The sequence below is a fragment of the Puccinia triticina genome, chromosome 16A (assembly GCF_026914185.1).
Source record: "Puccinia triticina chromosome 16A, complete sequence".
Lineage (NCBI taxonomy): Eukaryota > Fungi > Basidiomycota > Pucciniomycetes > Pucciniales > Pucciniaceae > Puccinia > Puccinia triticina.
In genome coordinates this window covers 1,928,966-1,997,543 of record NC_070573.1, presented here as the reverse complement: position 1 = coordinate 1,997,543, position 68,578 = coordinate 1,928,966, and the positions used below count along the sequence as shown (strand labels likewise).

Below are 68,578 nucleotides of genomic sequence, written 5' to 3'. Positions count from 1 at the left end.
AAACTCACACTGGCCGGAAATTAAAATCAGTTGTCTCCGACAACGGTGGTGAATTTTGCAACCACCAATTCAAAGCCCTGTTCGAAGCCCGAGGTATCCAACATCTCACTTCCGCTCCCTACACTCCTCAACAAAATCCTTTGGCGGAGCGGGGAAATCGAACGACCATTGAAAAATCTCGGACTCTTCTCATGACCTGTGGTCTTCCTTTGGAATGGTGGGGCGAGGCGGTGCAACTGTCAGTATTCCTTGAAAACCGCTCCCCAGACAGTTCCATCAGTTTTGCGTCCCCTTACGAGAAATGGCACGGACACAAACCGGATCTAACTCGTCTCGCTCCCTTTGGTTGCAGAGCCGTTCTCTTTGAGGAACGCAAGTGGCGAGACTCCAAGTTCTCACCCTCTGGTGCGGAGGCAATTCTCATTGGCTTCAACGAACATCATCATTCTTTCCGGGTCTGGGTGCCGTCGAACAACAAAATCGTGGTCTCTCATCATGTTCGCCTGTTTCCTCAAACATTCCCAATGCTCAAATCCGACGACAAGTCGCTCGAACTTCCAATCCTCTATGACTTCGACGAAGTCGTGGACGCCATTCCCAACCCTAATCGTTTGACGGGAGCCACGAGACTGGACGTCGAAGGAGAGCCCCCGCAAGCCAGTTTCCCCGACGTTCCTCCTCCAGTCAATCCTGGGGAGGATGCTCCACGTCCCCCTCTGGCCCCAGAAGATCCGGCACCGGAATCACCGGCTCCGTCCACCGGCCTACCCCCCAAGAAGGGATACGCATACGTCCCCCATTTTGATGAGGCTCCCAAGAACATCTCATCCGACATCAACCAGAGCAACATCATCTCTGGATCCCGCCGTCACCGGGCCCTGGTCCTCGTCGGGGAGCCCCAATCACAACATGATCCGAAGACGTATGGTGAGATCCTAGGTCGCATCGATGAAAACGAATGGCTCATGGCTGTTGAGGTCGAACTCAACAACATGAAGAGGCATGAGGTGTGGGTGGTTTCGCCTAAAACACCGGGGTGTCGCGAGCTGGACACTACTTGGGTCTTCAAGCGGAAGTTCAACGCCGATGGTGAACTGCTCAAGTACAAAGCCAGGTTATGTGTTCGCGGCTTCCGACAAATCGAGGGCTGTGACTACAATCGCACTTTCGCCCCCACAGGTCGGCAAGCAACTCTCCGGTTGGTCCTGGGCATCTCAGCCAATCTTGACTTCGACATCCAACAAATGGACGTCCGGTGCGCGTTCCTAAATGGCGTCCCAGAAGAGGACATCTTCATCAAGGTACCCGATGGTCTGGGCATCGAGCTTCCTCCAGGCCATGGTCTAAAGCTCCAGAAGTCTCTCTATGGCCTCAAACAAAGCCCGCGATGTTGGTACAAAGCCCTCAAGGATTTCTTTGAGTCAATCAATTTCGTCGCAACATCAGTTGATCCGTGTCTTTTCGTTCATCAAGATCCGGCGCGGCCCTGTTTTGTCTTTGTACACGTCGATGACCTCGTCATCATGGGCCCCGATGTTTCCTTCTTCAAGACCGCCATCAAGGAACGCTTTGAGATGGAAGACCTTGGCGAATGTCGCTACGTGCTAGGCATGCGGGTGACCAGAGACAGAAACAGGCGCACGATCACTCTCTCTCAAGACCGATACTGCAGAGAAATACTCGAGGAATTCCAGATGGTAAATTGTAAGCCAGCCTCGACTCCTCTGCCTCTCAACACACACAAAATTCCAGTTAAAGACGAGCCAGTGGACCCGAAGTTCAACTACCGACGAGGCGTGGGCCTCATCCAGTACCTCGTACAGTGCACGCGACCTGACCTAGCATTCGCCGTCAGCTACCTCTCCCAATTTCTCAACAACCCAAAGAAGAGCCATCAAGAACAACTAAAAATCACGTTGCGATACATTCAACATTCAAAGGATTTCGGTCTCACACTTGGCAACGTCGGCGGCCCTCACAATCAGCTAGTAGCCTACGCCGACGCCAGTTTCGCAACCGGAACGCAGGCGGCTTCTTTCTCCGGTAGCATCCTCCTCCACAACGGGGTTTTCAGCTGGCGTTGTCAAAAGCAGGATGACGATGGTCCTGCTCTGTCGACAACTGAATCAGAATATCGCTCCTGCTCGGAGGCCGGACAAGATCTCCGCTGGACCGGCCAACTCCTTGACCAACTATATCCACTTCTCAACACCCAACGATCCAGTGTCAAACTTCTCTGCGACAACCAAGGGGCATTAGCCCTCCTCAAGGACTCAGTCTACCAGCATCGGACACGTCACATCAACACACGACACCATTGGCTTCGATATCACATTGCAGCCAACAACTTTGAGGTTCTGTATGTGCCTACCGAGATCAACTTCGCCGACTTCCTCACCAAGCCGCTCAATCCGAAGAGAACCCGAGGAGCCATTGCTCAAGTGTCCCTGGGGAACATGAAAATCAACAGCAGCTTCACTGCCTGATGAGCAGGGGGGGCTGTGGCGTTCAAGACCAGAAAGGGGTTAGTGGGGTGCTGCGGCAAGACTCGCTCGGAGGACAGAACCGGTACAACTTTGTAGATTAGGTTTAGGTTTCAGCTCCGCTTGTATCTAGTCTAGCTTTGCTGTGTTGTACCGCCTTTTCCTTTTCCTCACTCATCTTGTCGATCACCTCCCTCGCACCTCAATAGGTGCTTAGTCGTTTCCTCTCCTTCTTCCCTCGTGTCTCGTCGGCCTCCCATTAAGGCCTCCTTAGCTCACAGCTGTCATCTGGTGTTTCTCAGGTTTGGTTTCCATTTCCCTTTCTTTTCTCTTCACTTTTGTTTGCTCATCATGCAATGAACTCACTCATCTTGTCGATCACCTCCCTCGCACCTCAATAGGTGCTTAGTCGTTTCCTCTCCTTCTTCCCTCGTGTCTCGTCGGCCTCCCATTAAGGCCTCCTTAGCTCACAGCTGTCATCTGGTGTTTCTCAGGTGCTTAGTCGTTTCCTCTCCTTCTTCCCTCGTGTCTCGTCGGCCTCCCATTAAGGCCTCCTTAGCTCACAGCTGTCATCTGGTGTTTCTCATATCTGAACATCCTTCTAGTTTGCATGTCCTGGTTGTAAGATTCACACTCAGATAAAGTGTGTCTCTCTTTACATTAGTAACATTCTAATGGTGCAAACCGGGGCCTTGTGTCTGAAAAATCTTGTCTTGATTCTGAATATCCGCATGATGAGGGCAACACTGGGGAATTATGTTACCCTACGTTATCTACGTTATTTCCGTAACGTAGCGGTATGAGTGCCCCCCCCCAGCTATGTTACTGCTACTAGTAATTTTTGATTTCTTGGCGCAGCCGTAACGTAATTGTAGGAATACACGCCCAGACCCGCAGCAACCAGCCAGGAAGCTAGCGCGGTTAGAAACCAAAACAGACCCAGCCGGAGATAAGGGTAAGCCCCTTTTTCCCAAGCCCAGACCCGCAGCCCTAACAGGCCAGTCAGAAAGCTTATGCGTATCGCCACGTCGAATGCAAACAGCCCCAGCCGAAGCAACAAACGCAACGGCCAAGAACAAGCGAAACGCCCAAACAAACCCCAGAACCTTGTACGTTCCCGAGGTCAGAGACAGACAGATTCAAGCAGCATACTGACTAAATCTTGTCCTTTCTCAGAACTCTTGCGGAACGACTCGGCACACAGACCAGGCACGAGCTGCTCAACAGAATTACGGAAGACATAGACCACCGTAAGTACTGGAGCAGCTCCCTAGACCGTAAAGATGCAGAAGCCGAGCTGACCGAGAACGGCGCTCGCGCAAACAGACAGAACCGCAGCGGAACCATTCCGTCAGGACAAAGAACGTTTATTCCAATAAACCGTTGTCACCAGCGTAAGCAACAGCAACCAGAAAGAGAACGCTAGATGAGCTCCAGGGACTGACTGAGACATGAGCTCTGCCCGTCGTGTAGATCAACCATATAGCTAGCGATAAGCAGCGCAGACGCAGTGCTCCTCACCCATCCAACTCATCCCACTCATCTCCATAGCCATCAGGCCACTCTCGACCTGCCTTTAGGTACATAGAGAAAAATGCTACTTATTAATGATCCTGTAGTTACAAACGTAGTTGCAAGAGTCTAATGAGAAATGAACTTTAGTTTCTCCAAAATTTTCAGATTTACAGTCTCGACCCGCTCGATACGACTACCTCAACAAGAAGCTAAAGGCAGGCCGACATGGCAAACACTCGAACGCAAAGCTCCAGCGGTACGGAAAAGTCCGTGCAACCGGCTGCAAGGAGCGACGCTTACAGTCCGGACAAGGACCATGTAAACGTACCAAAGTTTGACGGTTCGAATTTCCCTCTGTGGGAGAGAAAGATCAAGATGCATCTCAGACCGCGCCACCTTGAGGAATATCTCGATGAGCCTATGTCGAAAGAACCTGATGAAGACGAGCTCCAAGGCGCGCTGAGGACCTGTAGTATCTTGAGTGAAGCTATATCAAACGCCATCTTCACGAGCGTTATAAACGATGACAATGAGCAAGATCCACACGCTATCTGGACGGACATCAAAACCATTTACGCTTCCGACTCCTTACTCTCCGTGTTCCAGGTGTGGAACAAATGGTTGGACATTCAGTACAACCGCGACATGAACTCCTATATCACCGAAATGGAGGAAAGCTTAGCCGAATTCAGCTCCCTCGGATTGAAAGTACCGGATGTCCTAGTCGGCTGCGGAATCGTTGGTAAAATAACCAAACGGCGACCTATGCTAATGCAAGCTTTGTTTGCTGACCTTAAAGCGCTGGCAAAACCGAAAGAAATCATAGCCAAACTAAGGGACATCGGCCGACATGAAACCGCTACAAAACGCAAGTTTGTCGACGACCCTGACACCACGACTACCGCCCTAGCCACTGGAACCAACCGGGGACAGAGCCATAGAACAAAAAGAGGCGGAGGACGCGGCGGAGGTAGCGTTATCAGGTGCAGTGGCGGCAAACACAACCCAAAAGCCACCACTCACACCGAAGAAACTTGTTGGACTATTCATCCATCAACCAGACCCCCTGATCGGCCGCTACAGGACCAATCTCAAGGACGACCCGACGAGAAACAACGCACCTCCTACAACACCACCATTGAGGACGAGGAGGAGGAAGCTTATCACACCGGCATAATCAAACCGTCATTCACATACAATATGACGACACCGGAAGCTCCTCTCTCGACAATTCTCGACTCCGGAGCTAGTAATCATATGTTGAATTCTCTGAGCTACTTCCTCGACTCCACCCCAGTCCACATCAGTATAGTGACTGGAAGCGGCAAGTCGGAACTAGCCGCGGTCGCAAGAGGAACGGCGCAATTGCACCTCCCAACTGGACAGATAATAGATCTTCCAGACGCACTATATGTCCCGCGCCTAACGCGCAACCTGGTCTCATTGGTTCAACTCATGAACAAACGAGCCTCGATCAAGGATTGGGCTGGTATTTCCGAAGTATCAATAGACGAGGGCCCACCGTTTAAAGTTAACCTAGTAAATGACTTGCTTGAGATTGTCGGCGTCACTCCGGTACCTACCAACGCCATAAACTTAAACACCATGACCTTGCAGCCGCTCTCAGACTATCAGAAGTGGCACAATCGCCTTGGTCATGCCAGTTCTGGTAGGATTGCTCAAGCAGTATCAGGCAAACTCGATCTGACCAAGACTCGATCTTGCGCAGCTTGCATGCAAGGAAAGTTGACCAGAATACCTTGCAATGGAGCATTCAAGCCGGTCGACGCCCCTCTCGCGGTGGTTCACGCTGACATAGTCGGTCCGATCACGCCAACTACCAACGGAGGCGCACGTTACTTTCTCACGATTGTAGATCAGTACACGGGCCACATCCACACTGTCATCCTTAAAGAGAAAAGTCAAGCAACGCAAGCCATCCTCAATTACAAAGTCTTTTTTGAGAAGCAGACCGGCAACACTTTGAAGAAGCTAATTTCGGACGGTGGCGGCGAATTTGTTAACGGCACGCTAAGCGAGTACCTCAAAGCCGAGGGTATCCAACACAACGTGGCACCCCCATACACTCCTCAAAACAACGGATTGGCAGAAAGGGCAAACCGTACGATTATCGACATGACAAGGTGCCTCTTAATGCAGGCCAACATGGCCCCGGAATGGTGGGCAGAGGCTGTGCAGGCTGCCACCGCAACCACTAACTGCCTACCATCACTTTCTAAAGGAAAGACCTCTCCCCTCGAACAATTATTCAAGATGAAGCCAAACATCAATTTCTTTCGACCGTTCGGCTGCAGGGTGTGGGTGTTCAAGCCGAAACCAAAGAGGGAGACCAAGTTCTCTTCTATTTCTTGGGAAGGAATCCTCCTCGGCTACGAGAACGACTACTCCTCCTACAAAATCTACCGAACTCAGGATAAATCTATCATAACAGCGAAACATGTGCACTTCGACGAGCTTACGTTCCCTGAATGCCCGGCTCTAAACAAAAGCCACAGTCCGCATGGGCCGAATAAACTCCCAAGCTTCAAATCAGATGATCCTCTGCCGTTTAGCGAAGAGGAAGCGGTGACTGACGAGCCGAAAACAGCACCTGAAGATGAGGAACTCGAGGAGGAGGAGCGTCACATCTCAACTATCCTGGAGGATCTTCAATCAAACGAGCGCTGTAGCCCCACTGCTGATGAAGAACGCCAGCCGCAAGATTTGAGCCCTCCAAGAGGGCGAAGATTTGCATGGACAACAGATCCGCCGCCAAAGGAAATCACCAGCGGAATCAGCCCTAGAAATATTGTCACCGGTAAGCGGATTAGGCAGGCCTTTCTGATTGAAATCGAAATCGACCCCAAGAATCACAATCAGGCCATGGCTAGCAAGGACCGCGTCAATTGGACCGAAGCAGAAAAGAAAGAGATAGCCAATATGATCAAACATCACGTCTGGACTGTCCGCCGCCGGCAACCAACTGACGAGCCAATCCCATCAACATGGGCTTATCGGAGGAAGTTGGGACCAATGAACGAAGTCATTGAATTTAAAGCGCGCGTCTGTGCCCAAGGATTCCGGCAGATATACGGGCGCCATTTTAACATTATCTACGCCCCTACGGGTAAAGCCGCCTCCTTGCGCCTCCTCATTTCATTTGCAGTCAATCATAGATTGAAAATCCATCAGCTGGACGTGAGGAGTGCGTTCCTCACTTGCCCGCTTGAAGAAACGGTCACCTTACTCCCTCCCCAAGGCTACGACTGCCCCCCAAACTCGGTACTCCACTTGAACAGGGCAATCTACGGCCTGCGACAAGCACCGCTTGTCTGGTACAAGCGCCTCACGGCGTACCTCAAGACTCTCGAGTTTAACATCGCCGTGTCGGATCCGTGTGTTTTCTGGCGACCAGAAGCAAAGGGACGGCCTGCTACGTGGCTGTTTGCTCACGTGGATGACATTGTCATTATAAGCAGCGCGCCGGAGGTATTCAAAGCAGAGATGGAGCGGGAGTTCGAGATCAAATACCCGGGTGAAGCTGAATTCCTCCTGGGAATGAACATCGAAAGGTTTGAAGATGGGCTTCAGATTAACCAGACTCAATACGTGGAACGAAAATTAGTCGAATTCGCCTTAGACAAAGAACACCCAGCAACATGACCCTTGAACCCGAGGGAGCGCTTGACCAAGGCGACGGCTCACGACATTGCCACTTTCAATAAGCTAAATGTAAACTACCGGGCGCTAGTGGGATCGCTAAACTACTTAAGTATTCTCACAAGGCCGGACATTTCATTTGCGGTCAGCCAGCTCTCTCAGCATCTAGAGAATCCCGGAATTAAACATTATCAAGCAGCTGTACAAGTCTTTTGATACCTCTCGGGGACAAGGCACGTGGGGCTGACGTTTAAGCGATTGGAATCATCAAACCTCAAAGCTTTCTCAGATGCCGACTGGGGAAATTGCCCAGATACCCGACGCTCGACTACCGGGTTTGTAGTTACGGTTGGTAACCATCTGATCAACTGGAAATCCAGCAAGCAACCGACCGTATCACTTTCGACTGCCGAAGCAGAGTACAAAGCTCTATCGGATCTAGGCAGAGACCTCGCGTGGTTTGCGAGTCTCATCAAGGAAATTCAACTTCAAGAAGTCGTTGAGGACATCGAAGTTTTGGTGGACAACAAAGGGGCGATCGATCTCGCCAACAGCGAAACATCCCAAAACAGCTTTCGCACAAAACATATGGACATCCGACTGCACTTCGTGCGTGAATTGATCCGGTTCCACCTCATCAAGCTGCGATACGTCAAAACACATGTCAATGCGGCCGATTTTCTCACCAAAGCGCTTGGGCGCTCGGTAATCCGTCGATCTCTCGCCCAAATCGGGGTCATCCAAATCTACAACATTACTTCTAATCTTGCAACTAGAAGCACCCAAGGCTGTAGGAATACACGCCCAGACCCGCAGCAACCAGCCAGGAAGCTAGCGCGGTTAGAAACCAAAACAGACCCAGCCGGAGATAAGGGTAAGCCCCTTTTTCCCAAGCCCAGACCCGCAGCCCTAACAGGCCAGTCAGAAAGCTTATGCGTATCGCCACGTCGAATGCAAACAGCCCCATCCGAAGCAACAAACGCAACGGCCAAGAACAAGCGAAACGCCCAAACAAACCCCAGAACCTTGTACGTTCCCGAGGTCAGAGACAGACAGATTCAAGCAGCATACTGACTAAATCTTGTCCTTTCTCAGAACTCTTGCGGAACGACTCGGCACACAGACCAGGCACGAGCTGCTCAACAGAATTACGGAAGACATAGACCACCGTAAGTACTGGAGCAGCTCCCTAGACCGTAAAGATGCAGAAGCCGAGCTGACCGAGAACGGCGCTCGCGCAAACAGACAGAACCGCAGCGGAACCATTCCGTCAGGACAAAGAACGTTTATTCCAATAAACCGTTGTCACCAGCGTAAGCAACAGCAACCAGAAAGAGAACGCTAGATGAGCTCCAGGGACTGACTGAGACATGAGCTCTGCCCGTCGTGTAGATCAACCATATAGCTAGCGATAAGCAGCGCAGACGCAGTGCTCCTCACCCATCCAACTCATCCCACTCATCTCCATAGCCATCAGGCCACTCTCGACCTGCCTTTAGGTACATAGAGAAAAATGCTACTTATTAATGATCCTGTAGTTACAAACGTAGTTGCAAGAGTCTAATGAGAAATGAACTTTAGTTTCTCCAAAATTTTCAGTAATTGTGCCTTTTTTTTTCCTCCTGAAACAGATAACGTATTGATAATATTTGAGGATAGTGCGTTATCAGAGTGAAGCAGATGCTGTACATTGCTCCACCCCTCGATAATGTGCTATTGCAATGAAACACATGCTCTACAGTGCCCCACCCCTGGATATTTTGCTATTGCATTATCCAGGGGTCAAACAGACCCAACCCAATGATAACTTTTCAAAAATCTAGCCCCAAAGTAATCATATACCTTCAGGTAGAACTTGTTGCATTATTTCCTGGCCACATCCTTAATTGAACCCGTACCACAGACCAGTCACTCATACTCACAGTCAATTTCAAATCAAATCATGGCCCTCGAACCCCACGGAGCGGAGAACTTGACCAAGTCTGCAAATGATGGACATGGAACTGATACATCCACGACTCAACTGCGCCGATCAAGGCGTTCTTCTTCTGTAGTAGTTGCACCAAACATGGTCACCCCATCCTCTGATTCTCGGGTAAAAATAACTCGTCCAGCGACTCGGAAACGACCAGCAGAAAGGTCATCCAATGTAGATTCCGTGCAATCAAAAACCAAAGGCAAAAGGACAAGCAAGCCGGTTAAGAAGAGGCAATGCGCAGAGAATTCTTCGAAACGCGCTTTGACAAGTAATACAATTGCCATGCCAGCTGGCAAGCCAAAGAGGGTTAAAGGAGCGGTTTCTCGCGCAGAGGTGTGTATATTCTAATAAATGTCATTCCATCCGGGCTTCTACTGGATTTTGATTGATAATGATTTGATATTTCTCACCTTTATTTCCAGTTCAATTCTAATGGTGACGCCTACAATTTTGATCAGGATTCTACCGACGCCAACGGGCCAAATAACAACAAAAAGAAGAACAAGTACGCAAATGTACTTGATTATTTTGAGGATCCTGTGCGGAGGGAAGGTGATCCACCTGGTCTTGCCTTGATGTACAAGTGCAAGTGGTGCCCGAACACCTACCGAGCACAAAAATCATCTCAAGCAAATCTAAAAACTCATTGGGATGGGTCAACCCAGGCGGACAAAAACCAGAAAGGCTGCCCCGGTTGGGAGAAAGCCAAGCAAGCGGGCATCAAGTTACCGCCAACTGTTGCCAAAAAAATTGCTACTCCAAACAAACAGACTGGGCTAACAGTATTCATCAAGCCAGCCTTTGTGAATCGGGTCTTGAACCAGCTCTTGATGTTGTGGCAGATCCGCCAGGCGTTGCCATGGTCTCGAATTGAAGATCCATTCCTCCGTGCCGCTTTTCAGTTTGCAAACCCCAAGGCTGTGCTCTACGGACAACAATGGTCCGCTGATGAGGCCAAGAAATTATACTCCGTCCTCAAATCTCATGTTTTCAACAAGCTAAATGTATGTGGATAACCTTTTTAATTATGTACCAACTTTCTGATTGTTTGGTATTGGCTTTAAAAAGAACCTCGACACTCGATTTACCCTGATCCACGATGTGTGGACGACTAAAGGCAACCGTTTTGCTTTCATTGGCGCGGCAGTTGCCTATGTCAACCAAGATTGGCAGTACATTGTCCGACATCTAACCCTCAAGATGATACCTTGGAAGCACGCCGGTCACCTCTTGGCGCGGCCCATCGCAACATTACTCAGAAAGAATAAGCTGTATCAAAAGATAAGTTGAATCATTATGTAAATTGTATATGTACTTGACCTTTCCAACGCTTACTTAGGTCTTCCTACTTTTATACATGCTCGCCCAGACAACTGACTTGGGTTCGAACAATAACAAAATGGCCAGTTACATGTATGACTTACTCACCAACGGCAACGGTACCACCACCGCGGGTGATGTTGATTGGGACCCAACGACAATGCACATCCAGTGCATTTGCCACAAACTGGCTTTGATTGTCAATGCGGGTCTTGCCGCATTGTCACTCAAGACTCTGCCCCCAGGGAAAGCAAAAGAATTGGTCTTAGGCTTCTTCCCGGTTCTTGGACGACTCACTGAGGAAGAGGAGCCCAAGGAACCTGAATTTTCAGGTCCCCTACCAGTCAATGAGGGCAAAGTGGTTGACAGGAGCAACTCTGGACAATATGCGCTTGATGTTGATTCCAATGCTGACTACGGTAACGCAGACAATGAGGCTTCTGACACGGGAGAAGAACTTGCTGCGGCCACTGACAGCTATTAAAATGAGGAAGAATTCACAAACTCTTTGGGTGGTTCAGGTAGTAAACATGTCAAGTCAAGCAAACTCAAAGATCTTACCAAAAAGGTATTTTTTTTGGCTATGTACTAGATGTACATAATTGATTAATTGGTGAAACTAACTTTTGCCCATAGCTTGATACAGTGATCAAACATATTACTCGTCCAGCAGCGCAGCGGGCCAATTTTGATCATGTTGCTAAACAGCTTAAATTGGTAGTTTCTCCATTGATAGGGGGATACGGTATCCGCTGGAATATCAAATACCAGAGCTACAGGAAAGCTATCAACACCAAAGAAGTTATTGATCAAATTCTCAAGGAATCTCAACAACAGAAGGGTGTCGGTGACTTTGAAAACATCCTCTTTTCCCTGAAAGACTGGCAAGAGATTGAAAGTCTTAATGATGAGTAGGTTAGCATTAAATAAATTCTGTGTGTCAGAACTAACATTTCCAAGTCCACTGATGCATCATCAACTCAGATTTTTGTAGAGCTCACCTCCCAGATGGAAGGTAACTCGGCAACAGGAACACACATCATTCCCAAATATCTGGAGCTGAGCAAAGGTCTCAAGGAGAAGATCTTGGATGCGCTCAAAACCAATTCCCTTTACCCAATTTACCATGCAATGCTTTGCCGAGTTGAGAGATATCTAGCCAAGGCCATGGACTGCAAAACCTTAATTATTTCCACAATCTTGCATCCGTGTTACCGGATGCACATCTTCTAATTAGGTTTTGGTCTTGGAAGCAGCGAGGTAAAAAAGTGCCTTGCACTTCTTCAGAATGAGTTCAAACTTGAAAAGGAATGGAAAAGACATGCCACCACACATGCTACGGATGCCAATGTGATTGAAATAAAAAAGCCGGCTGCTCTTGAACCCACATCGCTCATGGCCCGCCTCGCTTTGCGGATGACACAACAACCAACCCCTCAGGACAATGAGATTGAGATGTAACTCAACGCGAACCTTTCATTCAAGCAAGGGTCCATAGACCACAAGAATACTCCTTTGAAATGGTGGAAAGTTAGTTTCTTTTCTTTTGATCTACTTGTCTTTTTAGCAGCAGTGTTGCATATGCTCATTGATTGTTTTTTATTGAAAGGCGAACCAGGGGAGTTACCCCACACTGCCTTTCATGGCCCGCGCCTATCTGGGAGCTGCTGGGAGCTCCTGCGCTGTCGAGAGATTATTCTTGGCAGCTTCAGATGTGTGTAGCAGTAGACGTGGGAGCCTACTTCCCTCAACTATGTTGCGCTGTGTTAGCAACCTGATGTGGCTTCGCAAAGATATCCCTTTGACTGGAGACTTCGCGGAGGCCGGGAAGGCGTTGAAGGCAATCCTCCCCCAAAAACAATAAATATATAGTGAATTTATTTGCGTTATCAGTTAAATTACTAGTAATTACATTGCTTCATTTACTTCAGTAATGTAGCTACAGGGAAAAAATCCCCGCCCCCCCCCCACAAGATAACGTAATTGGAACAAAAATTTGGCTAGGATGGATATTTATAACGTAAAAATCTAGCATTACAGATAACGGTAACAATAATGGTCCAAAAATCATTACGTTACCGTTACGCTACCATTACGGGTAGCGTAACTACCCAGTGTTGATGAGGGTCTGCTAAGATGAGGAGGGGCAGCTCTAGTCTGGTATTCTAGCGCATTGGTGAGCTTCTTTACTTTATCCTTCAACTCCTCTGTCTCAGTAGGATCCTGAATGGCAACTTTCTTCTTGGGTATCTCTTTTGTAATGGTTACCACTTCTTCATCATCAAAATCAATAATGATTAGAGACATGTCAACATGTTTCTTTAAAGTATCCAATTCTGGAATAATGTTATGTCTATCTTTGTTCTTCTTGAGTTGCTTGGCGTGCGCTAAGTCTTTGGTTACTTCCTTCTTGAGTTTGGCGGAGAGGGCTCTCCAAAGAGGATTCCCACTTTCTGGGTTTAGATGACTGTATCCCATCCTGATGAAATAGTCTGTCATTTCTTCCAGCTCCCCAATGAAATTTTTGTACTCAGTTCTAGTCTTGATACCCTGACTTTCTTGTAGAGATGGCACTTGGCACCCGCCGGCGGGTACCCGCCACACTTCAGCACATAATTCTATGCGCTTGCAGGTACCCATTGCGCGCGTGCAGCTCCCTGCATGTATTTTTACTAAAATGGAACCCCTGTCAAGCGCCATGGGCGCCTGAAGGTGCATAGAGTTATGTGCTGAAGTGTGACAGGTACCCGCCGGCGGGTGCCAAGTGCCATCTCTACTTTCTTGGGCCTTTTGGATCAACTGTGGTATGGTGTCTTCTCTATATTTCCTAAACAGAATAGCTCTTCCCCAATTTCTGATCATCTGCTTCTTTAGGAGCTCCCAGTTACCGGTTTTGTGTCCATCCATCTGCTCAAGAGCTTCACTTATCTTCTTATTATAAATGATAAGTGGCAATTGAAATGCAAGATCAATTGCACTGGCACCCTGAATCACCAGGGGGGAATGTGTTGCACTCTCTAGGGAGTGCCAAGCTGTAATTTTGTATGCAATGGGGTCTGATGTGATTCAAATGTCAACTTCAACTCTTTTTCACTTTCTTCCGAATACAAGGGTAACTGTAGGTCAAGTTGTTTTGGAATGATCTGTAACTCAATTCCAACACATGAACATCTCTTGGCTGAAGTTTTGTGTTAGGTTCATGATCATGATAACAACTGTGGAATTGAGCTTCAATGCACACAAGTGTTTCCAAAAATGTACCTATCCGTATTCTAAAATACATCCTCATCCAAGTGAGGGGGAATAATTTTCATTGCAGATCTTTTCAGTCAAATAACCCATAACATCATACCATGCAACATAATTTTGAAATGTGGCAACTTTGGAGGATCAGCCAACTGGCTGATGAATCCTTGCAGCATATTTCTTCCATGCGGATTCCCTATATTAAAATGGAAAGAAAGTGGTTTGCCATCAACTTTCTATTCTTCAAGTATCAATCAGTGTCAGAGCAAGGAAAACCTGTGTAACATGCAATTTTCCTCCCATAAATATGAAATATGAAAATACTGGAGTCAATTTTACCTACCATTTTTTCCAAGGGATGAACCAGAAAATAATGTTGAATTGTGAATTTTGAAGAGTTGTCAATTTGGGAATATACACCTTGCCTAATACATGACTACACACTGTACAATTTTTGTAAATTGAAATACAATTGACTGAAAAATGCATGTTCTAGAGGCCTAAACAAAGCTTCTCAAGGGAAACACGGTAGATTGTTGGATATTCACAAGTGCATCAATATTCCCTTGCTCCTGGAGCTAGCTGGAGAAATAATTCAAAATCTGGTCTGAGAAATCCAAGGTGAGTGGTGAATTATTGAATCATAATGCCCACACAAATACCAATGTTGGTAACACATTTTTTCTTGTAAATTTATCATCTTTAGATGTTATACCCAGCCATTTTACATGAATCTCCTCCTATCTACCTTTGTTTTGATTTGCATGGTTCAAAAAAATGTCTCTGATTGCTCTCATCACATGGTACTTGTGTAGCACCACCTTTTAGTTAATACTTCTATACTGCAGACCTGCTTTATCCAGAACACTCAAAATAAGTGGCCTTCAGAAAGCAGGATTTGCCCAAATATGTGAGGAAAGTAAGTAAAAAAACTGGTGTCTGGTGGTTTGAAGGTTGGTACAAGTGAACTATGGGCATGGGGGTACACTTGGATTGGCTCAGAATCCCCCTTTTTTACCGGGGAGGGGTTTTTTATTTTGTAATTTCCACCCTCATGTTTGGGCAAACATCAGGGTGGACATTGGCCAGAAGTTTACCCATGTAACCAAAATTGATGACCAGTCATGTGTGTTTTTCATTGCTCTGGGAAATTCTCAGCTCAATGTCCACCACATTCTGGCCATCCACACTTCCAGAAAAATTGGCTGGGTTGAGTTTATCCCAGTTAAACTGGGATTAACTCAACCAATTTAAACTTGGTTGATCTCAACTGATGAAATATAAATGCAAGGTACCCCCCTTGGGTTTCTATTTCATTGGATGAGATCAACCCATTTTAAATTGGTTGAGTGCATCCCAGTTAAACTTGGATGACTTCATCCCAGCCAAATATGCTGGCAGTGCCAACTGGGCTTTCCCGAGCTCTGTGAACAGTATTTACTGCCTTCCAAGCTCAGAAAGGCCTGCGCAATGTGCAGCATGTGCTGGTCATTGGGTTGTTGCTTCCCCGACTCGGGGAACCCTGTAATTTGTCCACCACAACGTTCGGCCGAACATCGTGGTGGACAAGTGCAGTGGACATCAACCTGCTGCCTCCCCAAGCTCAAATCCAATGACCAGCAACTACTAGCCATAACATGGGTGAATTCCAAGCCCGATGACCAACAGATACTGGTCATTGAGCCAGCCTTCCCAAGCTTGTTAGGCAATATATACTGTCCACCCAGCTCACAAAAGCGCAGCTGGATGGTCAGCATTCCCTGGCAGTTGAGCCAGGAATTCCCCAGTGCAATGTATAGTATTTGATGTTTCATTAATCTGGGAAAGGGCCGCTCTCATAAATGAACAACATGTACTATTCATTAAGCTGAACTTTTAGTAGCACATTTGTGATCAAGTGGAGGATATCTTCACTCAATGACCGGTGTAAAAATAGTAATTGAGAAACGAATACCTCCTATGAATGGAAATACAAACTGGTCATTGAGTGGAGGATATCTCCACTCATTGGCAGGTATACATGGTCAAAAAATGTAGGATTTCTATACTCCATGGCTCATACAGAGGATCATGGAGTGGAGTATTTATCCAGTTGATTTCTTTACAAACCAGTAATGGAGTGGAGGTATTCTCCACTTTATGGCCATAAAAAATGGTAATAATCAAGTGGAGGGTTTCTCCACTTGATGGCTAGTACACACCGGTCATTGGAGACCACCTGTGTGTACCAGACTATGAGTGGAGAAAACCATTAGTTGAGTTTAACTCACCATAGAAAACAAGATGGGATAAAGATCAGACCAGCATGAGTTGAGTATGAACATATGAACAACTCTCAACTCATATCTGGCAGACTTCTAGAAAGAAATTACGGTCTGGCACTCTCTAGAGAGTGCAACACATTCCTCCCTGGTGAATAGAAGCGACCTTTCTTACTCTCTGTATGAAAATCTCTACTTCCATACCATCAAAATGAAAATTTGTCTTTTTGATGTTGTGGTAGACGGAAAAGTGGAAAAATAAAAAGTTTTTTCTACACCACATAAGTACTCGTACTAGGCCTAAAGATACCACCAAATGGACCCCAGAAATGGATTCTACGGCCAATTTCACCCCTATTCACCACCAGAAGCACCCCTGGGCCCCCTCTAGTGTGGAAGTTACACCTCATGGACACCTATCACACGGCCAGCCCCAGTAACCCAGCTGTCACCTGCCTCAACCCAAGTTTCACAGTAGTACACATATACACATCACAGGATACAAACATAAATCTCCCTGTCAGGCTACACTCATTACATATTAACTACATACACTCCTTTATATACATAGTATGACATCATTTACACTGTTTCTGCAGCCTCAGACTTTGGTGTATGCACTAATTCCCCCTGTATGACAGCTCATGCAGTCTACTGTCACCTCATGCATGCGTTAGAATGTTCTGTTGTATATTCTGACATCATGTATGCACCCCTGGCACGTTTAGAATGTTCTGTTGTATATTCTGACACCATTCATGCATCCTTGGGGGGGTCATGACATCATTTGTATCTACTCCCACCAGCTAAAATCCCTCACCCTGTTGTCTAAATTAGCTGAAACCCTAACCCACAAGCCCCTCAGGGGCTCCACTTTTGTCTATAAAAGGAGCTCTCTTCACCCCCAGTGGTCTGCTCCCCAGTTCCTCACCCAGAACTCACAAGTCACCCAACACTCATCCACACTCAAATCCTAAAACCCTTATACAAATTAGAGCTGGCACTTGGCACCCGCCGGCGGGTACCCATCACACTTCAGCACATAATTCTATGCGCCTGCAGGCGCCCATGGCGGGTGCCAGGGGTTCCATTTTAGTAAAAATACATGCAGGGAGCTGCATGCGCGCAATGGGTACCTGTAAGCGCATAGAATTATGTGCTGAAGTGTGGCGGGTACCCCCCGGCAGGTGCCAAGTGCCAGCTCTAATAACAATAAATCAACCCTTATAGCAACAATTCAACCCTTATAAAAAATTAATTAAAACACTTACACGTTGCCAGTCAAACATATTTCATCTGGAACAGACCAGACCTATCACTTAATAAAACTTGCCAAGCTGAGCTTGGTGGGTCTTGTTGACTGATAACAGAAGGGCAGAGCTTGCAACCCCATCAACATACCCTTCAAAATTCAGCAAAAGGGTTTCATTACCACTTTTGAGTCTTACACCGCACAGACCGTTCATCAAGAGCTATGACTCCCCTCGATGACTGGCACAAACCAGTAATTGGAGATAAGGAGTGAATCTGCTCAATGCCAGTCTGTACTGGTCATCAAGAGGTGTGAGTCCCCCCAATACAACCACAGATTGACATTGAGACAAGATGGAGACCTTGAGGAGGATGCCTCTGTAGAGTTGTCTGTCAGTCTGCTACCATGATGTATCACCATAATATGGAGGGCTGTCAGATTGACCCATGAGCACTACCAACAAACCACCCAGCTGGCAGCCACAGGCATCTGTAGCCTAGTTGTTAAAGGCAGCACTCTAGGATGTGTCTCAGCATAGCTGAGGTTGTGAGTTTGACTCTCACCAGACACATCTTCATTTTACAGTCTCTACACTTCTTGCATTTCACCACGTGACTGGCAGGGCGGCGGTGGTGCCAACCCCGGTAGCGGCCGCAGCAGTGGCAGCAGTTGCAGTACTATTCTATCAAACTTAACTAAGTCCCTCTATTTGAGGGGGGGCACTGTCTCTACATTCTCTACACTTCTTGCATTTCACCACGTGACTGGTAGGGCGGTGGTGGTTCCAACCCCGGTAGCGGCTGCAGGGGTGGCAGCAGTTGCAGTAATATTCTATCTAATTTAACTAAGTCCCTCTATTTGAGGAGGGGCTCCAAACACAGGTAGGAGGGTGGGGCTTAGTTAAGTTAGTGTTTTATTCTTATGCACTCCAACATGTCACTTTGTTATTCATCCCATCCATCTACCATGTACACATATTTATTTGCTACTGATTTTACATTTAAATAGTTTTTGCAGCCCCAGCTATTGATTGGATATTGTGGCATTGTAGCAGTAGCAACAGTCAAGTTCTAGTATTTATTCAAGACTCAATCCCCGCATCAGGTCCCAGAGTAATCCATGGCATCTTGCCTGTGTTTATTGGAAATGTAGAGGCTTCACATAGCTCTGCTTCAACTCCCATCCACCTGGATGGCAATCCTGATACCGCCACATTTTCTGAGGTGGTGCACAACCCAAATCAGGTGTTAGGTTAGTCAATGAATCATCAATTCAGATGAATAGGAAACTGTTTTGGGCTGACATGTTGCATAAATATATATATGCAGGAACTCTTGCCACAATTTCTAACGACTCTGAAAACTTGGTCTTTCCTACCAATCTCATTGCCAATCAAGCCCCACTCAATTCTGTGGATCTACCAGGAGCCTTTCCTGTTGAACAAGTTGCCGCTCCAATTATTGTCTTTGATTGGTACCCACTAGTCCAGGACTCATTCATTCAAGACATCAATAATAATTGAATTGATTAAACAGAAGTGATCTCAGAGGATCTCAGCTGCAAAACCTTTTTTTTTGCTTTATTTCATGGTACCCTCCTCAAGACACACGAGATTGGCGGACAGAGGATTTATGACAGTTTAAAATAAGAAAATCTCTTATCTCTGAGTCTTGTAGTTAAACTTCTCACCATTCTTTTGTATCCGGATCTGATTGGCAGAACTCTGCGCTCATTTATTTCTCTGAACAAAATTTCAACATGCAGATGTGGTTGCATCCAAGCTTTCTTGGAACAATTCAGTAATCTGAAAGATCTAGTGGCATCATGCTTTGATGCAGCGGGCCTGACTTATCTGTCAGCATAGCCAAGAGCATGGTCTCCGACCTCGCCATGCGGAACCTTGATGAGGTCGTCGTGGTGCCTTGCCAGCTCATCACCGACGGTCATCACGAACAGGATCCGAAAAGAAAACCGGCACGCTCCCGACCAGGCATTCGGCGACATCGAACTCCAACCACGCATTCCACTTTCAGGAGGGCGGGAATTCTCCCTTCTTTCTGTCTGGGTGGGCTACCCGATGTACCTTGGCCGTTGGAAAGAACTAAGTGCACCCGATCCAGAAGAATTCGGTCGGGACACTTGGAACTGCCCAAGTATGTACAAAACATCTTTGACTCATGCTAATTGATCCATTGCTAACAGATAAGCTCTTCATGCTTCCAGCTCCCAGGTTGTGAGTCTGACGTCTGAACATTGAGGAGGAAGGAAATCACGGCTTCGTGATCTCATACGATACGGACGGTGCGACGGAAAAGAAGATCATGTATTCAATGCGACCTGAGGGAAGAAGGTCGAGCACGACGACGCTTGAGGGTGGGATGGGCGACAGCGTGTCAGCACTGCTTGAGCCAGAAAACAGTCCTACGTTCACAATTCAGCAGGTGACATTCAAGGCGCCCAAGGACCTCTCCGGCGACTCTGTCTGTCTCTCACGCTATTGATCAAAGCCAGGACGATCGGCAGAAGGGCCGGCTTTCCGCCGAAGGCTTCATTGGACAGCTTATCAAGCGGCTCGAACTGGTGTGCAGCCGCCACCAAATCATCTTCATCGACGACGCCCGTGCGCCCCGTGCCGGCGGCCTTACTCGCCAGGATGACGATGCGGAGCAGCAGCTCGAGGACGACGATACCGAGAGGCTGAGACGGCCCATCGTCGTCGACCGTAGCCCCATCATCAGTATCGCTGACTTTCACGCGGCCACGGGCTCTCATCCCGCCATGCCCTTCAACTTGTTCGCCCGGATGTCCAGAGACGTCAGGTATGAGTGGACCGGTCGCGCCCGGAGCTGTGGGTGCAAAGGCATGTGGTAGGGGGGCCGGGGAGAAGTCGGTCATACCCAGAAACTGGCTTCCGGGGGCCGGATCGATGCGCTGCGCCTCGCTGGAAAGGCAACGGGAGGAGCCTCAACCGGATCATCTAGCAATCTGGCATCAGCTCTCACTCAGACACAACTGTCTCATCAACTGGGTCAAAGACACTCTCGACCTGGACGTCCAAGCCGCCCAGCAGGAGGACCAAAACAATAAGAACGATGCCCTGGCCATCGAACTCAATGGTGATCCGACCAACCTCGACCCAGATCCACTCCAACTTCCATCTGGCTCAGAATCCGACGAACAATCCAGTCTCGGCGACCAGGATGACTCATCCTCCGACACCGAACAACTCTTCTCGTTCAGCGATGGCGATTCCGATGACCAAGCCGATCCTGACCCCAATGAGTCCTATGTGACCACACTAAATGATGCCGATCAGAACAGCAGTCAAGAGTCAAGTGAGGATGAAGAAAAAGATGAACTAGAGGACAAAAAGCGAAAAGATCAAGACCAACCGCTCTCCCTCGATAATATAGAGTCTCATTCATCATCATCAGCATCCTCATCCAAAAACACACACAAACACAAACACCGGCGATCAGCGGTTGATAGCGACTTCTTCTCGTTAGCCGAATCCGAATAGAAAGCCGAGGATGGTGAAGCAGAGATGAGGAGGAAGCTCAGACGAGCGACTGGGATGGGTGGCCAACCTGAGGATGACGAAGATAGCGAACAGGATGAAGAGGTTGATATGTTTTCCCGATTTGATACTGGCCTGATAGACGACGAGGACGCTATGGATGAGGATGGTGATGATGAGGGTGGACAAGTCGATCTGGATTCAGTCGCAGGTACTGCCCCTATCACTTTCTCCTCAAGAACATGCATCCTCAACCAAACTAGAACTAACACTGTTCTTCTTAGTTTTTCAATAGATCTCAGATATAACGATTTCTTTGCCCGGATCGCCGGCAAGCCCTCTGGAAAGAGACAGCCCAAAAAAGTTGATACCCCAGCTACCAAGAAAAAAACAAAGATACAGCCCAAACTCGGCAAGGTCAGGTTCTCAGAGGAAGTCAAAGTCAAAGAGATCCCTGCCAAGAATCGAGGTGTCCGGGTGGCTGAAATCTCGAGTGCTGACGAGGATGAAGATGACGATGACGATGACGTAGACTTCCACTCCGATGATGAACTGATAGTGAAGATGAGGAAGAACAAGAAGAAAGATCGGATGCTCACGACTCATCCGATAATAGCGATTCAGATTCTAACGGCCATGACAGTCAAGACGAAGACGCAGGAGAAAAAACAATGAGCCGGCTGAGTGGAGATCTCTTTGACGATGGCTTCTCAGAAGATGGGTCAGATTCAGATGGCTCGGATCTAGGGGCTGCTGAAGAAGATTTGTTGAGACACGCGAAGAAGATGAAGAGCTTATCTAAGCAAATCGCGCAACTCGAAGCAGAGAACGTCGCCAAGAAGGAGTGGATGATGAAGGGTGAACCGATTACTTCAGCCCCGTCAACCACCCGACGCCGGCTCGGCACTCCCGGTGAGGACAGTAAGTGTCCGACCTTTCTTACACTTGTTTGAATGAGGAAGTCAAGCTGAATTCCTTTCTCATTCAAACAAGTTGGCCACGAGCGCGACGCGCAACAGCAACGCCGCGATGAGAGTCCTCTGCTCGACCGTGTACCGGACGTGTACCTTCCGATCCGTTTCGGCACATGAACATGAACCTAGGTGGACAAGGGGATGAGCTCGGAGATGATCTTGCTGACTTAGAATTCAACGGACCGAACTGACCCCCACGCAGCAGATGTATGCCGATCTCGGAGTGGATGATGTCGCGTCGGACCTGGCGGACCGATTCTTAGTAGTAAGTCGCTTTCCCACCTCTCCCCTCATCTCACTTTGCCCCCCTTGTCATCCTCCCTTAGCCAGTCGAGCCGCAACCTAGCACTCCCCCCTCCCTCCGCCGCCGCCTCTCATCCACCTCTTCCCCGCGACCCCAGCTGATCTGTATTCTCACCTAATCCGCATGCCCAGATGCCTCAGGACGATCGAAACGCCATGATATTTCTAATTTTCGCCACTCTTCGGGGGCGACTAGATTCAACCCGAGGGAGCCACTGTGCCACTCCGGCCGGCAAGGCTCCGCCTGACTTCCCCCTGAGCCAGGCCGACCGTGTCCGCATTTTCGAGTTCTTGCCTCTGGTGAAGGTAAGTCATTGCTGAGCCCGTGTCAATATCTACGCCGCTCATTTCACTCACCTCTACCCCGCAGGAAATTAGGTGTCGTGCTGCGCGCGAGGCGATGATGATCAGCAATGTTGAGTCATACTCGAGAGACCGCAGGGAAACTTCAGTCTTCGGACTGGTCATGGTGAGCCCCTCCCTACTCGCCAGCGCCCCCGATGGCATAACTCGACCCTAACAAACTTCCAAACCAGGCTTCTCTCGAGGATTGGCATGATGCGTGAGTTACAGCGCCTCATACATGTGCCCCCTGCATTGTTGACCTTTCTCCTCAAAAAAAAGCTACACCGCAGGCAAGATGCCGCTCTCATTATTTATACAGTCCTCAATTCAACAGCTGAAGTGCGTTTTCTACAAAGGGTACGCCGTCCTTGGTTTGACAGCTGTATCGATCGTCGGGTTAGCTCTGATCTAGAGCTTGAATAGTGGAGGTGTTGATTATCGGAGCCCTTTGGTCACCACACTCTTCGGTTGCTTCCCGAGTCCGTTGTGCATTTGCTAAAATTAAACTCGAGATTACAAATCCGCATTAAGACACTGTATCGATTTGATGATCGGTGTGGATACATCGTCATTTTATTGTTTGATCTTCTTCGATGAGTAAGCTCGCCATCGGCAGAATGACGGAAGAGAGACCGCACAGCGTGAATCAAGTTATCCTTTGGAACAGCGGGCTGTGTGTAGTTTGGGATACTTTTCCTTCGTTTCTCAGATTGTACTTATCTTAGACTGTATCTATCGATGGTCTTGTCGCAATATAGATGGGCAATCAATGCTGCGAAAGCATTGTAAGCAGAAGAAAGCTAATTAATAGCGGCACAAAAGAGAAGAACACTGAGAATAACCGAGGAGAACAAGCAGGCAGTATGTAGTTGGGAAAATTACACAAGAGCTAGTATCTGTGAGCATCTTGATGTTCCCTGTTGATTTTTTTTCTGAGCAGAGAAAAGACTGCCGGGTTATGCTGGCCGCCACCGTGGATGGTTTTGTTCAGTTGTTCTTTAGTGTAACCGTTGTGCTCGTCAAGCATGGACTGGTAAAATGCTTCGACTGAAGGAAAGATATCAGCTAGTCATTCCAATGTGACGGGAAAAAAGGGAATACTCACAATCTTTGATTTTCTCACAAGGGTGACAGACAGCCCAGCAACGTTTCAGGAAAGCCCCAGTGAAGACGTGGAACTTGACCTCCTCCCAGTTGAAATCATCAGCGCATTCATCTCGAAACCCCTTTTCTCGGAGCCTATGATTGTACAAAGAAAGAAAAGTAAACAAAAGTGAATTATAGAGATAAAAAGAAAAACAACTCACTTCCCGATCAGAGTTAGCCAATCGCCTTGGAAAAATTGGGGAAAATATCCCCCGTTACGAAGCCTGGGTTGTAAATGGTTATTCCTAGAAATGAAATCACAATATGATTGACACAAAACCAAGCAAAAACAGGATGAAAATAATAAAAACAAACCATCTTTTCTGACATTGAACAGCATCCCGATCAAAATCTTCTCCCTCGCAATACTTAGCAATCTCTTTCCAGGTTTCTGTATTGTGATCTTGATCAAACTCCAGCTTGAACTTGGGTTGGTTGAGGACCTCAAGAAGAATTCTGTCTTCATCTCCTGACCATAGAGGATGTTCGAGGAAAGGTGCCGGTTCAAATTTGGGTTTCGTGAGACTCTCAAGCTTCTTCACGATCGAAGTTTTCTCCCTCCAGACCAGTATTGCAGAAAGTTGAGAGAGTAATTTGAGTTTGGTTTTCCGATTTTGGAGAAGGGGATAGATTTGATGAATCGTTATGTCCTCTGAGGTGCAAAAATTTTGAATTTCTGCTGAAATAAAGCGATTTTCATCCGAGTGATAACAGCCACCAACAAAGCACATTCCTTAAAAAAAGAACATCATCTCAGTATTTCAAAATGCAACAGGAAGAAAGATAGAAAGAAACAGGGAGAAAATAGACTTTACCGTAGCAGACTTCAAGTTCCAACCGTTTGGGTGCTTCCAGAAAGTCCTCAATTACAATATCTAGATGGGTCTTACCCATCAGTTCTTTGCGACGTTTAGCGGGAAATACAGAATAATTCTGAGGAAAAAAGCAATCTTCTGCCAGAGTCCACTCTGCAGGATTGTATGGCCTCTCTCTCCAACCCGGTGGCACTTTGATAACGTCCCACGATGACGAGCGATCCACGATTTCCTGCGCCGGATACTTTGGAACTTTGACAAAGTCCTGCTCATCCATCTGCATTGGCTTTTTAACCTAGAAAAAAGAACAAAAAAATCAAGGAAGAAGGTTTGTCAGCAACATTTGTTAGCATGGGTTGGTTTTGACTTACCAGGCCTGTAGTGAATATTTGCTTTTTCCAGGAGTTAATTTCGCCAGCTTCGTGATAGAGTGTGCACCTTCTTTGCCGAATATCAATCTCGAACTCGTACACAAATTTTCTTACTGCCCTGTTGGCGGCTTCGAGCTCCTTCTCCTTCTGTGCCACCGCGTCGGCTTGCTCCTTGAGTTCCGCCAGGATCTCCATCAGCGCTGCGCGGTCGGTCGGGCGGGGTCTCTTCATGACGGATTGGGATGGACAGGGTTATCGGGTCGATCGGAGGATTTTCGAGGTTGGAGGCGTGTTTGCGCCTGCCGAGTCGGTGCACGGGTCTGCACTGCGCAGTGCTGCGCACAGCCAGTCACCTCCCTCCTTTCCTTGTTGACCGGCAAGGAAGCTCGACGACAGCGAGGATGGCTTCGACGAGCTCGACAAGCCTGCGGACTTGGCTCTTTCGACAACATCAAGCATTCGCTCAGGACTTTGCGAGTGGTAGTTTGAAAAACTGGATCGTCTGCGTGGGTAATGAGGCTGGCGGTAGGTAGCACAGCCCTTTTGGTTTTGAGTCGTTGGCTTGGATATAGAGACATAGATATACATCGATGCTGACTAGTGCTGCCTCGTCTATCCACAGATCTTGACACACTGGCATCGTCTATTGGATTCTCCTTTTTCGCCACGTTGGCTAGTAGCCAATCAAAGGGCAGCAATCCGGTTCGCAAATACGTACCCGTCCAACAAACCAAATCAACCGACTTCAAGCTGAGAGCGGAAAACATTGAGGTGCTCAAGCTGGCCAACTTGATGGACAATGAGCAGCCTGATGAGCCGATGGCGGAGTTGATCTGTTCGAATCGCATCGATTTCAGCAAGCTGACTCCGTACGGCGCCCAATATGCCTTGCTCGATCACAACCGGGTCAACGCTTCGATCTTTGGCGAGTCGGCCGAGGTTGTCGCAGTTATTGACCATCATCAGCCTGAGGCGGACGACCAACTCTATCGGTCTGCCGATCCTCGTCTCATTCAAGTCCCCACGGGCAGCTGCGCCTCGCTGGTCACCCAACATTTCTCGTCAGCTCTCACTGCGTCGGATTCGATCCCTCCTGAGATGGCCGATCTACTGCTCAGTGCAATCGCTATCGATACCGGAAACTTCAAGTCGATCGCTGAGGATGGGAAAGCCACGGAATCAGATATGACGGCCAAACAATGGCTCAAGCCTCGCTCCCGCTTTGCGAAGACTCTAGCCACTGAAAACTCATCGAATCTGTCGGGCTCTGGTAGTACCGGATTCAAAGATTTCTATAAACAGCTCTCGAAGATCCAAAAAGATGTCTCGACTCTCAGCTCGACTCAGCTCCTCCAACGTGATTACAAGCAGTCGGAAGTGAACGGCTGGGCGCTTGGGATCAGCTCGGTTCCTCTTGCTCTCGAAGTCTGGATCGAGGAGAAGTGCGGGGGGGAGTGGAGCGGGTTCTTGGACGGATTGAAGGAGCATGTCGAGAGCAAGAAGCTCGATTTAGGAAGCGTCTTGACGAGTGCATTCAAGCCGAAGCAATCCCCTGATCGAGCCGACTCGTCCATTGGACCAGGCCGAAGACTAGTCTTGCTAGTCACGGGGGAACGCAGGGGCCAGATATCGGGTCTGATCGACCAAGAGTTGGACAACCTGATGGCCGATCAATCCCTCCAACTGTCCCCGTTGTCTACCACTAATAAGCCTCTCTTGAAGCTCGAGGCGTGGACTTCTCTACACAATTCCTCTGTTTACACTTTCATCGTCGCAAACCCATCGGCTACTCGCAAACAGCTCACTCCCGTCCTGCTCAAATTGGTCGAAAAGCTGGGCCGCAAATCGTAATCTATCTTCTTATCTGACCTGTCCTAATTTGTGTTGTATCCAGTTTATGAAGTCCAGCTTATCTCCTCTTTCAGATATTTATTATCCGCGACAACTCTTTTGTAATAGTGCTGTTATCCATTTGTACCATCTAGTGATTGAAACAAAGATTACATATTGATTAGATCTTTGTATGGGCCAACAACCCCTGTGCACAAGCACTGAAGCTCTGTTTGTGCCTCGTTGGATGTCCTCGCCGAAGTAAGGCGCCACTGACTCTCCTGTTCTCTCGTGTTCTCCCAAATGTTCCATTCAGATACTACCCGGTGCAATGGCCTGTGTATTTCTGATTTTATGTTTCAGTCAGCTTTTTCCGACACTCCCGCCCTCCACCGCCCCTCGTCTCGCCCGCCGTTTTACGTGAGCCATCCTTGGGAAGAACCAATGAGGCTGATGTACACCTTCCAAATTTCCGGGGCTCCTCGCCACGTTTCGTGGGGCACTGGAGTGCGACGAACCGAGGTCCGCCTGTGCCCGTGTAGAAGAATATACTCCCTCATGAGTATCCCCAGTTCTCATTGGCACGGATTCGACAAATCATAAAATGCCCATCCTTGCCCTCCCTCTGCGCCGTTATTCCCTAATCTACCTCATCCTCATCTGGGGGTCGAGGATAGTTTCCGGTGGGGATTGGGATTCAGATGGACTGGAGCACGACGCCTGGCAGACCCTCCACGACCTGCCACATCAGTACGAGTATTCCACAGATCATGGCGGAGCCTTCAATGAAGCACATCCACCCCAGCCTGAATGGCATTCCACCAATTTAGACTTTTTCTCCTCGTCAAGGCCAGAACCTAGCACTTGGGCCCTGATGTCACCGCCTCATCCTTACCCAGCTAGCCCAGATGGAATATTGCGATTTTTACGCGACCATGAGATGCCAACGGACGCCACAAATTCGATCTTTTTCTCCTCGCCAACACCAGAACCCAACACTTGGTCCCTGATGACACCGCCTTATCCTTACCCAGCGAGCCCAGATGGAATATTGCGATTTTTACACGACCATGAGATGCCAACGGACGCTTCTACCTTCAGTCCAGAAGATCCTTCGACTAGCTGTGGGTCCCGATCATTTTTCTTCCGTCAAATCCGTTCATGAGGAGACGGAGGGAACTGAGTTTCTTATCATTCTCTCATCTTCGCAGCCCGCAAGAAGCCGAGGCTGGGTGACTTTAGCTATGAAATCCCAATCACGCCGCCCAGCACAGAGACTGGCCAAAGCGCGTCCCTTCAGCATCCAGGTTAGTCTACCCGGATACAATCAGGGGATTCGTGAGCCGAGTGGGAAGACACTCAAGAGCTGATTGCTTGGATGTCGATTGTGCAGGCACTCGGCCGACGACACAAAATGGAAAATTTGATGATATTTTGAACACCCCCAGAAGGCCAAGTGAACTCTACATCAGTTCAAGAAACGGGGCATTGCAAACAATCTTTCTCCATGATTCTCTTGACACATTCACAAAGCGGTCAGAGCAATCCGTCAAGCCCACGCAAATTAGAGACCTGATCTACGGACACGGCACATTGCCGATTGGGATGCACGTGTCGAACGGGGGATCGAGCATGCAATTACGTTTCCAAGACCCTGCAACGAAGCAACTTCTGACCCTGGATAATAATTGGCTCTACACGGTTTTGATAGCGTGGCTGTACGATTTGCATCAAAGGATTTTAGACCGTGCCAAACTACCCGCATACGCCTACAGGTTACAGCACGGCAAATTGATTGACTGGTTGAACAATCAGATCTTCACACCTCCCACCGGTCGTCCAATCATCGCAATGTACAAGTCATCAAGTCCTTTTGACTGGAATTCCCATCAATTCAGCCCTATCCAGTCTCAGTTGATAAGCTACTTCGGCCAACCTTTTAGCGCAAATGCCAACCTGTCAAATATTGCCACGAGTCTACTCAGAGAGTTTCTGGACAAGTGTGAAGGTGAGTTTGATTTTCGCCAGGTGGTCGGATGAATTGCAATTTGAAGTCTTTTAATGTTGTTGGACGGGCTGAATTAAAGTAATTCTTAACTATGGATCAATTTACTGCAGATGAGTATCTAGCATCAAGTTACGATCCGGAAACTTCAATTCGAGAGCCCGAAAGTCAAGAGTTTCTGGCCATCAGATCCGCCTTAATCGGCTCAGATCTTGACTTCGATATTACCCAATATAGACCCGGTGACAAACTTGTATCATCAATTCAGAGGCGTTTCTCAGCAGGATATGACCAAGTCTCAGCTGTGACAGCAAAGACGTTGAGGACCCTTCATCCGAAGTTACCAATAGCAACGTACCGCGTCAAAGGTGACCCAAACAATCAAATCATTCGAGCTTTGTCCGGAGAAGAAAAACAATTGCTTTGCAAGGCAGAATCACTTCAGAAGTTCACAATTCTAGCAAAGGCGATGCACTGGTATCACTCCAGGCTCCTCAGGATGGTCCAAGCAGAAATGGGATTCCTCGGAAGAACCCATGTATTGCTTGACTGGCTACTCGCAAGTATCATCAAGCCAAGCAATAGTCTTGCTGTCTTGGGCCTTTGCAAAAGTAAAGAAAGTCTTGCCCCTTGGGAGGACATCGAGAGGCGAAGTGAGCACTTATTCGGACAAGTTCAACTAGAATTAATTAAATACTTCTCTGAAAGATACCCGACGCCGAACATAGCCCGTTACGCAACATTCTTCATCTGTTCATATTATTGCGAGCATCAACCGGTTCTGTATAAATATCTCTTGAAAAAAATTGAACAGAATACTCCGAAAAGGAAACTTCCTTCCCTAGAAGATTTGTCTGACCAGATAAACCTGGAAGATATGATTAAACTTTTCGAGGAAGACCGCCTTTTTGACTTCTAAGTTGCACCTACGTCCGAATCCAATTTTTTTCAGAAGCAATGTTCAAAAAATAGTTAATCATAATTGATAAATATAACCACTGTCAGAAGAATAAACATATAGGATTGATTAATTGGGATTCCGAATGTCCACATGATCCAAGTAGATTAAAACGAGTGATTTCTATGTCCAAGAATCAAAAGACCACAATCGTCTAAAAACATAAAAATTGCCCCCGAAAGTGAGCAGAACTGAGTAAACGTTCAAACAGCTTTGCTACAAAAAACGTAGCGCAGTGATTTTTTCGTGCGCTGCGCATCGTAGCGGTTGACCCCCGCTACCTCTTGAGTTTTTTGGAAGGTTGTTTCGTTTTTGGCGTGCTGAGCTGAGGCTGGCTTGGACTGATGGAGATACATGTGCATGCATTGTAAAATTATAAATATACAATAAAACTGGACGCAAGTGACCACAGCCCCTTCCCCAAAAAAGAGCCCCTAATTTTTTCCCAATAGTGGCCGCACAATTAGAGATGAGAAAGTTGGAGGGCGACGACTAAGAGACGAAATCGGACGAAGAAACAATAATCAGTGTGAAGTGGAGTGTGTGTGTAGGATACGAGATGAACTGGGTAGGAGTGAGCGGAAAACATAGGAGTCAACCAGGATGGTAAAAGACAAAACATATCGAAAGCCGAAAGCTCAAGAACCCAACTCTTGCTGATCACTTGAACTGGTAAGAGATGAAGATGACTGGAAAGGGAAAAGATGAAAATCGACATGGGTGTGTGGGATGAACTATTCAAACTGTGCTGCATAAGCATGACAAGGTAAGATCTGTTTCATGAAAAAATAATCAAAAATGGAAATTGACTGCGAAATATGCAAATGGGGTGTTACTTTTGTTCGTGGGGGGATTCTTTGAAAGCGAAGACGGTTAACGATTGGCTTCGATCAAGAGGCCGAGGACGACGAGAGCGATAGTGGTGGGAGGGGTGATGAGAGCGTAAGAGATAAAGAGAGTTTTAGAGACGAGTTTCTCGAACTTGGCGTTTTGGAGGGCTTGGATCTTGAAGGACTTCGAGCCTATGGGGAACGGATTAGCGTTGGTCATTTGGGCGAGAGTGATAGCGGGTGGGGCACCGATGAGCAGGACGGTGACGAGGATAAAGCATGGATCTTCGTGGAATCGCGAGGATCCGGTGGGATCTTCTCCGGCCTGATCATTGCCGCGCTTGTGGAAGTATCGGAGGATCATGAAGAGTAACGGGATTAGTATCAGAGGGGTGATTATCATCCGGGCTAGGATCGAGCCTAGAATCGTCAGCCGTTCAACCCGTTTTGTCTTGCGTAGTCGCGCTTGAATCTTCTGCTCAGCTGGCGTCAGGGATTGCGTTGCCACTTCGGTCGAGGAGCTGTCAGCTTTCGGTTTGTTGGGATCGCTTGCGTTGAAATAGGCGCCTTGATCATGGGGTTGCTGATGTTAACCACAGGTTTTGTTAAGACTAACTCGAAAATGACTTACCCAGAACAACCAGTGTCAGGGGAACAGAAACATTTCCAGCACTCTTCAATGCACTAGATGAAGGAGAAAGGCCGGAGACGTTCTTTTAGGAACTCGGTGAATAACCAATTTTCTGACAAAAGACTGACCTTCGTAATGGACGAATTTCTTCCAGATATTGTTGTAGGCGTGGTAAAGAAACTACAATTAGTGATAAGAAAGCGGCGTATCTACATTCGGGCGGTTTAGAATCCTGGGTTAGTAGACTGACTTTCAAATTTCACATTTGAAGCAAGAGGGGAAGGAGAGATTGCAGAAAGAAGCACCACTAAAAAAAAGAGTGCTAACAAAGGTGGAGTCATGAACTGATTGATCCTCAAAACCGGTCGGAAGACTAGCCATCTGAACAGCTTTCTAGTTGTTTTCATCCGGCGACTATGCCTAGTCCCGTGGTGGGACAGCCGTCTTGGTCGTCGTTCCTCGGGTAGGGCTTGTTCTGAAATCGACTCGATCGATTCATTATTGCTCGTGTATGAGGTTGCGATACTGTTCCTCTTAGATGAGATCGATTGCATCCAATATTCTCTGACGTTGGGGAAGCTGTGAAAGATGGGACGTTGAAGATGAGCTTGGAGATGGTCCTCTGACTGCTCGATGATCGGCGAGGGCTGGGCTTGAGAGGAGTTGTCGATCGAGTCCAAGCTAAGACGGGGGCGCAGGTTGGAAGGCAGAGGATGATTGGTGTCGGTGGGGGAGACGAGTTGATCTGAAGATGAATGTTGAAAAGTAGGCTGTCGGTCGAGGTCAAGACTGGATTTAGGAGTGGGTCTGTCGATCGAGGTCAGAAAGGGGACCGACTCCTCGTGGGATCGGCTACCGTCTTCGACGTCCTCGTTATGGACCGAGTCGTGGTCGTCCTCGGTTCCGACTGAAGCGGATAAGAGCTTGACGCCGTAGGACCATCGGAATATCAAGCCCATAGTTGAAAATACGACCAAATAGGTCAACGAGCGGCCCAATTGCTATGTAAGGTGATCAGACGCATAGACGGGTTGGTCAGTGTGGTTAGAGTTCGGATGACGGAGGAATGTTGAGTATTAACCTTGTCCTTTGAGTCGTCTGTGCCCCACTTGAGGCCGTCTTGACCATGGATGGTGCTAATCAAGCTGGAAATCAAGGCGATGGGTAGCGAGTTGGAGTTCATGAACATTGAGAAACTCAAACAAAAGTTACGTTCCGACCTCTCCAGTCTAAACAGCTTGGACAATAGCCAGGCGACCAAGCAGGACGTGAGGGTGATGACCACGAAGCTTATGGGGACCACGTAGAGATCGGCAAGCTTTTCTGATGTCAGACTAAAGGCGACTTTGCTGAACATCAAAGCGGGGGTGAAAAATGAACTGAAGCCATCCGTCGTTTGTAGTTTATTGATGCGCGTACATAGAACACAGGGTTAGTTTGCTGCTCGATCAAGATTACCGTGGAATCTATGTAGCTCGATTGACTTACACATTGATCTTATTCAGCGTGTTTTTTGATTTGGAGTCGATGATGCCCTTTACACTCAAGACATAACCTGCGAGCTGAAGATCCGGGTGGAGAGGGACAGCCACTTAGAAATACTCATGGAGGAGCCTAGGGCAGTTCCAAGACAGGTTGTATCGATCAGGGTAGGTTTTGAGAGAGGACTTACACATAATAAGAAAACCTGGAAGGTTCAAGTGCGTTCCACCGGCCGCATCAAAAAATAATAATAATCAGAAAATCAGCAAGGTGCCTATCGAGTCTAGATCAGGAGGGAGTGAAGCGAAAGATATGTAAATAGATGACCTCAAGGATGCTGGCGGTGACTGTCCTAGAATCGCCGTACGGAGTCAGTTGGTAACACATAGCTACTGCCCCAGCTCGCTGGAGAGTAAACTAAGACTCACTTGATGATCCCAAGCGGATCGAAGGAGGTGCCCGTGAGACGGAAGGATGGGTCGGCGGCCATGGCGGATAGCTTTGCCTCGCGCAGAGCCCGAGAGGACACTCTTTTTATCGAAGGAAGACCGATTAAGTTTTTCTGCCAAGAAGTGGGTGCTGGGTGGCGCCATTAATTTATGTATGCACTTCCGCCAAGCCTGCCCCGCCTGCATAAGTGTATATCCGCTTACGTAATAGTCCTCCTCGGAGCGCATCCGCCGGAACACACAGCGTTGCAGGCACACTCGGGGTGATCGGGGGGAACCACCACTGGCGAAAAAATATCAGAAAATATCCCACAGGCGTGGCGGATGTTTTGTTACATAAATACATGCGAAGATGACTTTCAATCTTCCAACAAATCTTCACCCAAGATAAACTGCAGTGTCCTCCAGGCTGTCTAAAAACAGCTCTCTATGTAGCCGAGATGAGTATTGATGGGCACAATTATCACCAGAGTCAGACTTTGCATAAATGTTAAATGGAAAAGCTGGCCACTGTTGTGTCACAACCAGAAGTAAGGGTATGACAGGTATGACTATAGAGCTGGAATATGGATCAAGAATATCTTTCATGACCTGCCAGTGCCTCATGATTTATCCAATTTGCTTCAAAGCAGCCCAGTATATGCATAGAGCCGCGGTTATGCATAGGCCGGGTCTGCGCTGCTGCGGGGATGCTAAGCCAGCCCGTTGCCAGCATCCGCACAACCAAAACAGCACCGATCAGCACGATGGCCAGCACGCTCGACCACAAGCAGCCTCTCCCAGAAACACAGGACGGCGTGTCATCGGACCAGATTCCCAGCGGCGAGAAAAGAAAACTGGACGACGGAGATACAGAGCATCAGGAACCCTTCCCGAAGAAGTCTCGATCACTCAATACTCAACCTGAGGTCGCCCAGAAACAAGGTCAGCTTCACAAATCACCCAATACATGTATGGGAATTGATTAGTTGTTTTTTTTTCTTTCTCTTTTCTTTCGGGAATGCTTAGAAACAGATACTGTTTCCAACGGAGCTCTTGCGCCACAGCAGGTCTCTGAACTCACATCAGCCGAGTCAGAAAAGAGGAAGCCACTCGACTCACAGCCAAAGGAACCCAGCTTAGGGAACAGCCTACTGGATTCGGTCGATATGACTCAAACCTGTCTCTCCGAGCAACAAGTCGGGATCAGCAAATACATCAACCCCAACTTACCCACCTTTTCCGCCATTCTCAAACATCGATTTACCGACTTCATGGTCCATGAGGTCAACACATCCGACCAAGTTATCCATCTGAAAGATATCGGAGATCCTTCCAAGGAAGCCCCCCGTGAACCCGCTCCAGAACTGCCGAAAGTGAAAACCCATAACCAAAACGTACGCTACTGGTTTTGATCATGTACAAATATTTTCTCTCACGCCGCTAAACATGCTATTTTATTTCTCATGAGCGTATTTTAATAGGAATGGCCGGAAAATGCACACGAAAAACTACTTGATGTTTTAGGTCAAGAAAAACTAACGGCACTTCAAAGTTTTGTGGAACACGGGCCGCCTCAAAAAGGACGCAATAACAGCAAAAATAAGACAACGCACCCGAACCCCGTATCAAACCCACCCGCACCTAGTGCCGAGGTCGACAACTCTGAAAGTAAAAGATCTGAAAACCAAGAAACTAGCCAAGTAGAAAACCCTAAGGAGGACTCATCGAGCCCAAATATCATCCCAACTAGCATCATATCTGATGTCAGTCCTTTCGACATCACCTCTACTAATCTCCAACGATAGTCCAAGGCTAGGTCGCCCCTGTTTCATTTCTAACCTGATTATCATGTAGCCGATCGACTCGAAAGACCAGCGCAAGCGATTCCATCAAGCCATCAGGGAGGTCTTCCAGGGTAGACTGATCACCGAACACAAAGAGCTTGATGGGGATACTTCTGCTATCGAAATCAGCTGGGCTCGACCCGGGAAAAGTACCGAAAGGCGACGTAAGTATCTCGTCAACTTTGGGTTTCTTAGACGCATACACGTTAACTTCAGAAGCGTTTCTTGTTTTCGATTGGAAAATGTAGCTAAGCCTGTCGATCAGAATCCACCCTATATTCACTTCACCCTTCAAAAGACAAACCGCGAAACCCAGGATGCTCTTTCTATTATTTCTCGAACTCTTCATTGTCACGTGTCGAAGGACTTGGCAATTTCGGGCACCAAGGATAAGCGGTCAGTAAGCTGCCAGCGGGTCAGTTTCAAGCGGGGCAGAAGGATGGTCGGAGACGTCTGGGCAACCTTGAACAACATCAGAAGGAATCAGCAATTCAGCGAGCAAATCACGTTTACTCAAAGAGGCGACAAAGGGATTCGGGTAGGAGATTTCACCTACGAGAACGCGCCTTTGAAACTCGGAGAGCTGAATGGCAACCGATTCACTGTTGTTCTTCGGTAAGCATTCATATTCTTTGGGTGCTAGATGGATCATTTATTCTGCAACCATCTTCATTTTTCCACCAGGGACGTGAATCCTGCTCAGCCAGAAATCTTGAAGGAGGCAGTCAAGACTCTTTCGACTCAGGGATTCCTAAACTATTTCGGTATGCAACGATTCGGGACTACCTCTGTTGGCACCCATATTGTCGGACTAAGCCTTCTTCAGGCAAATTGGGACCTAGCCATTGACCTGATCATGCGCAAGAAGTTGGGCGAAACCCAAGATTCCGAGTTGGCGCGGTCACTATGGGAAGATAAGAAGGACGCCAAGGCGGCGCTGGATCTGATGCCAAGAAGATGTGTTGCTGAGAGGTGCAGTTGAGTCGGACAGCTTCCTTTCTTTGCGAAAATAAAAATCGGACCTGGGCGCTTACCATCATTCAAATTCAGTCCTCCAGTTTTTCTCCAAGCAAGCAGTAAACACGGATAAATGTGGTGCCTTAGCCAGTGTGAATAACTGTAAAACGTCTGTTCGTCTTGTCCTTGTATGCTTAGCTAACATTCTCCCTGAAATACACAACAGATTCCGAAAAATCTCAAGATGATGTACATCCACGCCTATCAATCGTACATTTGGAATACCATTCTGTCCCGTCGTGTTGAGCTATATGGCTGTGACAAGCCTGTGGTTGGCGATTTGGTTCAGCTAGACCGGGGCAAAGCTCATGAACCAATTGAAGACGAAGAGGCACTTGAAACCATCGATGATGCTCAGATGAAGAAGTCCAGCAGTTGTCCTGCTGTCAAAGTGCTTAAGACGGTGGAGGACTGTCAAGCATTTACAATCTATGACGTCGTCTTGCCATTAGTGGGCTACAACATCGTCTATCCCGAGAATGAACTAGGCGAGCAGTACTTGAAGATTATCAGACAAGATGGTTTAGACCCCGATAAACTTTACCGAAGCCAGGCGTCAGTGTTTTCCAAATCTACAAACGGGCTCATTCCTCATCGCTTTGAATTAGAGTTTCCTGACAAGCTTTGATTAAAACAGTGAATACTCGATGGTAAGGTTTTTTTTTTTCAGTACGAACATGGACATATGGAAAATAATAGGGGCTGACTTGATACGCATCATAGGGAGGAACTTACCGAAAGATCTTGCATTTACCGCGAGATGTCCAGAGTCAAGTATATCAATACGAAGATCCAGACTTGCCGCTGACCCAAGCAGATGAAGACAGTCTGCTCGGGTTCGAGCTCCCTGATCTCAAAGAATGGACAGCCGAATCAGCTGAGCAGAAAAAAAACCTGGCCCTCAAAGTCGAATTTACTTTGGGTAGCTCTGCATATGCCACCATGGCTCTCCGGGAAATCCTGAAGAGCGACACGGGGAAAGAGGCGCAGTCTAGGATGACCCAGCGGTTGAGAGAACGCATGGTCCATACTTGTCCAGAAACCGATCCAACCACCGTCGAACCAACCTCTGCAATTATTTCATAACCTGCCATCCTGTTTTTCTTTTCTTCCAATCAATATCCATCTTAGTTTTTGGTCAATGAAGTGCTTGGGGATACTGACGCCAAGCTGCTTACAACGCTTGCTAATCGGGGCATGATTGATCAAATGCCTCTTATCGCATGCCACTGCATCCTTTGATGATCAGGTATCAGTTCAGCTACTTACACTCCTCTCCCCCCTTGACCGTTGTGGGAAACGCTGGGTAATAATTTGTCTTGCTAACAGCATTGCTGAGAGACACGTTGTGGGGATTTGTCCGGAAGTGAGTAGGAAGATTCTCAGTAAAAAAGGGAATTGTGTGATCTTCCAGTCGGGCTATACTTCCTGTGGCGGACGCGAATTTACAGATCCACGCATGCATCACTAGTCGCTAACTACCCTGGTAAATTAAAATACTGCCAGATGCTTGGCGGATGAAGTTCAAATGTGGCAGGTTTGACATCACTTCCAGCACAAGCATGCCTGCAGATGGCTGATTGATTACCGAGTAGAATCCTGGATGCTTAAATAGGTAAGATTGTCGCGGCTGTGCCAAGCCGGAGATCGAACGGATGGAGGCGAATAGTGGCAAGAAGCTTACGGTCGTGTGGAGTTCCAGGGCCCACATGTGCTGATGGCTTTGGGCTGCTGCTGGCCTCGCCGGTCGGGTGTTCAATGGACGCAGATCCGAGTCGATTCTGCTATGGCTATCCTTTCTTTCATCCTCTCTTTCTCCACCCTCATCCTCCCTGGCCGCGCTCACCAACACGGTAGCCAATCACTTCGACGGACCACCAGCCGTACCCAAGGACCCAAAATGTGAATATAAATCACGGCTTTTGGTCCTTGCTCCTTCCTCCATCTCACCATCACACTCCAGCCCCGAGTCGCTCAGAAGAAATATTTCCAACAGTACCAAGATCTTGAATTCTGATAACCAACAAACAACAGCGGCTATGTTGTTCATGAAACTCTTGTTGAACTTTTTGGTTGCTGGTAAGTTTCATTCTCTGGCGCGAATTCGGTCTTTTAAGTTCTCTTTAATCACTGACTGATAAGTGATGATATCTTGCTGATAACACATCGATATTTCATGTAGGTGTTGCTATTGCCAGCGTAGTGCCAGCAGACAAAAGCGGAGCGGTCGCTGTAAAGAACGCTAAAGACGAGATAGACGAGGATGGCTCGGGCTCAGTCTTAGTAGAGTATTCGAGCAGTGTGAAATTTTCTATCGAGAGCCATTTCAACTTGATTATCCAGAGTTGCAGCACCGGCAAATACCAGGTCGTCATAAGCTCATTAGAAGAGGTCTATAAAAAGCTTCTCGAGTTGAACGATGGATGTCACAAAAGTTCCTTCGAGTTTGATGAAGTGGTCAGTTGGCCAGTTATTCACTGCACTTTAAGATTCGCATAGCAACTAGCAGCATACTGATGGTTTTCTGCTAAACTTTTTTTTGTTGAACTTCGTAAATAACAATCGTATCCATTCCTTTGGATCGCATAGGTCGAATTCTCCCACGAATTTGTTAAAGTCTTACTGAAATTTCAAGCAATCCTTTTCATCATCAAGAGTCACCCCTTTATTGCGGACAAATGTGGTGGTTGAGTCAACATTTCTCCTCTCTCTCTCTCTCTCTCTCAAAGGTGAACCAAACTGATACGAGATATATAATAATATGTAAACAGCTACTCTGTTCAAATGCGGTTATGAATTCAGCGAAATCTTCAAGTTTATTCTTAGCTATAAGATCGATATCCACGCCTTGACTATTTCCGTTGGCATAGATTACAGCATCTTCGGCGGGATCGGGTTCTCCATCCCTCATATTGGCCCTTTTTAGATAACCTACACACCTAGAGTTTTTCTATCTACGTATTTCTTCTTCTTGGCCAATGTAAAATATAAAAAGGTCTTGACCATCCTTGTCTAAATCCTATTTACATAGTTCATCCATGTCCCCACTCGACTCATCTCCGCTTTGCTTTTCCTGTTTGGCTGCCTCCCATTTTATGACCACATTATCACGAGAATTTTGTCAAAAGTGCTCATTCCACCCTGTCTATAAACCCGCTCACTCACGCCTCTCCCAGTCATGCTCAATTCAACGTGGACAACGTCAGAAATGATATTTTCAACGATTTGCCATTTGGTGACTATCTGATCACAAGTTTTTTCCCGACACCGTGAGCGTACATAATTTGAGCCCGAGAGATTTTTGTTGACTCTGAAGGTTTAACCCCGGTAAAAAAAACTCCCCGCTGGATGGTGGAATGCTGCGCCGTGGCTTTTCAACGTTTTCTTGAAACAAACAACAAACTTATTTAACGCGCAAAAATTCTACTTGAGCTACACAACTGGATATGTAACTCTCAAGCTGGCATAATCTGGCATAATAGGCTGCATTTGGGTTTGATTGTAAGTAGGTGCATTGAAACACGCGACAGAACGGCAACGCTTCAACTCTGCCTGGGTGGTTCACGGCCACGCCAGGGCTTCAGGGATTGTTTATGCTGCGCTCGACATTCCTTCTGCCTGTGATTTGCTCAAGGTCTACACGTGTCCCCAAGTATACTGCCTGGTAAGTCTTCATAGACTCTGTCAGGGGTTTTTTTGACGAGGTCTTGCTTGCCACGGCCACGCGGTGTTGACTTGGTTCGCATTAAACTTGTGACCGCGTGCCGTGTCACATCCGGATCGATGGTTGCAGTACTCAAGCAAAGTAGAGCAAAACAGGAAACCCAAGCAGAAATGCTGAGGACTTCGCCCATGCAACCAACATTGTCTGTCCCATGGAACCAGCTTTCCTACGAGTGCAGATGTGTGACCTCTTCCGTAGCACTTACAACATAAAAGATTTGTCTCTAAACGAAACCATTGAGTTCTATCATCTACAAATAGTTTACAAGCTGCATCCGACACTTCTCTGCCCTCAGTTTATCAATCAGATAAGTTTGTTTTTGTTCATAAATACCGTTCATACCATTCTTAACAATACCGATCAAAGATTTAACCCCACTCTCATCCTCAGTTTTGTATCCGAGGGTTTCCGTAACAGTAAATCACTTTTAGAACCATCATCAAAACTTTCCTGTATACCTTACCATGTCAAGTTTATCCAGTTCGAACAACGAATCGAAAACTAGTCTGATAGTTCAGCGGCCTGACAAACCCCAACCGTCAAGAACCTCGATTTGGGTGTTTATGCAGAACCACTCCTTGTCACTCTATTTCTTGATTTTCACTATATTATTACTACACCCGCATTCTGTCAGTGCTTCCCACCGCGAGCACCAGGGCATCTCCCCACGAGCGCGGTTTGATGCCACTGACTCCAATTCATACACTGGATCGAGCGCCAATCGGAACTCAAGCGACGACTCGGCGCCGCAGTGCAGTTTTCACCAAAGTATTTTCCAGGACACTACCAGCGGTATCGCACCGACGGAAACGACTAGTACCGACCATGGAATCAAGATCACGGACTGTTACGAGTGAGTTTGAGCCTACCATTTCATCGCGATCATGTTCGCTGTTGGTAAACTCAATCAAAACCTCCTCACATGCTAATCCTGCCGAGTTTCTTCGGGGTTTTTCAGCGCTCTAGGTCACCTCTTGCACGAAAGAAATGGAGCGTCGATGTTTCAAATGGATGGTACTACAAAGAGAAAATCTTGTGGCACCTGCCGATTGCAAATAGAAGCGAAAAATACGAAGGAACTGTTCATGTGAGCTGGCGCCTTGAAGAAAATCTCTTCGGGGGAAGTTCAAGTGTTGACTGAAATGCCTATGATTTCTCAGCCCCCTCAACAAGGTCATATTCGGAACTAGCCGGGACAGATCAGGGGGTCTAAACGGGATATTTGAAGCATGCCATAAGAGGGTAAGTCTCGCTCACCATGCCTCAGCTCAAATGAGATTTGGGTTTCATTCTCTTGTTCGATTCTGAAAGCTTGAAATTGTGAATTCTGACACATAAAACCTATGACTTCGACCAGGGGGGCCAAATCATGTTACAACCTGATGGAATGTTGAAAATTGCTATCCGAATCGATGTATCGAAGTCAGCGGCTAATCGTGATTGTAGTCTCATCACAACTCAAACTTGAAAGAGCTCTGCTAGTGAGGACCCTCATTCAAACAAGCATCGCCAGCAATACGATGGAAGGTGAAAGTCATCGGATCTAATTGCAGCCCACTATAGCCAAAAAAGCAAAATCAATCAGATCAATCAGTCGCATAAATTTCCAAAAAAAATTGTATTTCTTATTTTTTATTCTATCTATGTGTTTTTAAGATTAATATCTGTTTAGTACTTCCATACATCTTCTGTTTATATTTGTTTATATTGCTGGTCAAAAGACAAAAATAGTATTCTTCCAACAGCATTGATAAAGACAAATGTAACAAATCATTTTATTCATTGATTTGGTGCAAAACAGGTATTTTGTTGCAATTGTTTGGAATTCTGCCCTCTGGGGTGAGCCATTTGCACAATCCTTCTTGATTTCAACGAAGTCCTGAAAAGAAATTCAACCACAGATATTCATTGTTTTTTGTATGCCCCTGCTCATATATTTGTGCCATAAATGAACGGTTCAAAGACAGTACATGAGAACATTGTTGGCCTCCCGCCAACAAGCGCTGGCAAAGATGCCAATCGAAGCTGTATAAAAAAGAACATAGCCGTGGTAACACTAATAGCTGCTGGCACCCTAGATCAAGGACAGGGATGGCTTTCTCACTTATTATCTGGCCTATAACCTTGTCATCAATTGTTTCTGCAGCGGGGAAGTTTTACCTCGAGCAATTGGTGTCTTTGGTTGGTGGAAGTAGCACAAGTAACCACGTCATTTCAGTCCAGTCTCATTCTGAAAAGAGTCGGTAACTAGACCTTCTGGTCTGCAACGTCAGAGACGCATCCCTCTTTGCTGATTCGAATTGCTCAGGGCAGCACTTGGATGACTGCAAGATAAAGTAACGTAAATATGTAATTCAGAGTGCCGACCCGAAATGGTCGAACGAGCTGGTCCGACTGCCCCTCGGCCCCGGGCAAACCGTGTCCGACCACACTACATGGCCCTGTGCCAGCGGGGCGGGGAGCCGCCGGTCCATCATCTGCCATCCTCCCCTCCAATACCGTGATGCCCATCTGTGCCTCACCATAGATTATCCTGAGTACGGGTCAGTGACTTGGCCAACAGTGAACGCGTGACGCGGCATCGTTCGCGTGAATATTCATCCATCACCTTGGCTAGGTTTACCGGGGCGATAGCATTAGATCGTACCAGCACGTCGCATGGCTGGGCTTCTCCCAGGCCTATGTGATCACCACTGAGGCTGATTCCAACGAAACTCGCTTGGCCAATGCTCGTAACATGTATTTCCAGGCCATGCCGAGGTCACCTCCCTGGGACCCTGACGCGCAGTGGGGGTGGAAATAATCGACCAAGAAGCAACCTCAGCGCGAGCACTCGAGGCATGGCTGAGTGCTTGTGACTGGGTCACTGGTTAGTAACGTCGACTCGGCTGGTCAAGAGAGACGCGCCGATGGAGAGCAAGGCGTCTACCATGGTGATCACTACAGACCAATCTTCTCTTTCCAAGTCCCGTCTCATAACTTTCCAAGATGCTGCCTCATACAATTGGAGATTGGTGACCAAGTCTATAAGTAGTTCAAGAGTCCCACAAAATGGATCGTACCACATCCCATTATCAATTGTGCACTGTACATACATTCATCCATCTGTTTATATCATTTATCAAAAGAGCACGCACTAGGACGTCACATCAAACTCCGCTAGTCTCTATACTTTATCAAGGTCTTAAGAGTCGATTATTCTTAGTTCTTCTACGCAAGCTGAGCGGCAAAAACTTGAATCTGATTCCCGCAATCATCGATAATGTCCAATTCTATCATACGGCAGAGCCGAGTCTCAATTCTTTCTCTCCTGCTTGTGGGCGTCTTGGCGCTTTTCCCGGGCGGCTCCATGGGCTCTCATCCGTCAATCGGAGGCATATCCCAACGGTCTTCAATCAAAGAAACGCAGGCGACCGAACTTCCTGAGAAGGCCGTCCGGCCTCAACATGCGAGACGACAGACGGCGTTCAGATCGACGACGGATTCCACGGGAAGACCCACCGGTTCTTCCACCACATCTAACCAAAACACCATCACCAATTTTAATACCAACAACCAAGCCACTGGCAACACTAACAATCTAAATCCCATTGTCAATAATCCATTGGACAGCATTAACAATAATAACAACAAAAATACAATCAATAACCTTAATAATAATAACAACAACAACAACAACAACAACAACAACAACAATGGAAATAGCAACAACAACAACAACCCAGTCATCTCCAAGAATACAAACACAAAGAATCCAATCCTTTCAACTGGTGATGTGACTGCGAGGACCCAGTGCAATGTCCACCAAAGCATGAACCCAACCGACAACCCGATCAAAAAGACCCATCAGAATGGGATCAAGGCAGAGGACTGTTATGAGTAAGCAACCCTTGCTAGCCTTCCTTCAAGCACGACAAAAAATCACACGCCTTTTTGTTATCTCGGCGAACGGTTGATGCTGACGATGTTTGTTGATCTTTTCTTTCTCTCAGTGCGCTCGGCCGTCTTCTTCAGGATGAGAAGAACGGCAAGTCTCTCATCCAGATGCACTCGGTTCAGAAACGGCAAGTGTGTGGGACGTGTCGGCTGAAATTCGAGAGGATCGCGACGGCAGAAAACTTTTCTACGTGAGTAGTGGTACCTGCATCGGAGGATTGCGTTATGAATGGAGCACTTCATTGACGGTAAATCATCTGTTACACAGTTCGCTTGAGGTCATCATGTTTGGTACTAGCAAGCAACGGAATGGAGGTATGAATGCGCTCTTGAACACATGTGGACAGAAAGTGAGCAAAGCCTGCACAACTCCCAGTAGTAGCGATCCACCATATCCGACCCTTCTCAAGAGAGAGACTGATTGGTTTTTCGTTGTGTTTTCCGAATTTGAAAGGGAGGGCAGATCATCATGCCCGCCGGACACGGGCTGAAAAGCACACTGCGAATCGACGTGGCCAAGTCCCAGGTGGCGACTGACTGTAAGGCCACAGGCGGCAGCAGCAGCACTCCTTCAACCTCTTCGTCTTCCACCACTCAGTCTAACTCTCCTAACAATAGCAATCTCAATTCAAACAATAACAATCCTGGATACAAGAAAAACAAGCGCTCTTTAGCCTGATCATCAACAACTCCAGTATAAAATCACCTCCAGAAGTATTTTTCTGAACTTATCTCTTTACATGAGTTTAATTTGAGAATCTGTGTTATATAGTCCAGCAGTTTTTTTTTTCTCTCTTTTCTTTTTCGTCAGTTCCAGATCGATTGCCTCCAGTTAATTTATCCGTTCTCTGTCAACAAACAGAGTCTGTGATTATTTTGTGTAAATGAAAAGGCCGTAGTCTATCAGTGATAATGAAAACAGTCTCTTGTAAATAAATATATATGCAAACATAAATATTCAGATAGAACTCGTGCGACTAGCAACAGCCTTGTCCCGGCTTTGTCAAAGGGAGAGAGTAGTGAGTGGTGCAATGGGCTTGGTCTTTCTTCCTCCATTCAACGTCCCTCATCTAGCTGTTATTGCTGCCCGAGTCACAATGAGTCGACGCTCAGTATTTATTTCGGTTCAAATGTTCCCAATGCAAACGATATATGAATCAACTATTATTAAGGGTTCTGGATTTCTTTTTTTTTGCGCTTTCTCTTTTCATCATCATCAAAAAAAACATCAAGACAAAGATTTGGTGTCTCAAGATATCCAAAAAAAAAAAAACCAAAAAAGGGAAACAACAGGGCTTTTTTTATCTTTTTCTGGGCGGAGGAGTAGGTGGAGGGTGAGGGTCCAATAGTTTATAAGGAGAAGGAGATTGGGAGGAGAGGGAGTCGTGAGTGACCAACGTGATTGTTTTCGGAACGAAAACCTAGATATAAATATTTTGACTTTTTTTCTTCTTTTTTTAGGGATATATCGAATGTCGTGAGGACTCTAAAGAAAACCACCGAGGAATAAAGACAAGAGGAATTCGAAAGGCAGAAGAGGGCGAGCGGTGAGAGGACTATAATAAGATAGAGGGAGAGAGAGAGAGAGAGAGGGAAGAGACTAGAGGAAGAGGGAGAGTGCGCAGGAGGAGAGAGCGGTGAATAGGATGGTGGTGGAGGAGGAGATAGCGCTGGCATCGCCGGCTTGGGAGGAAGCCTGTGAACGAAGGAGGATCAGTACTGGTTCATGTGGATCGATGTGAGCGGAGGAGAGGGGGGACATACGTTAGCGGCGGCGGATCCGACGGCACCGGAGAAGCGGCTAGGGGCGCTAGTGGTGGTGTTGGTAGCGTTGGCGCCCGAAGGAGGGAGGGCGCCGTTGAGTCCGCCGGGGGTGTTGGGCGTGTTGACTGCCTGGCCGGGGTTCGAGCCGCCCTTGGCAGGCACGAGGGTGGAGTTGGCACCCCCGGGGGCGTCGGCTGGGCCGGAGAGGTGGGCAGTACTGTTGTTGACATCTCCTGCTCGATCATCACGGAATGGTTAGTGCTTTGGTCGATAGACACATGGAGGGGCAGGACGTACCAGCAGCAGTGGAGTTGCCGCCTGGTGGTCCGGCTGGGGCACCATTGGTTGGGGCGCCGGGACAGGCCGAGAGACCGGCTTGTTTGCCAGCGTCGATCTCCTCGGGTTTGCAGTTGTCATGAAGACAGGTGTTGTATGCGAGCAAGAACTCGGGGTGCTAGTCAGGGTCCAGACGTAGACGTCAGCGGGGGTTAGAAGGGTTCAGAACTGGCTGAAAGCTGTCTTACCTTGCAGTACTCGCTAACTTGGCTAGCGCCGAACCTGGTAGAGAAGCGATCGATCGGGATAGTCAGCGGGTGAGGTCGCTGGATGAGAGAGAGAGAGGATGGTGGAGACTGACCAGACAGCAGCTTCCTTGATCTTGATCGACATGCAGTTGGCCGCACATTGGGGGATGGCAGGGCCGGCGGGCTTGGGGGCCTCGGCGGAAGCAGAGTGAGCAAGCGAGAGGCTGCTCAAGACGACAGCGAAGAGGGCAGAGTTTCCGGAGAACATGGTGTATGTGGGTGGGTGGGGTGTATGGAGTGGTTAAGGTTGGGAGCGGCTGGACTAAGCTGAGCAGGAAGCGGGGGGGGAGTAAGTGTATTGGGAGTGTTAAGGAGTGTCTGGGAGTGGTGGAAACAGCGAGCGAGACAGGCGGTGGATGGGGGGAAGATGGGCGAGGGGGAAGAAGAAATGGTCGGGAGTCAGCAGGAGTTGGCCAGGGCTTGGTGTATATTTATGTACATATTATTGGGCTGTATCACTAAACCATGGCGCTCAGCGCAGGAGGGGACATGCAGCCCTCTGCGGCACACATCTGGCCTGCACCGGGCCACGAAAGGAGGAGAACGAGGAGATTAAATTGGAGGTGTACACGCACATCGAGTGTCCAAGTGACTTGACCAGGCGAATCTGTGTATCACTATCGGTAGAGGAGCTGTATAAGAAATGTCGGTTAGTCTGTTTTTTTTTTTTTTTTCCTTCTTGATTGGGGGGAGCAGAGGGCTGGTCAAGAGCGACTCACGAGCAGGCAGACAAGGGTGGAATGGCTGGACGGGGGTCAAAGGGGCACAGTGGATATATGTGGTTCAAGAAGGCAGGTGTGTTGGGGTTGAGCTGGAAGCGATCGGGCGGAGGCAGAGTTTAAGTGGGTGTCAGTGTGTCAGCTGCGGGGGTTTTTTATTGTGAGACTGAGGGTGGTGGAAGGTGGAGGAAGAAGAAGACAGCGAGACAGTGCTCGAGGTGATACTGATGGATGACGAGCTCTGAATGGGCGGCTTCTTTTGAAGTACATGAGCTGAAACCAGTCAGAGAGTCAACACCAAGGGACAAGCTTCACGCAATCGATAGTGCTTCTTCCAAGCCGGAGATGTTCTATACAGGATACACCGCGCCGGCTGCTGCACCATTACCAAGAGATATGTACAATGTACTGCTATCAGGAGGCAGCCTTGGATCGAAAAGCTTGCTTGCAGACAGGGGGAGGAGGAAACTGAATGAAGGGGCACGGGCCATGAGAGACTGTTGGGGCACCCACATTGCGAAGATGTCGTTATCAAATGTGTTCGGCGTGGATGGGCTCAGTCGACGGCCAGGGGAGTCGGCTCGTTTCTAGTGGGCGGTGGGGGTGGTGTAAATAGGTGGGGGGGGTGTGCTGGGTTTTTTATACTCGGGCCGACTAGGCCGGGTCGATGGGCGCCGTCCTCGGCCAGGACGATCCAGCTCGGCCGCCCGCTGAACACTGATCAGATCAGTCGAGCACATCCTCAGCTAGTTCCCCTCGATCATCCTCCCCGATCCGACCCCGGCCTCATCCACCAAGGCCGCCGAGAATAATCGGAACCGCGCTAGCCGGAGATCCCGGTCGACTCAGTCCTGGGGATCAACTGGATTGCCATCATCACATGGCCCCATGCCCAATGTTTCAATCCAATGACACACCTCACTGGTGATACGATATCAGGCCTTTGAGTACATAAATATTTCTGGTTTTGCTTTTGTCTCCCCAGATCAGGCCGGAGCTGCATCTCTGTTCTTTCTTCCCTGCTTATTGCAGTGTGCGCACATAAAAAAAAACTGCACGTAGAAGTCGCCTATGTAGACAGACCACGAAGAGCAATCAAGCTGGCTTATCTACATACATGTGACGTAGCAGGTCCAATGAGCGGGTAGTGTCACTGAATCTTCCAGATACATCTCCAAAATTGGCCAGGCAGAGAATACGTTTGAGAGCCAAAATTCATCGGTGTGACTGAGCTATCCATGGTCACCTTGCTCCTTTCCCTCAATCAAACGTCCACAGACTGGGCCAAGATTCAGGACTTGACAGATACAATCACTTATCACTGATTATCAGCATGGACAGCTTGCCTCAGTGGTATGTGATCATCTGTAGCCTAACTTGACACAAGTCCCCCCTGGTCATGAGCCAGCTGGATTGTCCAATTATCTCAACACAATAACAGAACTGTTTTCAAAATATCAGAGATGAGCTTTTCTAAGTTGAGTGCTTCATAAAGCACCCAGGAGTGCATTTTTCTTTTTGACTTCCTAAAAGTTCTGCTCAACTGGGTCTCCTTACAAACTTTCACATAATTCAGATACTCTGGCTATAAGCTAAGTTCAATATTGCCAATGGGCCAGTCTGCTAACCCACATATGCAGTCTTGATTTTGGGCATGTGATAGTGACTGGTGCAGATTGTGAGATGATGACTGCCTATGACTGCAATGGATGTGAATCCCACAAAATTTGGCTCTTGATTATCTACATCAGTGGGTAAGATTAAGGCCCCGCTTGATCGCAAGCCTGGCCCAAGCAGGTGTCTACGTCAAGGCCAGAGCAGCGCCCAGAATTCCAAAGACACTGCAGACACCATCATCCAGTTCTGGCAGATCTGCTCAATTACCAAGTTTAGTGACTCCAAGACTCTTGTCAAGTTAGGTTCTCTCCTCTCCTTCTTTTCCAACAACCATACTGACCTCCACTCTCTCCTTTGTTCATCCATCTACCCCTCTATCTCAAGAGAGCCAATGTTGCAGAGTTGAGATACTAAAAACTCAAATCCAACAAAGGTCAGTCTCCTTTCCCAGCACCCCGTTCCTCAATGCCTTTTTGAAGATCCTCCTCCCACCATCTCTTCAAAAACCCTGCTCCTTATCCCCATCATACTAACTGCTGGTTCTGGTTTCACAGCTTTAATTTATAGCCCATTCTTTTGAAGTTTTGTTCTCTCCTGGTGAGAAAAGGATACCTACCTAGGTCGCAATCAAGTACTGTGCAGTACTAGCTACCGCTGTGGTATACAAAATGGGAAAAATCAAAAGTTTTTCTCTCATTTGCGTAATTAGTCATAGAATGCCTCACAGTACAACCATATGGACCCCAGAAAAGGAAACTACAGCCCAAGTACCCCCTAGTCCCCACTGGAAGCAAAACCAGAGCCCCACTACACTGGAAGTCAGCCCTTTGGACAACCTGTAGCATCTCATCAAACCCCTGTCACGCATCTCAAGTCACCTTTCCCTCACTATACACATACACACCCATATGTTCCCTGCTCCACTCTAGCTCCACTGCATATATTAGTTTGTATTTGTTTGCCATCCGCATTAAATCATGTAGCACTGCCCCTGCAGCTGTGCCCTGCAACCCCATTGTTCCCCGCCTCATTTATGCACCTCCTTGCATAAATTAAGCACATCCTCACTCATGCACGCACCCCTTGCATAAATTGTACACAGCCACTCCTGTATTTGCACAGCCCCCCCTGGAGCAAAAATCCCTCACATTTGTCTATATAAGGAGCTCTCTCCCCTCCCCATTTTTGTTCCTTGGTTTATTACTCATCAGTGATTCACTCACCACCTATACTCACAACACTTACAACTTACTACTACACTCATAACAACCCTTAAATAGCAATACAACCTTATATTGTGTCTTGAACAAACTCATCTTGAGCATACCACTCCTATCACCTTATTAAAACTTGCCAAGCGGAGCTTGGTGGGTCTTGTAGCTGGTAGTATAGAAGGGCAGAGCTTGCAACTCCTTCATACCCTTCTCCATTCAGCAAAAGGGTTTCACAACCACTTTTGAGTCTTACACCGCAAAGATATCTGTAAGCCGTTCTCAGCTCCCTCACTCCCCTTTCTGTCTTCTCTCCCCCCCTCCTCTCTCCCTAGTCTATGTAAGATACATGATTCATTTATCAGAAAGCCCATGAACATATTTTGTAAAGTGTTTTTCATTATTATTGATTAGATTGAATACAAAAACCATATATGTACAAAACCAAGTAGCAATTGAGAAAATAAGCTGGTCTGGATGAGTCCCCAATGCGTGGGGGTGGGCCAGGCTGAGGAGCATTTAAAGAAACAAGCAAGCCCGGAAGGGTCCTACTCAAATCAGATTCAAACTCAGTGTAATTCCTCTATCAAATGACATTTGAAGTTGTTAGAATTCAAATGTTATTCAAGGTTACTCCAGAGATTTTCCAACTGTGTGTTGGATGCTCTCCAAAGTGCACTTTGGACACAACTCAAAGCGGATATCCACCTTGGAGAAACTCCAAAATGGATTCAAAGGACTCTGGGATCCCACTTTGGAGTCCCTTCAAAAAGCCAGTTTGACCTGACCACAACATCCCACCTCAGGAGTCAATTTGGAGCTCCTTTGAATTTTTGCATCTGGGTTGTAGAACTTGCATCTGGCACTATATGCACTGCTTGAGTGGTGATTCCTCTGCTAAATCTTCTTTCACTACACTTTTTGGACTTCCTTTCTGCACTGCAAAATACTAGAAAAACCTCTTTTCACACTGCAGGGATCTTGGCACAATTGCATGTCTTCAGAAATAAACTCTGTACACTATGAATTCCCCCCAAAAAATGGCATTCTTTTTTGAAATTTTTATCAAGGAAAAAATAGAGAGGCTCTTCATTACCCCCACAAAATTCTGTTCCCTCCTGTTTGCAAGACTGCACAACCACAGCCTTGGCAGGAGGAAGCCATCCCGTACAGTCTTACCATGTTTCCAAGTGCAACAATGGGCCTTTACTATACATGAGATATTGGTATAGTATTGTTATCATATTTTTTTGGTCCAATAACAGTACTGTTATTTCCAGCTTCGTTTGGAGCCAATATAAATATAGGTGATATAATCATTGGTTAATTCAATGAAAACTACAAAATTCAACATAAAGCCTCCAAATATTTTTTCTAGGCAGCCTACAATACTGGTCTCTTCAATTATGAAGTCAGATTCAACTGATTCAGCCATATTTAGTACTGTAGTACCATTATATTGCTTTTGACCAAAACAAAGCAATATAATTGTATTATGGTGCTGAAGATGGCTGAATCAGTTAAATCTGACTTCATAGTTGATGAGACCAGTACTGTAGGTTTCCTACAAAAAGAATTGGATTCTTTATGTTGATTTTTGTATTTTTTATTGAATTTACAAATGATTATATCACCTGTATTTATATTGGCTCCAAACGGGGCCTCCATTTTCAGTAATGGATTTTTAATACTATATCCAATTACATGAGGATTTTTTCTTTTTGGAGAATACTATATCCAAATGAAGGAAGAAACAAAAAAAAATCTTGATTCTATACTGGCCAGATGTGGCCAGTACCACTACTTGGTGGGGATGAAAATTTATCTATTTCTTGGGCTTGGGGATCAGAGCACCCAAAGCCTTTCAGGCCTCAGCAAAGTCCCCTGAGAGGGGAAAATCCTCACAAAGCCACATAAGGCTGCTGACGGATTGTGAAATAGTTGAAGGGAACAAACTACCACATCTGCAGCCGCAGAGAACAAGAGCTAACCGGTGTTCCTAAATAACCCCGTGCTATTAGTGCAAGGACCAGGTAAGTGGAATGGTTTGCCTGTACAATCATCAGGAGCCCACATTTCATTGCCTTATGTTTACACCTGGTTAAGTGCGTTATTGTGGTAACCAGGGGAAAAAAAAGTTACTATACCTGTATTTTTTGTTTCAGAAAAAAAAACAGCATACTATACAGGCCACTTGGACCAAGGGCCAATACTAGTACAGTTATTAGTACAGGGTGGTACAACCAGACCTATACTATAACAGAAAGGCTTGGTTATTGTAGAGTATAGTATAGGCCCATTGTTGCCAAGTGTAACTCAGAGGAATTCATCTGATTCTTGGTCTAAAAGCTGATATCACTGGTCAGGAGGACCCAGCCAGGTTGTATGTAGTATGTGTGTTATGTGTTTTGTGCCAACTGGGAGGGTTCAAGGGACCCTCAGTGTTGGATAGCTTGAAAATGCACAAAGGGGAAAGGGCTAGAAGCCAATGGGGGTTTCCAGGTCCAAATGGTGGGGGGCTATAGATTTCAACCAAGTTGGGAGAGAGCAACTCTCTTGTTAGTCCTATCTACAACCAAGTGCAACATAGTTCAAAGAAGGGAAGGAAAAGGAATTGAGAAAAACACTTGCCTAGTCAAGAGAGAGAAACTCTCTGCTGACTAGGGAGGAGGGTGGTGGTGTGGAAGTACTGGCCATCAGGGTGTAAACGGGTTGGGTTTGGGTTGAAAAACAGCACCCAAACTTGACCCAACATTTAGCATGGGTCAGGTTGGGTCGGAGCAGATTTTGAAATATGCTGCCCAAACCCAACCCAATGTCATACTATTTTGGGTCTTGGGTTGAACCAACCTATTGGGCAGCAAAAGCCCCCAACTTGACTGTTGGAGGCGTCATAGTTGGGTTTCAGGCTGACCCAATTGGAAAATAGGCTTCCTGAACCCGACCCAATGATTTTACAAGTTGGGTTGGGTCAGGTTTGGGTCATGTCATTTTCTTTAAAAACGTGCCCAAACCCAAACCAAAACCCAACGGGTCTTGGGTTGGTTTTGGGTTGGCCCAACCCATTTGCACCCTGAGTACTGGGTGTGTGGGGTTCATGTGACCCCATGATGATTTGTGTGAAATCCCAACATTAGGGGGGGGGGGGGGGGGGCTTCACACCAGGTTGAAAAGGTTGTATCATTGATGAGGGGCCAAACCTGTAATTATAAACAATTTGAAAAAAATGAATAAGCTGCAATGATTTTCATGTTTTATAAATGGGTTGGGCCAACCCAAGATCTATTGGGTTTGGGCACAATTTCAAAGAAAATGACATGACCCAAACCCAACCCAACCCTAGCTTAACTAAGCCTCTCAAACAGAGGGTCAAGGGGACCCTGCCCAGAGGGCTCTCTGCAGGAGAGGCTTACACCTACTTTGTGAAATCTGGCAGGGAAAGGAAGGATATTCAACCCCAAAATCACTAACAAATTATTTGAAAATCAGCAAGATATGTACAAAAAAGACTGAATAGACAGATTCATTGGCAGTGCTGATGCACACCCTCATGACCCAAATTTTTGAGCAAAAAGCTCCAAAAATGATTGAAGGAGTCCGCTTTGAAGGTCAAAGGAATCCTGAAGGATATTGCATTGCTCTGAAGATCCGTTTTTGAATTTCCTGTAAAATATGCACAATTGAATTTCCTATCTACAACAAAATGCAACACTTGAGTGGCTATACACCAGGAAAAATCAATTGTCACCAGACATCAGGTGACATCAAACAACAATGGCTGTCACTTTCTTCCAGATGTGGTGCTACAACAACTAGGCTAAAATGGCCCCTTTTCTTCCTACAGGGGGCTGTCTATGCAGTCAACTGTGCAACTGGTGTGTAGCTCAGTGGACTTAGGCTGATGTCCCATGTAGTCTAGTGACAGTTTATCTTTCCTGTTGCTAAATTTTTAGGATCTGCAGATATCTACGGGTTTGCGGATCCAGGATCCACCAGGCATGCTGGTTGCACATCCTTGTTTACATTTCTTCAGGTTTTTTTATTTTTAAAACATTAGTACAGTGCAAATGGTTTGGATTGAGGAGATGAGACCAGTGCCAAATGAAAGCTGAGGTCCAGAAGTATCTTTTGGCTCTGAGGCAGGTACACAGGACCTGAGGGGGAGGCTGGCTGAGCCTTACTGTTTCCCTCCAGCCATTGGTGATTTCTTCCCCAGCCAAAATCTTTTGACATTACACACAAGTCCCTGCCTGCGGGAGGGGCGGCTTTGTGGCCAGCCACAGCAAGCCTCCCACCAGGGGGGACTTGTGTTAAGTTAGAACCCAACCCAACTGGTGAAAATTTTGGGTTGGTTTTGGGCAGGCTATTCTCTAATTGGGTTGCCCAAGAACCCAACTGTGACACTTCCAACAGTGAAGTTGGGGTTGGTGCAATGGTAACACTTAATAAGTTGGGCTGAACCAAGACCTTTTGGGTTATCTCATGACCCAAAACCAACCCAACCCAACCTAGGATCACAGTGGGTTGGGTTTGGGCAGCATATCTGCAAATCTTCCCCAGCCCAACCTGGCATAAACATCAGGTTGGGGTTGGATGCCGTTTTTGACCCAAACCCACCCTGACTTGACAGTCTACTTACAAAAGATTAGGCCAAAAAACAATTTTATTCATATTGCAAGTTTTGTGTGTTTTGAATAGTGTGCCATATTTGACATGCTTATTAGAAATGGGGTATAATAGGGGGGATCACAATAGAATTTCAAAAGCCATTTCAAGGCCTTTAAGAACAACTTGGATTAAAAAATAAATAAACTGTCCGTGTTACTTGGCAATCAGAACAACTTCTAAATTTTTAAGTTGTTCATAAAGGCCTTAGAGCAACTTCACCACGGGAGCTTTCCGCGGTGCTAAACCTACTGCGGCATCCACCGGGCGGGAGCTAAACTTGGCTTTCACCAAGCCCCAAGTGCAGTAGTGGTTGGGGGTTTGGGGGTGTGTGCATGTGGGGTGGTGAGATGTCAACAAAAGTTGAGGTGTCATGGGAGCTATTCAGGAGCTCAAGTGTTGCTATGTTTGATGTTAAGGTTTAAAGCGTGCTTTTTGACTGCTCCCCATAAGGACAAAGATTTTAGAGTGGCGTGACAAGACCGCGGACACTCTTCCAACCCAACGACGGGAAGAGTTTGACAAAGGTCACCCAGAAAAACAACACACTTTCCCCCAAACGGGTGTGGATTATTTGTCAACAGTTGCAGTGATATGTCGACGGCTTGGATAGCTTGGAGGTGCATCGTCACAATCTCGTCCCAAAAAATGATGTCGGCTGTGATCATCTCACGACCGCATTTTGTCGAGGCATCAATGCTGCACAAGGTCTCATTGTTAATTGTTAATGGGAGCTTGAAAGCAGAGTGAGCCGTTTGACCTCCGTTGAGCAGGAGCGCTGCCACCCCCGTCGATGTAACAAGCACACATTTCTTCTAGTTGATTGTCAAACCATCAATTAAACTATCGAGAAGAAAAGTTTTACCGGTCCCGCCAGGTCCATCCAAGTAGAATGTTTGTGGCACTTGGTTATTGACCGCATACATCACACCATTGAAGAAGACTCGCTGCTCCGGAGTAAACATCATTTCATTCTTCTCCAAGCGGGCACTGATCGCGGCGAAGTCGAAAATATCTTGCGCTCCATCAAACATCTCCATCAGGAATTGATCTTTACAGGAAAGCTTCAACCCAACGGACTGGAAACAAGACATAATGTTGGTATCAATATTGGCACATCTATTCTGGGACACGGTCTCAGCTTCCCGGAATTGGCGAACATCTTATTCTGGAAATTGCGGGGCCCGGAGAGACATTGTAGCCCGGGACACTGTCTCAGGATCCCGGAATTGGTAGTATTCCGGCAACGTGTAGGCCTCGGAAGGAATAGCATACCAACCCGGGAAACAGAAATAGTCTCAGCTTTCCGGATTTGGAGGACATCATCAGCTTCACATTCTTGCAACGCACACAGACAATGGAGGGGAAAATAGTAACTTGATGTTGAGAAACATAATAGGGTCGGAAAAGGAATAAGGCGAGGCGAAAGTCGTGGTCAGTTGAGGTTGGGGGGAAAAGTATAAAAGGATACGGCGTCTGGGGTAGTTGAGTTCACCACTTGGCTCTTGCTCGGCGCCAATTGCTTAAAGAGCCAAGTGGTCCAGGTCATATTGTACCTGTAATTTTATTTTACAACTGGGGGAAATGCTGCCAATTTTTTTTTGTGGTGTTCCTGTCGGTCCGCTTAATGTTAAACCACTAATTTATGAGTGTTCGGGTCAGAGACACACTGTTTCCTCCGACCTTTGTCCTCGTTGGCGGGGGAACTGAGTGTTTCCTGCTCCTGCCACTGGGAGCGGAGGATGCCGCGGCCGGGTATTATTGGCTGCTCCGATGCGAGTCTGTTGCAATCTTATCCGAGACACAAGTATCTGATTTGTTCTGCTCTTTTGAGCCAATAGGTTACACATGTACATAGTATGTTTATATTGCACGGGTTTCAAAACGAGGAGGAAAGTTCAAGGGACAGGTTGGGTGGAATACAATATTGGCATATGGGTTTTCGTTTTGTCAGTCAGAAGTCCTGCTAAATAAGTTGTTGTAGCAATATATAAAGGGTGAATCAGGCAGGAGATGAGAGGAATAGGCTAGTAATGACAAGAGGACGATAATGTAGGTCAGTTGAGGATGATCAATCGAGCATCCCAACTAGGCTGGCTGCAACGAGGATGTGATCATGCTATATTGGATCGCTCAACTGCGAGTGTGTGAGACAGGCAGGTTACGACAAAAGGGCGACGTTCAAGGACTGATGTGATACTGATATTCAGAGCTGTGATGAGGTTATGGACTACAGTGCGATAGACTGGCCCCACAAGCTTGAGCGAGAAGGATATAGATAATCATCTGAAAAAAAAAAAAAAAAAAAAAAAGATTTAGCAAGATGTAGGATGGAAAGCGAGAGAAAGGGATGGTAGGTGGGACTCACGACAACGACGAGAGCACTGAGGGCGATCATTCTGGTGTTCTTCCACCACATCTTACGCCTGAGGACTTGGCTGCGCTTGCGGAAAGCGCTCGATTGGGCGCTGAGGTTGTCGGTCTTGTCGAGCAAGAGTTCGATGCGCTCGCCCCTGTTCAGGATTTCGCCGACGTTCTTAATCATGATATCCTTGACGTTGGCGAGCTCGGATCGGGCCAGATTGATCTGTTGGTTGGATCCCGAGGGTTGCAGATGGGATTGACTCGGGTCGGCTGCTTGGAGGTTGTAGCTGGTCAGCAGACCGACTAGTTCGGTGTTGAACGCCGTCAGTCCGTAGGGTGGTGTCGAGGGGAGGTCAGATCGAGAGTACTGGTTGAAGAACTGTGTGGAGTGGGTATCAGAGAATCGATCGGCTCGGTAGATATTCACACTGATTTCGGAGATTGTGCACGATAGGAAGACATACTTTGCGCTGCAAGTCGTTCAGGAAGGTGAAAGGGATTTTGCGGCCCAGAGACTCCTCGGACATGCACATGAAGACGACATCGTGGGTCTTGATGTAATGGCTAGGGCATATGTCGATATATCAGGATCGATGGTCTATGGTGCCCGTGTAGTCTGAGGGGCGACGTACAAGAGATAGTCGTCTGCAGCGTAAGTGAGACGGGAGTCATTCGGCGGGATTTTGGACAAGATCGTAGAGCTGGCTGGACATGTTCGAAAGACAGAACGGGGTGTTGAGTGTGTAGTCAGTGTGTTCCGGGCTCGGCAGGCGGGGGAGACGGACCTTTGGAGAAGTTCTTGGTGGAGTCGATGGTGTGTTCGGTGAGGATTTTGGTGCCGTAGGCCACCAGCGCACAGAGGATCATCGTGTCCGGATCTGTTGATGCCTGGATCCTTGCCCTTGTACTCACCCGCCACATCACGCAGCCATACTCCAAATGTGGAGTTTGTCCACCCACCCTGGAAGTCGGTCGGAGTTGGGTGGCTGCCGCGCACGGCCAGGCGCAGCGATCTCCAGCCTCCAACCCGACCGAACCTTGTCTTCCTCCGAAATTCGAAGCGACGGACGAAGCAACCAGCCAGCTATCCATCGTAAGAAGCATGGCCTTTCTTCGCTTGCAGCATGCGTAAGCGCTGATCACTCGCTCTCTTACTCAAACACAGCCCAGCCAGTCTCAGTAGCTCGCCAGCAAACCCTCAGCCCACCACTCCCCACCCACGATGGCCACACCGAGCGCTGGACCGGACGATACGGATAATGGATCCAAGGAGTCATTCTGGGAACTAGCCAAACAAATCCAGGCGACACGGAAGCTAATAATCACATCGAGGGCCGAGATCGAAAAGAGTAAATCCGAAGGGGCTTACCTCCTGAAGAAAATTGAAGTCTGTAAGCAGTACGCTAAGGAGCTCGACCAGATCCACTTCAAAAATAAAAAAATAGGAGATAAATTAAAAAAAAAACTCACAGATGCAGGGCATGTAAGCAGAAACTAGTCATGATCCACAGCTACAAGATAACTGCTTGCTGACTTTCTTTTTCTTCTTTCTTCTTTCTTTCTCCTTTCCAGACTCCTGTAACCAAAGAGACAGAACCTGCGAAAGCTCGACGGAAAGCTCGACCGGCCCCAAAGGAACCCAAATCAACCGGTATGGGTTGCTACTCGAAAGCGGAAAGGGCTGTTATCTTGGGGGAAATAGAAAAGTTCTGTGTCTCTGAGAAGATCACAAGCAGCCACCTCTGGCTCAATCTTTCCCAGCCACGAACAGCGTCTCAACTGATTTCGAATCTGTCGGCCAAGTTGCCAATGAGAAAAGATGAATCAATTGTCAAAAAACTGCAGGAGCTGTGCCAGAATCCAGACGGGGTTGCTGAACGTGCAATTTGGACCGAAGAAGAAGATGTGACTCTGATCAAGGCTCTCAACCAGGAACGTTTTGTCTTGATGGATGGTAAACGGGACCACGAGAGGGTGATCTGGTCTCAAATTGCAGAGTATTGCAAAGGAGAGGATCCTTCTTTCAACAGGAATGCTTTGCAATGTCAAAAAAGATGGTAAGTTTTCATTATTTTCATCCTTGCTATGCTAGCTTGTGGGTTTATAAATTTTCTTGTCTTTCTTTCCAGGCGTTGTCTGCATGTGAGAATTCAGAATTCGGGCTACTTCCCACAGTTTTTTCTTGGTGATTGGCTTACCCTGATCAAGAAGTGAGTACTTTAATTTTTGACTGTTTTTCTATCAGATTTTGCTTACTTTCTTATCTTCTACTTGCAATCATAGGCTTCAAGAAAGAAACTTTCAAGGCAAACGTGCGGGCAGCTTTTTGTGGAAAGATGTCGAATTCTATGTTTTCAACGCAACCTACCTCCAAAAATGCTGGGATAAACTCTCAACCAGATACAAAAAAGCCGATGAAGATTGTGAGTACTGCTTTTTTTTTGACTCGCATCCAGCTGACTGACAGATATCTTTCTTTCAGTCGAAACATTCTTTCAGCGTACGATTGATGAGCATGCTGACGCAACCAGTGCCCAACTCAACAAGAAAATCTACGGTGGTGGCCACCATAACTTTGCCGTCTTGGATCATCTCGGGAAAACCACCAAACGGAAGGGATACAAAGAACCCCCCCGATACTAGCTCTTGTCTCCTCTTCTCTCATTGTTGCCATCCTCAGTTGAACTCAACGTGGTCCTTTTTATGCCGTTATTATTTGTTTGATACACCATAAATTTCTGGTAAAATGGGGCCTGCTTGAACTTTTATGAGAGAAAAACACTTGGAATTTGAGGCACATCCAGACTAGCGGCAAAAGTCGTTGATCTGTTGGATCGGCTTTGAAACCGAGATGAGCAAGTCAAGTGATCCTGAGAGGAAAACCGAAGGAGGCGGCAATCGGCTGAACCCATGTATGTAAATAGCTGAGTTGAACGCATTCCCATCACGATTGTCAACCCAAATCACCCATCGGGATGAGATGGAAACTAGTGAGTTCTGATCGTTTCTTAGACTCAACCCTTCATGCGCAATCACTCGACTCATTTCTCATCCTCATCTGTGATCCGACAACCAGCCAACGACACATCTGGTCACTCTAATTTCCACTTTCCATTCTCCGAGGACTCCTTCTTTCTTTCCTGATCGAACAACGAATGGCGACGAGGAAGAGATCTATCACCTCGAAACGGGAAACTCCCGTCTTGGTAGCTGCCCAGGAAAACGGCGGTGGCAGAATACGACGTTGCCCTTACACGTCGCCACATGACTAGGTAATTTACAATCCACACTTTTTTTTTTTCAAAAATTGTCGGATTGCCACAGAACTGAGTTTGATTGTTAGTTTGGCGAAAGAACAGAGGGAGATTCATATCGTGATTGGGCGGCGCCGGAACTTGACCAGAGTCGATGGTAAATTGCGGGTGTTTATCAACTCCGAATCACTGTCGGGCTTCAAAACGCAGTGCTCAAGTCTTCCAAAACGAGTTGACCCGTAGGTACCGATAAGAAGCTTCCACAGATTATCCAACTTACTCGCACGTGGAATCGCTGTTCATCATGGCGGTTGACTCCCTATTGTCAAGGAGGTATGCCATCTAGCTTTTTTCCGTTGTTTTTGCTGAGGTTGACTTTAAAATATATTTCAGGTATCAGAAATTCTCTTTGCGCTCGTGGATCAGTGAAAACTTCACTTCCGGCCCAACATACGTATGAACTGGCTGTGGTTCCGATCACTTCAATAAGCATGACGACGAAGCATACACTCACCTAATGTGAACGAGTTCGCGGACAAGCATCGCAAATCCAACATGGCAATGGTTTACTTAGGGCTACTTGATCAATTGGCAAGCACGCCTTGAAACCACCTCTTGCCTCAGTTCGAATACATCCAAAATTGCGAAGCATGGAGGTAAATCACCAACATCCATCAATCTAGCCTGATAAAAAACTGATCGCAATTGAAGTCATGTTATTCTTAGATCAACTCATCTCATAAACTCATCTTGACCGAAGTGACGCCGGACAACATCTATGTACGCGGAGTTCGGCCCTGTTGGACCCAGCAGAAACAGTGGCTCTTCTCAGTCCGTTTGTCTTTCCCAGGTAAGACAGTGACCCATGCCTGACGCCGAATCCCCAACGGGGACCGTGAACGGCTGTCCAAGATCGCTGACCGAATCGAGGTCCTGAGTCTTAGAAACGAAGCCGCCGATTATGATCAGGCCAACTCGGGGAACAGCAGGCCTAACTTTAGGATGGTAGAACCGATGTGGCAATGGACTCAGGGTATGGTGAGCCGGGTGCGCGTCCCTTCATCCTTGATAGGCCCTCTGACTCAACTTCGCCCCTTCATCTTGGCTTGCTTCTCTGCGTAGCCATTTTCAGAATTGGTGGAAATCAGTCAAAACATTCAAGAAAAACAGAAGCGAGAAGGTTCTCCATAAGACCCAGAGGTCTCCACTCGTGAACAAGTGAAAGCTTGGAATGTAGTCAGGAGTTCAAGGACTAATTTTGGGCAGTACTACCGGCTTTCAGGTAGGACATGATCGAGTAGAGCCTGCAATCGGCGATCGATCGCAAGTTTGCGACAGTTAAAGGGATCACGACAGTGAGGAGCCTCCATTTTTCGCCGAATTGCTGAGATAGATGCTCATCGGGAAACGGAATCAAGGGTGGCAAAGTCGGATGCTTCGTCCGCTCCCCTCACCCCATTCACCTTCCGTTCCCTAACTCCCTCCCCTCCCTGACGTCATGCGGAACATGTGAACACAACCAATCAAAAGAAAGAAGAAAAGCGTCCATTTCACAGCAACCAAACTCTTATCTGACGAACAATAACATCCACAAAAATTTAACTGGTTATATGAAGAGATGTGGACAAGACTGTTGGTGTAAGCTTTAAAAGTGGTGATATGTGTCGGCTTCTTCGCATTCCTCAACGTCAAAAGAAGCAAAGAAAAGCAACCTGCAGGACCAACCGAACGGGATCCCAATGTATAAACACATAAATGTATATTTTTGTAAGCACATCTGCAAATAATTTTTGAAAAAAAAAACGAACCAAAAGAGTAGGTAGGATTATGGTGGATGGAGATATACAGCTGTAACCTGAACTCGTAATACAAATTATGTACATATACATCACAGATAGGTTGAGTTATTTTAGAGGGGATTCGGGTTCGATATACAACAAAACCTTTGAAGGATGTATGTAGGGATTAAGCTGATAAGATAGCGCGGCTTATATATAAGGAGAGGAGACGGGCAGTTATAAGTCAAATGAAGAAGCAAAGTTTGAAAGCGATGGTAGTTGTACAAGCTAAGATAGGGTGGATATGAAGGAAGTGTCGATCATCATCAGGTCCTCAAATAAACAAAACCACAAAGACCGAAAACAAAACAAGGTGAAATGTAAGCATATATAGGAGAATAAGAGGGTTAACTATCGTGGAATAATATAGGTCATCGGCAGAACACGAGAATAATCAGCTACAAGCAATCGGGAAAAAGAATATCTCAAAAAGCAAATCGTCGATGTGTGTGAGTGTAAACAGTTTTTTTTTGTATGTGTATTCACAGAACTGGGGCTTTTTTCGATTTTTTTGTGTGTGTTGTTCGTTTTTTTTTTTTTTTTGGAGGGGAATGGAGGAGATAAATGATATTCAAATCTTGTGATGGACGTGTCGAGAATGGCGGACGAGATCGGATCGTTGACGAAAAGCCCTGGAGCAGTTACCAATGTCGCACTTGAACTTCGGTTCCTTATGTTCATGAATACTATCAATATGATCTAGCAAATCCGATACAAAGAAACAAAGCAGGGAACCCGAGTGAGTTCGTTTGTTTTATGGTATGATAAGGGGAGAAGAAGGACTGACAATTAAGCCGATCGTTCCGTGTAAACTTAGCCCCACAATGAGGACACTCTCGATTAGCGGGAGCGAGTCTCCGACACCTGCCGCCGTTGTTACCGACCCTAGGATTCCGATTAGGAGTCTTCTTGTTAGAAGCAGGCTTGGCAGTTTTCGAGCCGGTGGTGGTAGTCTTAAAATCAGACGCCCTGGCCGTGCTGAGTGGTTCGTCGTCGGTAGAGAGCATCCTGACATCATGTTGGTTGTTGTCCGGGGGTAGGGCGAAGGAGGCCAAGACTGGGCCTTCGGTGGTCACCGAGCAGATAGGCTGGAGACCATTATTGATCTTGTGGTCGGTGGATGGTAGGGTGTCCAAGACAAACTTGGAGCGTGTTGGATCAAACCGGTCGTTCTCCTCCTCGGCCTCCTGATCCTCACCCGGCCATCCCATCCTCGCCACGTTCTTTCTTCGTCCTGGTTCGTTCACCTCGGTCTGATTCCCATGACCAGCAGCGGTGAAATCGCATGTGCCGGTGCCGCTGAGATCGAACGTTGGTTCTAGAGACTGATCGACGGCTGGTTGGAAGCGCGAGCTTGGGACAATGTCTCCCTCCGATCGACTTCGCTCGTGTCCACGGTCATCTCCGAACCTGGGCAGCTCCCAATGGCTTTCCTCACCCCCACCCCATCGGAGCAGCTCGAATGAGTCTGTGGGAATATCAAACGCTTGGGGAACTTGCCAGTTGCTGTTGGGCTCCGAGCTCACCGATCCGCTACGCGAGTCTCGCGAATGACAGCCGAGTAAACTGCTCCTGTCGAGTCCTCTAATTTGCCAAAAAAAAAAAAAAAAACAAGAATCAAGTCAGAAAACTGAACAACGGCATTGTTTTTTTGGGGGGGAAAGAAACTAAAGAGTTCCAAGTGGGAGAGGTTGCAAACGCCTGCATCTTTTGCGTGGTGAAAGGTGGCGAGGGAGGCGAATAGATGCCGTTGCAAGGTATGTCACATATCGACTGACACTTACTCCGACATGAGTATTCAAGAAGCCCGGGGGCAAGTGCTGGAAGAGGGCGCAGGTTAAACCTGAGAGGGAAATGGGATCTCTCGGTGGTGTGTATTATGTAAATAGTATATCGAGGGTGTTGCTCGGCTTATTTATGCGAGGAAGAAGAAGCTAATCTAATCTGAGGTAGATGTATGATGATCTGCAATCATGAAATCTAGAAGATTGTGATTTTGGCAGACGGGTTCTGTTGTTGATACGTATCTTGGGAGGCAGAAAAAAGAGAGCGCAAGGAAGAAGAAGAGGATGAGGATGAGAAACACAAACTTTGAGGAGACTGTTTGAGTGAGTTCGAGAGAGTTTGTGAGATAGGAAGCATGGAGAGGGGGTGGTGAGTGGGGGTGATTTGCGGAGAGTTGTTGGTGCTGCTGGTGAGAGTTGAAGAGGGAGTGGTTGGATGAGCTTGAGGAGCGGCAGGAGGATGCTGAGCCAGGAGAGAAGCTGGGCAGTGGTTGGTTTGAGAAGAGGTTGATGGGCACCTGGAATTCGTAGCCGAGCAGTGGGGGTGGTGGGTCGAGTGGAAGCTGGTTTGGATTGCTGCTGCAGTTCAAGTCCGGCTGGCCGAAGGGGTACTGGTAGTTCTGCTGGCTCTGGCTCTGGTGGTGCTGGTGGTAGGCGTGCTGGTGGTGGTGGTGGTGGTGGTGGTGGTGGTGGTCCTCGTCGGGATTGGAGGAGGCCACTAGTGCTGGGTTGGTGAGGCCAAAGGACTGCATGTTGTTCTGCCAAGGATGAAGGGTGAGGTGATCAGACATGTTCGCGTACGATTTTAGGAGAAGACGAGGGTAGATCGACGCAAAAGTAAATTGAAAGGGACCCAGCGCAGCGAGGGAGGAAGAAGGAGCCAGCAGTTATCTACAGTTTAATCGGGCACATTCACCTGCGGCCTTTACTTATTTATATCCATCCGCCAGCGGTGGGAGGCATTCAAACGGCGTCAGGAATGATACATATCCATCACAAACAGCCACAGAACCAGAGATTTGCGCTGTCAGATGACTTGGCCGTGTCAATCAGCCGCCAGAAGAGCAGTCGGCACGCGAAGCTATCAGAATACTCTTTGGATCGAAGCTTCTGCCGGGCCACGTGCAAGAACAGAAGCCTGATGGGCATGAGGGTGCCGGCGGGTGGAGTATATGTACAATTACAGCCAAGCGAAGAAGAAGAAGAACGAGGAGAGGGCTTGGTGGAGTGAGCTCACACTAGAAGCTTGCGGTTATCGGTGGGCGAGGGGTGGAGGGGGAGGGAAAGTCGATATGCTTCAAGCCCTGGCGGATGTATGGATAGTATGTACCTGGTGGGTGGCACCTCTTTCTTGGTCCGTAGTGCAGTCTCGGCTGGCCTGGGTAGGGTTGGGAGATCTGCCGACGAGTGAATCTGGCTGCTGCAGATCGACAAGGCCGAGAGAGGGAGAGGGAGAGGATGAGGATGAGGATGAGGATGAGGATGAGTAGGGAGGTGGGTGGAGTGATATCCTCGAGAGTGGGCAATCGTGAAGCTTCTGGAGGAATATAATATGTATGTTTTCAGCGCGACGAGCACTGGTGATCGGCCAAGAGGAGAAGAGAGTCGGATTGAAAAACTGGCCGGGCACTGCTGCCGAGAGGAAGAGGCTCTTGTGGAAAACGAGCAGGAAATACGCGAAGATGGATTGGGTGACAGCTGGAGGCCGGACACGTTTATAAAGGGATGACGTAAATAATTACGGTCTATGTATGTATGTATGTGTATGGATCAGTGTGAGGCCAGTCGAGAGAAGTGTGCGATGATGTCAAGGAGGAGGAAGAGAGTGGAATGTTGTGTGCCGGGGTGGGAGGGTACAGTGCCGGGGAGAGTGAGGAGGAGGAGATCGAGAGAGTGGGTTTTTAATATTCGGCCAGGGGAAAGTGGAGGCGACATCCCTGGGGAGGCGGAGGGAAACCCAGCAGCTGGCCTGCCGAACATCCGCTTCCAGCTCGGCAGCGCTATCAGTATCAGTATCGGACATGAAGAAGAGAAGAGGAAAGTTTCGAACGCTGGCAGCAATCAACAAGGTTTCATCCAAACCTGCATCTCCAACCCACCGCGGTCGGATTATATTTATCTAAGTAACAAGACTGTGGCCCACACACACACTCCCATCAGATCGAGATGGGAGATGGGAGAGGGGAGATGGGGGGACGAGAGAGACGGTCAGGAAGGACTAGCAACGGAGGGCTCAGCCCGGGGCAGGAGCCTTGGCCACCCCCCGGAGACACAGTGCTGTCCATACATGCGCCGCTCGAAACCCGGCTGAAAGGAACTGATCGGCCTGCGTCTCCTGGGCGCTCAACTTTGCTGTGGTGACTGGTCATATCTTACATAACATCACATCACGGCCGTCTTCTATTAATCCTCCCGGAACCCCGGCCTAAAAGCTGCCCATCATCACCCAACCCTTCACCGCTCCTCAAACGCTGTAATCACTGCACTCGCAACAATTGACCATCGAATGTCTCCGGGGCGGGCATATTTATTACTCTTGAAAGTCTCATCGAGACCGTGACTGCATGAGCCCGATGGCACAGAACTTACAATATGTATCAAGTGTGAGCGCCGCCGAGCCAGTTTGCCGGACCTGGCCGGCCGGACTGAGCCACGAATTCACCTGCAGATGACATTCACGATTGCCAAGAAAAAAATACCAACATCGCATGAGGATCACATGTATTACGTATGGCGAGCAAAACCACCAATATGGCCATCTATCATCAGCATTTGTCATGTCATGTCATGTCATGTCATGTATTTAAATACATACATGTCTATCTCCATACATCGGAATTAATGATTTGCTTGCGGATCGTCAGATTGCACAGGAAAACCGGGGCGAAACTCGGGGTACATTACCATCATTCAAAGTCTGTAATGGACAACGATAATAAATGCGAGAGATGGGCGGATTGCAAACTATCGACCGGGGACGACAAACCTGTCGAGGAGGGTGGCGTCGGATGAAGATGGATTGTGAGAAGGACGGCCGACAACATAGAGCCACACCCCCCTCCACTCTGCCCTTTTATTATTTTCCTCATCCCAAGCCATGTCTTGCCATACAGTACCTAAACAGTTCCCTGCCCGGAAAACCAGGACGTTGATACACGCATGAATAAAGAGCTGACATATCGGACATAGGAGAACACGTGTCTCGCAAGGAGGAGAGCTTGTATGCCCCGACTCCAGTGCGATTAATGGCCAATTTCTTTCTTTCTTTTTTTCTTCTTGCTGACCAGCTCATGTGTCAGGATTCAGGAATGAATGGGGAGCCGGTGGAGGCCGAGCACGCAGCCCGCAGAAGCATTATAACAACAACCTCGGCCAAAGAGGGCCGACGGACAGACTACCCGATGGGTGCATGGCACCGGCTATGAACACACATGTGACATATTGATCCTGCTTGGCAAAGGCTATCTGCATCTTCGGCTGAAACTCTTTTCCAGCTTTCACAGCAACGATAATCTCTTAAATGATCACTTCCGCAGGCGCGAATCGCGGGTGTCACTGCGCCGGCTAAATAACACAATTTGGGACAGTTGGAGTGTAAATAGATAAGGCCCTGTTTGGCAGCGTGATTATTATGCAATAAATAATCTTGCCATGTCCCCCTACATTGTGTAAGACACTATTTTTCCGCCTGATCTTTTGGAAGTAAACTGCCAACCCTTATGAGGGTTTACTTTCCAAAGATTATCCCAAAGAGACATGTTTTACCATATGCAATGTAGCATGTTTCCTATTATTACGCTGCGTAATACGACGCTGTCAAACAGGGCCTAAATACATATTTCCTAGAAAATTCAGCAAAGATGGATCAGACTCTCGGCCATACCTGGACGGTGATGATGAGAGAACAAGCGGCAGACTGAAAGCTATAAAGAGGTATATTGAAGTTGATATATGTAATAACACCAGATAGTATAAAGGCTCCTGGCTGAGGAGTTGAAAAAACATCATTGGATAGCCCAAAAAGAAAAATTGGCTACAACTAGACTTCAAACCATCAAGAGATAACATCTTGGGATTAACAAACATCAAAAGTTGATCACAAGTTGTGAAGATGGGGTTTTGAATTCCACATATTGTTGCAGTGGACGGACTGGAGCAGCAAGACATGGTGCGGTGTCAAGTCAAGCAGATGGGCGTGGAAGGATATGTTCAATGCAATATGAGAAGAGAATAACAAAAGATGAAAAGAGGAAGACAAATGGCTACTTATAATAGGGAACAGCAAGAGACAGTGCGGGGTCAAGGAGATGGGCATGGAAAGATGAGGAAAGAAGCTTATAAATCTGCTGCTCCAGAACTACACACTACAGTACAACTGTCACAGAGAGAGAAATGTGTGAAAGCAGATAATCTGTGAAACCCAGCTCCATATACCAAGCAACAGTGGACTGGGAGTGATTGAACAGCTGAGAGAGAAGGAAAAGTCAAAAAGATAGGATCATGAACAACAAGGGAGGGCATGCACAGGATCTTGTCATGAGTATTGGAACCCTGCTGTCTTCCATATATTTATAGCGCTACTATGCTTCATTCACTTGTCCATACTCTTCCATCTGATCACACCCTCTGCCTGGGTTTCTTCTTCAATCTATGTTTTCATCAGTTGAAACACATTCATGCCTGCTCAATGATTTATATGTAGTCTATTAATCCTCTCTTGATGCTTTGATGACAGAAATGCTATTATACCTTGTCTACTGCAGAAGATTGAAACACAAATCATTTCTTGCAGTGCAAATCACCAGGGGAGATGTTTTCCCACTCTCCAGGGAGTGGCCTACCATAAATTCTTTCCATAACTGTGCTGGAGGCCTTTGGTAAATAAAAATTGTATAGGTATGAAA

The 68,578-nt window shown here is 47.3% G+C and overlaps 17 protein-coding genes across 17 annotated transcripts; 12 read left to right on the top strand and 5 right to left on the bottom strand.

Annotated features, from left to right (window-relative positions):
* Positions 1-19,587: 19,587 nt before the first annotated feature.
* On the top strand, positions 19,588-21,235 carry PtA15_16A221 (uncharacterized protein; the record flags this gene model as incomplete). Its single annotated transcript, XM_053163891.1, has 4 exons — positions 19,588-19,780; positions 19,918-19,948; positions 20,223-20,534; positions 20,665-21,235. 4 exons carry the CDS (start codon positions 19,588-19,590, stop codon positions 21,233-21,235), a joined length of 1,107 nt encoding a protein of 368 aa, XP_053027870.1.
* A 24-nt stretch (positions 21,236-21,259) lies between these two features.
* PtA15_16A220 (uncharacterized protein) lies at positions 21,260-21,863 on the top strand (the record flags this gene model as incomplete). The annotated part of the gene is made up of 3 exons (XM_053163890.1): positions 21,260-21,443; positions 21,528-21,790; positions 21,849-21,863. The coding sequence occupies 3 exons, from the start codon at positions 21,260-21,262 to the stop codon at positions 21,861-21,863; spliced, it is 462 nt and encodes a 153-aa protein (XP_053027869.1).
* A 40-nt stretch (positions 21,864-21,903) lies between these two features.
* On the top strand, positions 21,904-22,323 carry PtA15_16A219 (uncharacterized protein; the record flags this gene model as incomplete). Its single annotated transcript, XM_053163888.1, has 2 exons — positions 21,904-22,153; positions 22,226-22,323. 2 exons carry the CDS (start codon positions 21,904-21,906, stop codon positions 22,321-22,323), a joined length of 348 nt encoding a protein of 115 aa, XP_053027868.1.
* An 88-nt stretch (positions 22,324-22,411) lies between these two features.
* On the top strand, positions 22,412-23,353 carry PtA15_16A218 (uncharacterized protein; the record flags this gene model as incomplete). The annotated part of the gene is made up of 6 exons (XM_053163887.1): positions 22,412-22,471; positions 22,642-22,815; positions 22,880-22,978; positions 23,046-23,071; positions 23,134-23,211; positions 23,278-23,353. The coding sequence occupies 6 exons, from the start codon at positions 22,412-22,414 to the stop codon at positions 23,351-23,353; spliced, it is 513 nt and encodes a 170-aa protein (XP_053027867.1).
* A 390-nt stretch (positions 23,354-23,743) lies between these two features.
* On the bottom strand, positions 23,744-25,417 carry PtA15_16A217 (uncharacterized protein; the record flags this gene model as incomplete). The annotated part of the gene is made up of 6 exons (XM_053163886.1): positions 23,744-23,901; positions 23,960-24,093; positions 24,162-24,245; positions 24,316-24,733; positions 24,816-25,110; positions 25,187-25,417. 6 exons carry the CDS (start codon positions 25,415-25,417, stop codon positions 23,744-23,746), a joined length of 1,320 nt encoding a protein of 439 aa, XP_053027866.1.
* Positions 25,418-25,428: 11 nt separating this feature from the next.
* PtA15_16A216 (uncharacterized protein) lies at positions 25,429-27,037 on the top strand (the record flags this gene model as incomplete). Its single annotated transcript, XM_053163885.1, has 2 exons — positions 25,429-25,711; positions 25,809-27,037. The coding sequence occupies 2 exons, from the start codon at positions 25,429-25,431 to the stop codon at positions 27,035-27,037; spliced, it is 1,512 nt and encodes a 503-aa protein (XP_053027865.1).
* Positions 27,038-27,620: 583 nt separating this feature from the next.
* Positions 27,621-29,329, top strand: PtA15_16A215 (uncharacterized protein; the record flags this gene model as incomplete). Its single annotated transcript, XM_053163884.1, has 5 exons — positions 27,621-28,140; positions 28,228-28,323; positions 28,410-29,024; positions 29,135-29,188; positions 29,259-29,329. The coding sequence occupies 5 exons, from the start codon at positions 27,621-27,623 to the stop codon at positions 29,327-29,329; spliced, it is 1,356 nt and encodes a 451-aa protein (XP_053027864.1).
* Positions 29,330-30,852: 1,523 nt separating this feature from the next.
* PtA15_16A214 (uncharacterized protein) lies at positions 30,853-33,412 on the bottom strand (the record flags this gene model as incomplete). Its single annotated transcript, XM_053163883.1, has 9 exons — positions 30,853-31,376; positions 31,441-31,493; positions 31,569-31,649; positions 31,768-32,441; positions 32,522-32,819; positions 32,929-33,002; positions 33,113-33,127; positions 33,250-33,274; positions 33,351-33,412. The coding sequence occupies 9 exons, from the start codon at positions 33,410-33,412 to the stop codon at positions 30,853-30,855; spliced, it is 1,806 nt and encodes a 601-aa protein (XP_053027863.1).
* A 648-nt stretch (positions 33,413-34,060) lies between these two features.
* Positions 34,061-37,300, top strand: PtA15_16A213 (uncharacterized protein; the record flags this gene model as incomplete). Its single annotated transcript, XM_053163882.1, has 9 exons — positions 34,061-34,295; positions 34,380-34,747; positions 34,835-35,116; positions 35,208-35,361; positions 35,446-35,812; positions 35,882-36,174; positions 36,248-36,306; positions 36,381-36,773; positions 36,938-37,300. The coding sequence occupies 9 exons, from the start codon at positions 34,061-34,063 to the stop codon at positions 37,298-37,300; spliced, it is 2,514 nt and encodes an 837-aa protein (XP_053027862.1).
* A 631-nt stretch (positions 37,301-37,931) lies between these two features.
* PtA15_16A212 (uncharacterized protein) lies at positions 37,932-41,406 on the top strand (the record flags this gene model as incomplete). Its single annotated transcript, XM_053163881.1, has 11 exons — positions 37,932-38,116; positions 38,211-38,293; positions 38,397-38,671; positions 38,804-38,900; positions 38,986-39,109; positions 39,391-39,483; positions 39,849-39,878; positions 40,573-40,791; positions 40,897-41,025; positions 41,099-41,180; positions 41,296-41,406. The coding sequence occupies 11 exons, from the start codon at positions 37,932-37,934 to the stop codon at positions 41,404-41,406; spliced, it is 1,428 nt and encodes a 475-aa protein (XP_053027861.1).
* A 2,343-nt stretch (positions 41,407-43,749) lies between these two features.
* Positions 43,750-44,553, top strand: PtA15_16A211 (uncharacterized protein; the record flags this gene model as incomplete). Its single annotated transcript, XM_053163880.1, has 4 exons — positions 43,750-43,817; positions 43,931-44,065; positions 44,143-44,224; positions 44,329-44,553. 4 exons carry the CDS (start codon positions 43,750-43,752, stop codon positions 44,551-44,553), a joined length of 510 nt encoding a protein of 169 aa, XP_053027860.1.
* A 622-nt stretch (positions 44,554-45,175) lies between these two features.
* On the bottom strand, positions 45,176-46,430 carry PtA15_16A210 (uncharacterized protein; the record flags this gene model as incomplete). The annotated part of the gene is made up of 5 exons (XM_053163879.1): positions 45,176-45,295; positions 45,639-45,871; positions 45,936-46,092; positions 46,163-46,196; positions 46,276-46,430. The coding sequence occupies 5 exons, from the start codon at positions 46,428-46,430 to the stop codon at positions 45,176-45,178; spliced, it is 699 nt and encodes a 232-aa protein (XP_053027859.1).
* A 1,033-nt stretch (positions 46,431-47,463) lies between these two features.
* Positions 47,464-47,753, top strand: PtA15_16A209 (uncharacterized protein; the record flags this gene model as incomplete). The annotated part of the gene is made up of 2 exons (XM_053163877.1): positions 47,464-47,516; positions 47,600-47,753. 2 exons carry the CDS (start codon positions 47,464-47,466, stop codon positions 47,751-47,753), a joined length of 207 nt encoding a protein of 68 aa, XP_053027858.1.
* Positions 47,754-56,657: 8,904 nt separating this feature from the next.
* Positions 56,658-57,665, bottom strand: PtA15_16A208 (uncharacterized protein; the record flags this gene model as incomplete). Its single annotated transcript, XM_053163876.1, has 5 exons — positions 56,658-56,720; positions 56,803-57,177; positions 57,263-57,362; positions 57,431-57,503; positions 57,584-57,665. The coding sequence occupies 5 exons, from the start codon at positions 57,663-57,665 to the stop codon at positions 56,658-56,660; spliced, it is 693 nt and encodes a 230-aa protein (XP_053027857.1).
* A 355-nt stretch (positions 57,666-58,020) lies between these two features.
* Positions 58,021-59,441, top strand: PtA15_16A207 (uncharacterized protein; the record flags this gene model as incomplete). The annotated part of the gene is made up of 5 exons (XM_053163875.1): positions 58,021-58,189; positions 58,271-58,281; positions 58,371-58,855; positions 59,082-59,221; positions 59,281-59,441. 5 exons carry the CDS (start codon positions 58,021-58,023, stop codon positions 59,439-59,441), a joined length of 966 nt encoding a protein of 321 aa, XP_053027856.1.
* A 1,261-nt stretch (positions 59,442-60,702) lies between these two features.
* On the top strand, positions 60,703-61,243 carry PtA15_16A206 (uncharacterized protein; the record flags this gene model as incomplete). Its single annotated transcript, XM_053163874.1, has 4 exons — positions 60,703-60,708; positions 60,779-60,883; positions 60,965-61,090; positions 61,175-61,243. The coding sequence occupies 4 exons, from the start codon at positions 60,703-60,705 to the stop codon at positions 61,241-61,243; spliced, it is 306 nt and encodes a 101-aa protein (XP_053027855.1).
* A 1,218-nt stretch (positions 61,244-62,461) lies between these two features.
* On the bottom strand, positions 62,462-64,465 carry PtA15_16A205 (uncharacterized protein; the record flags this gene model as incomplete). Its single annotated transcript, XM_053163873.1, has 4 exons — positions 62,462-62,589; positions 62,678-63,474; positions 63,981-64,303; positions 64,394-64,465. 4 exons carry the CDS (start codon positions 64,463-64,465, stop codon positions 62,462-62,464), a joined length of 1,320 nt encoding a protein of 439 aa, XP_053027854.1.
* Between the last annotated feature and the right edge of the window lie 4,113 nt (positions 64,466-68,578).